Below are 71,391 nucleotides of genomic sequence, written 5' to 3'. Positions count from 1 at the left end.
GAGTTATGCCCTTTTGTAGTAGTTAACTCCTTTGTATTCGAGTTTCATTGTAGGTGCTCCCTCGATGTCTCCCAATCTAAGCAGGGGGTTCAAGAGGTAACGAATAAGTACGATCATACTCAGCAAGTTCAATAATATAAGTAGGTGTATCATGCACTAGCTACAGCCATAGACCAGAAAGTCTTATGAAATGGCAGTTTTTGTAATCATTTATTCCAAACGTTTATTTTATTCTAAAAAACTATGTCCGTCAGTCTTCACATGTTGACCAGAGCTTCATGGAGTTCCTTTTCTATTGCGTTCGTAGTTCCTTTCTGAAACAGGGAGTGACAAGCCACAATTCAATACACTCTTCAGAGGTGTGTTACTTTACCCATAAGAGATTTTATCCTTGTTGCCAACCGAGTCATGAGTCCGTCCACACTTCCTGGTTGTGAGGCCAAGTGTAAGATCCAGGACAATCATTGTACTTCTCCACAACTCCGCATACCCACCCTTTTGTCCGAAAAATATCCCCGGTAGACATCTTCTGTAGTTACAACTTTACCCCCGATATTCTCCGGACAATCCATCCTAGACGGTAGAGCACCCTTCATCCACACAAATGGGGAGATTAATTCCATCCAAGACTACTGTGAGACCACTGAAACACAGCCTGGCTTTATCAAGTCCGTTGATATGCGAGATGAAAAAGGTACAACTGACTTCTCCATCCCATTAAAGATCTTATGGTTAACACGTAATATACGACGCTAGAATCAGCCGACGAAATTTGTTGTTAATACTATGTGAATACATTCCCATTTACAATGGAACCTCCACCACATCTCAAACCATGGTTTCATTGCTCACCACATAGTCACATTCATAATTGTAAAAGTAGTCTTTTGCTTTTCAGTGTAGGAGTGATAAATATAGTACTTTGCAAGTAATTTGATAAAAATAATCAAATGGCATGAGCAAGTGATGAACTTTCCTTCCTTAACTGCAAGATTATCCAGGCAAGGACTTCGATAAGGGATAACTCCAATCTGAATAGCATCATCGTCCGGTAAGGACAATGTTTAAAGAGATGTAAGATATGATATAATGGGTAGTATTAGATGCAATCGCTCTAAGCGTTACCTAACCCCGATGATTTAGGATTGGTGAATTGTAATGACTTCTTTAGGGTATGTTGCACTTTTAGAGTGGTTTCACAAACAAGGTCCTATTAGGTTTTGTGTAATTTGATATCATATACAAGTGATGTAATAGTGTACATGGAGTATATTAGCACAAAAGGAATAGTAGTTGGCATAATCATAATATGTAAGGAGCAGTTGTCAATTTTGAGTCCTATAAGACATGATTAATGATTACTTGTTATTTACTTCAAAAGAATAAAATTTTAGGAACATATTTCGTAATGAACAATAAGTACTTTCAAACAAGGCTTTTGGTTTCTAGAGTTGAGTAGGTATTTTCATTTGGTTCTTAAACAAGATGGTTCATTATCCTTTTGGGCTAGTAGGGTTTAGTTCATTAGGAGCATATAAGGTGAATTACTACACAAGGTTGCCATTAGGGTTGATCACAGTGGTGTGATATTATATATTGGTAATTAGGGTTGATTACATGCATTTATCAAGTTAGGTTTTATCATTAATGGGTCATATAAGGTCTAGTAAAAATGGAGACATGAAATGATAACTTCATTTGCATTTGGGCTTGTACTATTTTAAAAGAACATGGGATGCATTTATTTTCTTAGTATAGCTCTATGAGTAGGGTTAAGATATTATTGGCACAATTCATAAGTTCCTAAGGTTTTAGTGGTATTAGCTAAGTTACATTTGAGTTAGGGTTTCACATCAAATTATGGAGGTAGGGTTTAATGTATGATGGAACTAGGGTTTCCTATTTGGTACACCATTCTAAAATAATAACTTGTTGAGTAGAGTTGAAATTAAGAAACAACTTTTAAGTTCAAGGTAATAATGGGTTTATAATTTTATATTTTGAAAGAATAATAATTAGGATAAATATTATTTATGGTTTAATTACTTATAATAGGGATTTTAATGGAATTCTAATAAATACAAGGGATTTCTATTTTCATGCCCTCGGTACCTTAGTTGTGCTCAGTTGTCCCCAGCTCCTTAGTTTTTCCTCAGTTTTCCCCAAGACCTTGTCTGAAACCATCACAGGTGCTGTAACGGCGGTTGCCCGACGGTTGACCGTTATCTTCTGACTAGTGGGGCCACGTAGAGCCCGCAAAGACACGTCAGACCATCCATCTTTGTTTGACCGTAAGCATCGATGTATCCCTGACCAAAACGCGCATGAGTGGGGCTTCGGTATATCGAATGACAAGTGGGCCATGGCGCTGATACAAGGGGCAATACACGGGTAGGAATAGATTTTTAAACGGAGCTCTACAGCGATGGCACGGAGGAGGTGGCCTGCGGGGTGCCGAGATGAGATCGACGTCCACAAAGAACTGCATGAGGCGAGACCAGACGCATTAGATAGATATGAACTAGACGCGTTTAACCATGCAAAGAAGAGAAGAAATGGTCGACGACATCGACGACTACCTCAAAACTTTGACTGACCGTGTCCGACACGAACGCGAGCAATGTAGAGAAAACTAGTGTCTCTCCTTTCTGGCGTGTATAGATGGGTGCTAGAAGAGTGTGGTGGCGAAGGGAAAGACCTCGCGGTGGTCTGTGGCGTCCAGCATAGCGGGGCGGCGTGGCCGTGCCCACAGCGGCAAGCATGCATGTTCAGCATTGGCATCAGCATGTACGTTCGGCATTGGCCTCGGCGGTATCTCTGGTGTGTCAGTGATCGAATGAGGGGACGGGATTGAGGGTGCATCCCGACGGTGACCTAGCAGTGGCGGCGAGCATAGCCGTTCTGACCATGCCGATATCGGCATCGGCATCGTTTGGAGGCTGTGGTGCTCGAATCAAGGTGGGATTTGTTTCTTGTACGCCAAAAGTGATTTGAAACAAGTTTCGTGTTGAAGGTTAGGTAATGAAAGTTTGTAACTAAGCCCAAAATTATACCGACGCCATGGTGAGGTTCTTTTTGATAGAGCTATACGGTTGGGAAAACTTTTTTGACACTTTTTAGATAGGGTTCCTTGTTGTTACGCGTATGGCATCATGTATGGCAAATTTGGGGTCATTTGGAGATGTTCGAAAAAATCACTTTGCTTAAACGTGCCGTTTCGTCTCACTGAAACCAGCTTTTCTAACAAGGTGATTTATTCTACCTTCTCTAAATGACCTCAAATTTCATACAGCTGATCTTCTATACATAGATAGATAGATTGTTTCGTTTTTACATTTTTTGAACTTTTTATTTCCCTTTATAATACCCAATTGATTTTCAGGTCAAAACCTCGAAAAACAGCATCATGTATGGCATCATTTTCGCCCTAAATTTCAAATTTTGTGAAACTTTCCCTTTTAGATATTCCTTGTTGTTATAGATATGGCATAATGTATGCCAAATTTGGTTAGGTCTCACTGAAACCAGCTTTTGTAGCAAGTTAGGTTTTTTTGACCTTCTCAAAAGGGATTTTTTTCTACCTTCTCTAAATGACCTCAAAAATCATACAGACGATCTTCTATACAAAGATAGGTAGATTGTTTCGTTTTTACATATTTTTGAACTTTTATTTCCCTTTATAATACCCATTTGTTTTCAGGTCAAAACCTCGAAAGTTAACATAAGTAGATGGTGAACCCTTCCAAACTTCAAATACAAAGATAGATAGATTGGTTCGTTTATCATTTTTACCGTGAATAGTAATGGCTACAAGAAATCGGTGATGGTTTATCATTTTTTGCGTGAAAAGTAATGGATACAACAAATCGGTGATGGTTTATCATTTTTTTTTTCGTGAAAATTAATGGCTACAACAAATCGGTGATGGTTTATCATTTTTTGCGTGAAAATTAATGGCTACAACAAATCGGTGATGGTTTATCATTTTTTGCGTGAAAAGTAATGCCTAAAAGAGTTTATAATTTTTAGCGCGTGAAAATGAATACAGAAAACCACCCTTTAGCATACTTAGAGAGTGGAAGGTAACCGCCGACAGAGAGAGAGATGGGTTATCTTGCCCGTTAGATCATACGATCAACGGTCGGCGGGCACGATTCCCGTGACATAGGCTAGACCAATCAGGGAAATGTTGCACGTGTGAGAGAATTTGTGGAGGGAGAGGGCAAAACTGAGTAGTATCAAGAAACCAAGGGCACCTATGTAATAAACAGACTAAGGGATTCAAATATGAGATTTAAAAAATGGAAAATGTGTGTTTTGTACAATGAAACCCATCTTGGCCTATCTCAAACTATTTGCAATACAAATATACATGAGTGTGAGAATTGTGGCCTCATTTAGACAAAGCATGTTTTGGGGAAAGCTGTTTTGGGAAGGGCTTATTGTGGAAAACCATGCACCTTCATAGCTACTAGGTGATTTGAGAAGGCCTTTGAGAAGTGGCAATTTGTGGTAAAACTTGATTTATCTATGACTTATCTATGTTTTGAGAACTGGCAATTTGTGGTAAAGACTCCATGAGTATGTGCCACTATTTTTCGGAATTTTTTGCACATTAAATGACTCATTTAACTAGTTAATCCCATTTGTTGACTGTTTGTTGACCAGCCACTTGAGGGTAAAACTGAGCATATTGCACTAGCCAGTATTAGCACTCAAAGGGAAAACTGAGCACACAAAAAATGGTAGTATAATACTCGAGGTTATACCTGAGTATATCTAAATTTCCAGGGTTAGACTCGAGGACGCGTGTTGCGGTGCAGAAATGGAAGACGTGCAATTGTTGACGCGTAGACACGGGTCGCGGTGCAGAAGTCGAAGACGTGCAATCGTGGACGCGTGTCGCATTGCAGAAGTCCAAGACGTGCATACGTGCATCGGTGGGACGCGGGTCCCATTAACCACCCCTCGCCTTTATAGACGCCTCCTCCCACTATCTCTGTCACGCTCACTCGTCCACGCAACGCCGCCTCTCTCACGTCCCATCATCTTCTCCAAAACAAAAAACCCTCTCCCTCCCCCTCTCATCTGCCGGCGAGATGGACAAGGAGAATGCCAATCCCATCGTCCACGGCGCCGTCGGCTCCAAGCGCGACGCCTCCCTCTCCGACGCCGTCCCCTCAACGGACGTCACCGCCGTCCCCTCATCGGACGTCGCCGCCTCCTCCGCCGGTGCATCGGAGGCTGCTACCGCCGGTCGCGGTCAGATCCCGCCGGGATATGACCCCTACGAGTACGTGCCATACGTCCCACCCCCGAACCCCCACGACACCTCCATGGAGGACGCATGGAACGAGGTAACTACGGTTTGCTCCCTTTTTTTGTTCCCCATTCCTTTTTGAACCCTATTTTTGCTGGTGTAGATGGATCTGTGGATGGATGAGTATTGGGCTAATATTTGCGCCGATTTTATTCCATTTTGCTTTGATCCCTCCTTGATTTCGTTTAAGATTTGGGGTTCGTCCGTTCGGTTAATTTATGCAAGTAATAATGGGATCTCAATCAGTTAATTTATGCAAGTAATCATAGGATCTCAATCAGTTATTTTATGCACAAATCAAAAGATATCAACCGTTTAATTTTGCAAATAATCTGGAATGTGTTCAAGTTCAAATCTGGAATCTGTTTCTTTGCCTATGATGAATCGGTGGGCAAAGATTTTTACAGGGAGGGTTCAGCGAACCATTTCTATGTACAAATCTGTTGTGCATGAGCTTTGGTTCGCTGACTACATCCCTGTGGACATATAATCGTGTCCACTCTAACTGAGGCCGCCTCTGTTTTTCCTAACTTTGTTATCATGCACGTTAGTCATCGTTGCAACTCATTCACTAATAGTTCCCGTTTGATATGGATCAGCTGTCTGGCAGCGACGTCGGCATCGACGACGAGCACCATGACATCAAGACTCGCCAGGTGCTGCGAAGGCTGCAGGTCGGCCAGTACGTCTCCTACTTCGCCAATGGTGTCTACAGGTGCCCCTTCTGCACTAGGAGGCTCGGCGGCACTGACTTCAACTGCCTCCTCATGCATGCCGAGAACATCGGCAACACCAACCCTAAGGTCGGCGCGTCGGTGAACCCCCACTCCTTCCGCGCCAAGCACATGGCGCTCGGTATGTACCTCCGCAGCATCCAGCGGGTGGAGATCTCCGCCGGGCGCATGCCTCCACTCAAGCCCAAGGCTCCCAAGGGGAGCAACAAGTGGAGGCAGAGGCAGATGGGGTAGGCGGAGTCCTGGACGTGTGCTGTTGCTGCCTCCTCCATTTTGTTGTTGGGATCCCTTTGTTGTTAGCTAGGGATCCCTTGTTGTTATGTTGTTAGTATGATGGTGCTGTGAAGAACCCCGAACCTGTTACTATGTTTGGCTGCTGTATGCAGCTTATTATCTAGGGAGGGATCCCTATTATCTATCCCTATTCTACTATATGACCGTGTGAATTTATCGTACATTCCCTGTAGATTTGCTTCTAATTTAACTACATACATATGGACCAGATGGAGTACTAGATTGGGCTCCCTACTAGATTTGCTGCCATATTGGGCAAACAACAAGGGCCAAAAGGCACAAATAATAATTGAAAAAGACAGAAATGCAAGATTCTCTAGATTTGATACCAATTAGGTGAAAAATTCAGAGAGAAGGAGGCGGAAAAGGTACTCTTAAAAGGGAAAATGCCAATTTGGGCCGAGAGAGACAAAACCCAGCTCCTGCTCACGTGCAAACAACGCTATCTCGTCCTGTCCCACGCGGTCCCTTTCTACCAGCCCCACGCGACGCGGCCCCACACGTCAGCACGGGACTGTCAACTAAACGGGAATCCTGCCGTCTGAGCTGCTTCTGCGGGTTTCAAACAAGGACTTGGGGAAAACTGAGAAAAAACTAAGGAGCTGGGGAAAACTGAGCACAACTAAGGAACCAGGAGCACGAAAATAGAAATCCCTAAATACAATTACTTTTAGTGTTTTCTTTATTTCCCAAATAATTATTACTTATTTTCAGAAATTTTACTAATTATTGAATTTTCATGGAATTTAGGATAAAAGTAAATGCTTAAATAATAACTACTAAATAATTAAATTTTTATTTTCATTAAATTTTAAGATTACATTTTTAACGGATAGATATTATTTTTCTGAATATTTTGATATCTCATTTGTATATTTCTGATTTGAAATGGATTTGATATAAATTTCTAAAGTTTGGTGTATTTTCTGGAATTTGAAATAACATGAAATGCTAATCATACCAGGGACAGACCTAACCACAGTCATAGACATGTGGGACCTAAGTCCATGTTGACTGCCACGCTGGCGAAGAGCAGTCAAAGTTCTCAACAGGACCCATCAACCACGTCAGCATCACCGACGGCTCAACGCCGGCGAGCAGCTAAAGATGGCAATGATGATACATGGCACCAGAGTATGGGAGGGATGGTTCATTCGAACCCCCACCCCTAGGCAAGCACGATGGTGGTAGCACCGCTATAGAATGGTCATCAGAGCAAAGCCGATGAACATATCTATGGCGCTGTGACTCCGACCACCTAGCTATTACTAGCTATACGTGTCTATAGATTGACATGAAGTGCTTCGAAGATGTGCCACCTCACCGTGATGGTGATTCTTCTGAGGTGGTTGCTGATGTTAATTGAGGTTGGAGGCAAGCACAGTTTCACCGATTCCGGCGATCACCGATGAAAATAAATGAGTTAAGTCCGTATATGGAGGGCTCCTCTTTTCGATTCCTTCGGGTAGATTGATCAACAGCATCAGGCGCGTCACATTGAGCACTCCATGGATCTTGAGATGGCCTAGAATACAGTGGTGTGATGAACGCCAGTAGTGAGCTGTGGATGGTTGCGAGAGGTAGAGAGGGAATTAGAGTGAATGGAACGGCGGCGAGGAATAAGGAAGTCAGGATGCTTCTCTGGTTGCTTTTTTAGCTCGAGACGAGGAAGAAACTGTCATTCCTCTGTCGGAGATTACCGGGATATTCTGATGATGTAGGTCGAGGTTCTGGGCAAGAATCACTTCATATATGGATAAGGACGGACGCAGATAATCTCAGATTTGGCTCAAAACGTTTCGTTGGCGTTCGAGCTTGTGGTTATCGTCGACGAAAGTGTCACCGACTGGCACTGCCGCAGTGGCTACGTTGCGTGGCGAAGATTGAAGGCGATGACCAGGTTCAGCGAACCGGTATTGGGATGGGTCGGTTTGTCTGGGGATGGGCGATGTTTGGGCTGCTGGTTGGTCTAGTAAGCTTCTCTCTTCTATTTCCCCTTTTTCCGTTTTGTAATTTCGGTTTTTGAATTCTATTTGGAATCCAATTCTGTTTCGAGTTATTTTGAATGGGTAAATATTTACAAACTTTAGTAGAAGTGATCACTAATTAATTACTTTGTTTTAAAATACTTTAGATGTATTTATGTTTCTCTTGTTCTTACTTAATATCCATAATTCCAAATGGATAAGGTTATTAGGGTTTATTTCTTTCTTATTCTTTTTGTGTTCAAATAATTTTGTGTAAGGTTTGAATATTTACCTAGTGACATGTAGGCTACTTTCTGGTATAAAGGAATGGCTATGTTAAGACTAAAACTAGGTTTCTTATTGGAGAGTGTGTGTGTGGAACATTATTATATTAGCACTTCATTTAGAAAATCTTAGTGATCTTCAAAATTCAATAGTGGAAGAGGTGTGGTCTTGGCTTCCTAGAGGTGTTCACTATTCCTTTATCGGAAGGGACAGTTTCTTAAAAATAGGGTTTAGGCACTCTTTGGAGTTTATTTACTTGTTTCAAAAATTGGTCTGAAATCTAATAAGGGTTGTTTAGTTGAATCTCATTGATGTTGTGCAGTGCATGCAGTTAGGAAACCCAAGAGAAAGGTATGATGAGCACAACAATAAATTTCCCCTCGGTAAGAAACCAAGGTTTAATCGACCAGTAGGAGAAAAAATCACTTCTAAAGGTGTTGCTAGCTGAATTTGGTAGGGCGCACTACCGGTGTTAGCAACAACGTGGAACCTGCACACAACACAACTAAAATACTTTGCCCCAACTAACAGTGAGGTTGTCAATCTCACCGGTTTTGCTGAAAACAAAGGATTAAACGTATAGTGTGGAAAGAGATGTTTGTTTGCAGTAAAATAAAGAGAACATTACTTTGCAGTAGATGAATTTATCATTGTAAAAGAAAGGACCGGGGTCCACAGTTTACTAGAGGTGTCTCTCCGTAAAGATAAATAACATGCTGGGTAAACAAGTTACAACTGGGCAATTGACAGAATAAAGACCATACATGACAAGATGATTACTATGAGATTCATTTGGGCATTACAACAAGATTCATAGACCGTAATCCAACTGGACCTATGACTAATAATCCACCTTCAGGTTAGCATCCACACCCCTTCCAGTATTAAGTTGCAAGCAACAGATTATTGCATTAAGTAAAGTGTGTAAAGTAAACAATAGAATTATCCTTGGATAAAACATTGTTTTTTTCTCCCTAGTAGCAATAGCACATCTACAACCTTAGAAGTTATTGTAACTCTCCCAGATTACTAGAGGCATGAACCCACTATCGAGCATAAATACTCCCATTTGGAGTCACAAGCACATACTTGGCCAGAGCATCTACTAGCAGCGGAGATCATGCAAGATCACAAATAACATATAAACAATCTATAATCAATCTCAACCATAGTATTCAATATTCATCAGATCCCAAAAAACACAACATGTAACAGTACATAAAGATGATCTCGATCATGATAGGCAGCTCACAAGATTTAAACATGAAGCATAAAGTGAAGAAGACAACTGACGAGGGATCACCTCGCCACTGCCTACGTATTGTAGACTTGGGTTTCGGGAGAGAGCGACGATGGAGATTCCGGGAGCGAGATTAGGCACACGACGTACCCAGCTTCGGGTCCTCTCGGTGGAGGATCCCTACGTGCTGCTAGCAATCTAGTATATGATCATATGTATGTTACAAGGGTCGCCCGTAGGCGGAGCTACGTTGTCTACCTGTTCTCCCTCTCTATCGGGTGTCCTGGCTGGCTTTATATATGCAACCAGCCTAGGGTTTTATAAGAGTCCTAGTCGACTACTTCTTCAGGTTGCCTTGTTGGGCCTTCTCTATATTGGGCCGAGCCGAGCCAGGTATACTAATAATGGGTACCCGAAGGGTATACCCATGTCAGTACCCCCCGAGTATCTAGGGAAGTCGAAGACTTGCGTAGAGACTCCAAACATAACCATCTCCGAAGTCGAAGAAATACAAGGCGAGGTCCATGTCGTAGATCATGTGTAGCGTAGATGATGTCGACGATTCTCGAAGTTATTTTTTATCGGGTGCGCGGCAGCGCTCCCGATAGGATTAGCCCCCGAGTCTATGTGTAAGTGCTTGCACTTGGGCATAGACTCAAGTTGTACTACTCGATGAAGAACTTGATTATATTTCTGGGCGTAGCCCCTCTTTTTATCGACTCCTGCTGGAGGACTTAATGAAATCCAGCGCTCCCGATGGGAGTAGGCTCCACTCGAGTCACATAGTCGAGTTGAGTCTACAAACCTTTATATATTTACCTGCAAGACAAAAACACGAAAACTCGGGTCGAGTAAACTATTTTGCTATCTTGTCTTATTTTTGATATACATTTTTCTTCATGAAGTCGAAGCTTTGGGTAAACAACTTTGCTATATTTATCTGAGTCGCAGAATAGGATGAAATCAGATGAAATCTCCAACCTTCATTTCTTTGTTTTTCATATATTTCGAGTGCACGGAAACACTATATTTTTCTCGACTTCGATATTGCACAGGGATATTGGTAAATAGGGCTGGTTCATCCGAAAGCTCGGGTACCAGTTAATGCACTTGTGGCAATCCGTATAAACCTACTTCAAACTCGCGTCCCCGGACACGAATTCGGGATACTGGCGTAATTCAGAACATGCCGCTTTAGGACTTACCGCTTTAGGACTTACCGAATCTGAATTCCAGCAAAATTATTGGATCCACGGCGCGTCCGCTGGGTTTATTTCTTCACATCTGTTGATGTGGAAAAAGTAGCAGAGCGCATTCTGTGTGCGATGCCACGCCACGCAGGACGGATCCTGGGGTCTTACCTTCGTGACCCTTTTACAAGTCACGGCATTCGGAGTTTTACCGCGGTGGACGCGCTCCGAGAATATATTGTCGAGTGCCTTTTGTTCGGCTGATGGAATGCTCCATTCTTCGGGTTGAACCATTTCTTCGAGTTGCTATCTTTTTTCGAATAGGATTTTGATGCTCCTATATTGAATTTTATTTCTTCGGGTGCGCGACCAGCGCTCCCGATGGGAGTAGCCCCCGAGGCTACAGCCGAGTGTTTGCACTTGGGTGTAGGCTCAGCTTTGTTCATCGACTTCCTTGAAGTAAATATCGTCGGGTTCCTCCTTGGAAAATATTTCTCTGGGTCCTTTTTGAGGAGAATTCTTCGGGTCCTCCCTGAGGACAATTTTTCGGGTCCTCCTTTGAGGACAATTCTTCGGGTCCTCCTTGATGAAAATTTCTTTGGATCCTCCTTGAGAAAAATTCTTCGGGTTCCTCCTTCAGGAAAATTTCGTCGGGTTTTGTCCTTTCTTGAAGACAATTTCGTCGAGTTCTCCCTGTAGATAATTTCGTCGGGTTCTCTCTTATATACTTTGAAATTTGCTTTCTCCTGCACAAATAAACAAACTTTTTCTATCTTTTCCTTGACTCTCGTTTTCGCATGCGGTGTCAGATGCTCGGATTCGATGATATGTAAAGTGAATATATGCCACGCAGCCCCCAAGTGTCGGGTGCGGCGAAAGTAAATGATAATCAACTTTATGTGAAATAAAGGAACACTTAGCTTATTGGGCATGACGGAGTCGATGCGCGATGAGGTCTTCGAGTGCAGCGAAAAAGTCGAGCCGAAGTAGAAACCACCGAATTAGCGAAAGTGGATACCACCAAATTGTTGATGAAGAGATAGCCGAGCCCCCGAGCACTGCTGGGGTGATGTCATGATTGTTGCTTAGACGCTGTGTCACAGTTGTTACTCGGGGCGAAGTCGTTGTCGAGCCCGCGAGTATTATCCGTGTCGCCGAAATAAGGCCATTAAGGATGAAATACTGAAGATGAATCCGAGATGAAGTACTTGGGATGACTTCATATTAAAGATTACACCATCAAATATGAATCATATATTGAAGATGAATTCGCCGATATCATAGAAGATGAATCCATTGACCCGAAGAATCCAGAAATAACCATATAAAATGAATCCGCTGATATCATAGAGGATGAATCCATTGATCCGAAGAAAATAGTTCCAGTAATTAACATAGAAGATGAATCCGCTGATATCATAGAGGATGAATCCACTGATCCGAATAAAATAGTTCCAGTAATAACCATAGAAGATGAATCCATGACCCGGAAACGCATCGGGTAATATTATATAAGTGAACCAATAATAACCCAAAGAAAACCAATCCAGTAATCCGAAGAAAATAAATCCACTGAGCCGAAGAAGATAAAGCCACTAAGTCGAAGAAAATAATTCCACTGAGCCGAAGAAAATAATTTCACTGAGCCGGAGAAGATATTTTCGGAGCTGAAGAAAAGAAATTACCAAGTAACCGAGTATATTTGTAGTAACAAAGTAATGGCGCAGCCCTAGTGTTTGGGTGAATTTACTGTAATAATGTAATGGCGCCGCCCCCGAGTATTCCGATGTGGCGGAAGTAAATTATGATTAACTTTTAAAGAGGAACACTTAGCTTATTTATCGGCTATGGCGGAGCCAACGTGAAATGAAGCAGGTCGTTCGGTGGACACTGTCGATGTAGTCGCGCGAAGTCTAGCCGGAAGTAGTTGATGCAGATGACGTAGTGGATGTGGCGGATCCGCGATGAATGAGCCCCCAAGTGTGTTGAGCGCCATGGCGAATGGGGTCAACGCAGCAGCGGAAGTCGAAATTTTATTACGATCTGCAGTTATATTGTATAGTGCGACCTCGGGCGCAAATAATAGCTCGAGCCGAATTTTTTTGAAGAAACAAATTTTGCGTAATTGAAAATATAGCACCTGATATCTTTTATGTCGGATGACGAGTTGATGATGACCGGTTCGATGGACGAGGTCGCGCGACGCAAAAAACACAGACGTAGGCGCGACAACGGAGTTCTTGGTCCATGTATAGAAGTAGTAGTCGATGATGGTGAACAGTGTCAACATAGCAAAGTTGTTGAAGCTTATTCGGCCGGAAGAAATCAATGAAAAAAGTCGCTGTAGTCCGCGCTTCGTGGCCGTGGATTCTCTTCAACTCCAATATTACTCCATTGCCTCAATGGAACATGCAATACAAGATAACCATGCTTAGAAGATTAGATGGCAATTACTGCGTAAAGAATCAATGAGAGAGACTGTAAAATTAAATAAGAAAAGAAAATCTGCCAAGGATCAAGTCACATGGTAGCTTTCAATGATGGATGACGCTCCTGTCGGGTAAGATTAAAATTCTTCGGGTGATTGTGGAGACAGCTGCAAGTGCCATAGGCGCTGCATACCACAGGTTCTCTGACCGATTTTTTTTCTTTCGCTCTCGCGACTTGATCCAAACGCCGATCAAGGCTGCCGCTCGTCGCTGATCTTGGCCCAGAAAAAATCGGAGCTTGCAGGTACAGCGCACTCCGGCGAAGATTCGAGTGGTGACGCTACATACAGATGCGATCAGATGTGATCTCCGCCGTTGCCGATGAAGAAAGATCTCGTCTGCATCATAAAATCCATTGCCACGATCTCCACGGTCGGCGCTAATTGACGAGGGATCACCTCGCCAATGCCTACGTATTGTAGACTTGGGTTTCGGGAGAGAGCGATGATGGAGATTCCGGGAGCGAGATTAGGCACACGATGAACCCAGCTTCGGATCCTCACGGTGGAGGATCCCTACGTGCTGCTAGCAATCTAGTATATGATCATATGTATGTTACAAGGGTCGCCCGTAGGCGGAGTTACATTGTCTATCTGTTCTCCCTCTCCATCGGGTGCCCTGGCTGGCTTTATATATGCAACCGGCCTAGTGTTTTACAAGAGTCCTAGTTAACTACTTCTTCGGGTTGCCTTGTTGGGCCTTCTCCATATTGGGCCGAGCCGAGCCAGGTATACTAATAATGGGTACCCGAAGGGTATACCCATGTCAACAACCATCTAGCTGCTGCTATGGTACCGTAGTCCAGCGATGAACTACTCACGCATCACTTCGGAGGCGAGCATGACGATGTAGAGGCCTCCGGTGATGATCTCCCTCTCCGACAGGGTGCCGAGAAGAGCTTCAGAATCCTCCCGAGCTAGGGTCAACGATGGCGGCGGCGACGGAACTTTTCGTGGATGGAGGCTCGCGTATTTAGGTTTTCCCGAACATGTGAATATATAGGCGGAAGGGCGAGGTCGATGGGCGCCCGAGGGGCCCACGCCATCCCTAGGCGTGGCCAGGGGGTGGCCCGTGCCTAGGCATGGTGCGGCCGCCTCCTGGCTCGTCTCCGTCTCTCCTCTGGACTCCGTCTTCGTGACAGTAAAATAGGAACTTCGGCTTTCGTTTCGTCCAATTCCGAGAATATTTCATGTACAACTTTTCGGAAATACAAAAAACATCGGAAAACAGGAACTGAGATTGTGGCATCTTGTCAATAGGTTAGTTCCAGAAAATGCATAAAAGTGTCACAAAGTGTAAACAAAACATATAGAAATTGGTGTAAACAAGCATGGAGCATCAAAAATTATAGATACGTTTGCAACGTATCACTCATTATTTGAAAGATATGGTTGAGTTAGTCACTTGGTTCATGGGATTGTCTTTAATTCTAAATATGAGTGTTTGATAATGCCATATGGATTTATATGTAAGGTTTAGCACTAGGGTTCTCCTTATATTCATTAACTGAAGCATAAGTACAAATTAGGTGTGATTCTAGGGTTCTACTTATGGTCACCAAGTGATTCACAAATTAGGGTTGAGGTATGGGCATAGGTTCTATGTGTGATTTGAATATTGAATTGACTAACTAAAGAAGTTGAGGATATGCTAGGGTTTGCTCTTCTTACCATGAATAGGATGATTACCTCATAATATGGTTGTTACATAGATTCTGGGATAAGCAAGGATTTGATATGATGCCATTACTCCAAAATATCACTAGGGTTAATATAGATGCTTGACTAGGCAAGGTATGGCTATCCTCCATTGGTTTCTCTACTTCAGATGTTGAAAATCGTCTAGGGTTGTTTACTAATAGTCTCCTTAAGATTTTATCTGATGGATAATATCTGCTTATCATATAAGATTAACTTATCCTTGTTTTGCTCCAAAGCATGATCATGCATTAGACATGATCAACTTATCCTCAATAACTCCTTACATAAGATTCTTAGGGTTTATGATCATTACCTAATTTGTAATGATCAAGGCATTGGCCTCCTAATGGATCACTAGTGAAATAGGGTTCTCTCTTCCAATACCAATTAGGGTACAGTTCTCCTCTTATACTTTCTTGAATGCACATGGATATGGTTGCAACAATTACCTCTCCCACTCAACAGGGACTGGAATGTAGTACAGATTCCACTCAAGAGATGATCATTTAATTATGTAAATATATGGATAGTCTTCTCCCTTCTCTAAGGTTTGATGAAAATAGATTTGGTTAGACAAGATTGGAAATAGTCAAGGTCTGAGAAAGAACTTGTATGAATGTCCTTAACATGAGTTCAAGCTTAGAGTTGAAGATATACCATGTGGATCATGGTAGGAATATTGATTTAGTAAAAAGGACATGGAAAAGATAAGTAAAGAATAGTTTCTCAATTCTTTTGTTTTTTGAGTTTTAGTTGAATAAATATACATGTGTTGTTGTAAGGAATGCCATATTATGATCCTTTATAAGATCTGATATTTGATTCTCACTTAGGGTGTTGTTATAGTAAAACTAATCTTATTTGATCTAACCTATTGATCAATTCATCTCTACCCAAAACAAGGTTTTAGCAAAGATCACATTGAAGCTTATAGCGCTTGACTTGATAATCTACTTCAATTCCATCAAGTCAAGTGAAACTTTAGCTGATGTGACAAGTTTTATTTGAAAGCGCGAAAATTTCCTGGATTTTCTATGCATGAATGCAATGCACACATTTGCATTATCTCTTTTTGTAGCCTCTAAACCTGAGATTTTATACCGATCGAGGTTCCCGGCGGCCCCGATTTTATAGGATGGACGACGGGGGCGGAAAACAACGAGGCCGGGAGGGAGAAGAGGGTGACGAAAAGGGGCCCGCGGCGGGAAAATAGTGCTTGTGGGTGTGATTCCTAGCGGGAAACAACAGATGCAGGAAGGAAAGAGCAACCAAAGATGGGAAACACTAACACCGTCATTAGCTAGCGGTTAGTAGCCATGGTTGCTATTAACATGTTCTAACGGTACTCCAAATGTCTGCCCCGATCCATCAATGCACCAATTTGTCGAACCGATGCATCTACGCGGACAATACCCTTGTCCGCATGCGTGGGACGAGGGCCCACATGGCAGCAGCCCAACGGTCTTCTTCCTCTGGCCATCAATGGAATTAGGCTGACTCTGGCGCTTCTGCGCTGGCCGCACCGCCTGATGCCTACCGTTTATCAATACCGCCGTTTCGTTCTACGCATCGGCATCCAATGCTCTTGTCCTTTTTAAGCTTGCCAGCGACGGCCATTTTCTTCCACAAGCCTCACTTTTTCCATTCCACACCACCACCACCGCATGCATCTCAGCAGCAATGGCTGGCGGCATAGGTTCGAGGGGAAGGCATCTAGGACGGCCTCCGGCCTGTGGGCGTGGGCGCGACCGGTGCCGAGGTCGCCGAGGAAGGCGCAGTGTGAGAGGCCAGAGTTAGCCACCACCGCCCCCGTTGCCATCACCACCATCATCGCCCAGCATCAAGGCCATCGACCTCTCCGGTTTCGAGTTCGGCATCACCATCCACCAGGGTATGAACTGGGATAGGCTGCGCCTACCCCCGAGGATCGCTTCCATCGTCGATGGGCAAGAGCCCCACCATGTCCTCCTGCGTGTGTCTGGTGGTGCGACCGATCTGTGGTTCGCGGAGGTGATATTCGACGGTGAAGGTCACATGGTCCTCCACAACGGCTGGAGGCGCTTCGCCCGCTCGCACATCATTGAAGTCGAGCACTTCGTCGTCTTCAACTACGATGACCACGGCGTCTTTACCGTCTGACCAACCGGACCGCGAGACACATTCTATCTACGGACCAAGCTAAACGAACATGAACAAACTTTTTGAATGGCTGATTTAGGTCGGGTGGAGATAGCCTGACAAGCGCAAACGGAGGCAGGCCGCGGGCCATCGTAAACAGAACCAAACGGACAGTTTGGATGATCAGTGATTATGGTGGCTGTCGCATCCCGTGCTCCACTGCATTGCGCCATATCACGCCCTAGTGGCCAGGCCAGTAACACCAGTGCAGCACTGCAGTCGCATCTCACAGCAGAAGAGTTTCCCTCGCCTCCACAGCTCCACTCTCAGCTGGGAAGACGAGCTCGTTTCTAGGCCATGTCCACCGGCACCGCGTCCTCCCGGCGGCCACACGTGCTCGTCGTCCCGTTCCCGCCGATGGGCCACCTCCTGCCGCTCCTCGACTTCGCCCACCTCCTCTCCACCCGCCACCACGTCCACATCACCGTCGCCGTCACCCCGTCCAGCCTCCCGCTCCTCTCCGCCTTCCTCGCATCCACACCTCTCGCCGCCGCCCTCCCGCTCCCGCTCCCTGACCCTTCCGCTCCCGAGCACGCCGGCCAACTCGCCCCTGGCACCCACCACGCCCTCCTCGCCGCTCCCCTCTCCACCCTCCGCGGCCCGCTCGTCTCATGGGCCCGGTCGCACAAACACCCGCCCACGGCCGTTCTCTCGGATTTCTTTCTCGGATCGGCGCAGCTCGTCGCCGATGACCTCCGTGTTCCGCGGGTCGCGTTCTACGGCGTCGCCGCATTCACCACCGCGGCGCTCGACCAACTGTGGAACGGCACGCTGCCGCTAGACCCGAACAGTCCCGCTGTTCTGAGTGCTCTCCCCGGTTCCCCGTCTTTCCCTTACGGGCACGTGCCGTCGGTGGTGAGGAGCTACGTCCCCGGCGACCCGGACTGGGAGCTCGTCCGGGAAGGGTTCCTGCTCAATTCCAGAGCCTGGGGCGCCGTCGTGAACACGTTTGATGCGATGGAGGGCGACTTCTTGGAGCACCTGAAGCGGCGCCTGGGGCACGGCCGCGTGTGGGCGGTCGGCCCGGTCGCTGACCCCGGTTGCCGCGTAGGGGAGAGGCCGACGGCGGAAGCAGAGGAGCTCTTCTCTTGGCTCGCCGGTTGCCCCGCGCGTTCTGTGCTCTACGTCTGCTTCGGGAGCATGTACAAGCCACCGCCGGCCCAAGCGGCGGCGCTGGGCACAGCGCTGGAGGCGAGCGGCGTGCGATTCATCTGGGCGGTGGGCGCGGACGTCGCAGTGCTGCCGGAGGGGCTGGAGGAGAGGGCTCGTGGCATAGGACGCGTCGTGCGCGGCTGGGCGCCGCAGATGGAGTTCCTGCGGCACGCCGCCGTGGGGGCGTTTGTGACGCACTGCGGATGGAACTCGACCCTGGAGGGCGTCGCGGCAGGAGTGACGCTGGTCGCGTGGCCGATGAAGGCCGACCAGTTCATCGATGCTCGTCTCATGGTCGACGTGCACGGCGCAGCGGTGCATGCCGCGGAGGGCGAGGACGACGTGCCTGACTCGACCGCGCTGGCGCGGGTATTCGCGGGCGTTGTGAACGCAGCAGAGTTGGGTGGGCTGAGAGACAGGGTTCGCACGCTCGCCGCGGCTGCCGGGGAGGCGGTGGAGGAAGGTGGCAGCTCGTGGCTGGACTTGGAGAGGATGGCGAAGGACCTGGATGCCGCGTCGGGGCCGTAGGAGAGGAAACCGCCGGTGTGTATATCCCTGTCTGCATGTGCGCCATGTTTGTATTCCCCAATAATAATTGTTTGTAATAAAGGGATTTGCTTGCTACTTGAACTAAGTTCGTGGTCAATTAAATTCTACATATCGTGATTCATAGTATATATGAGTGAGTTAGGTTGCAGCTGAGTTTCAGTTACGAATAGAGCCGCAACTGAGATTTTTCTTACACTTACAAGTAGGAATGCAACTAACTAAAATTCTCCGAACTATTAAAGTTGCTTTATTATTCGCGTTATTATGAGTTGCAATTTTGATGGCATCAGCTGAGTGAAAAGTAGTCACACCCTATAATAAAAGGCGTTATGCATTGCTAAAACCCACAACAATTTAGGTATAGGCATCTCCAGCGGTTCGACACAAACGAATAAAGTTACCGTTTACGTCCATGCGAACAAAAAATGAGTCTACCCCCAGCCCAGCATCCTGATGTAAAGTGGCGGGGTTGTCCATTGGGACGCATTTTTTGCCCAAATTTCGGTTGTGAATGCTTGCGCGGACACCTTGTGCTTCCACCTGGCTGGATTTCGAGACCGTCGGGCAGTTACTTAGATAAGCAAAAAGGTTTTTATTAATATTGGTTGGCCAAAAAGACCATCTTTAGAGAGATGGCTAGGGTCGAGTTAACCTAAACTACGACGACTGTATCTACTTGCCATCGCGCAGCCTACTATGGTCGGGGTTACTCGCTATCGCGTGCCCTACTGGCTGCAGGCGTGCTTGACAGCCCGACGCCATCGAAGTTCTTCCTCGAGGCGTGAGCCTCGCGCACGAGGCAGGTGGCCAAGTCCTCCCGGCGGAGCATGGTCGTCTCTGCGAGGGAGTGGGGACCCTAGCGCCAGCAGCGTTGCGGTGACCCAGGATACCACTTAATATTGTAGTACACAAGTTATTGACATAACACTAGTTAAACATTGCTTCACCCGTATTATATCCTTCAGATTGGTACAATAGAAACATTTGCGAGTCTAGAATTACAGCTCAAACTCTTTACAAAAGATCAGCATAGCCTCCTAATACAATGAGGTAAAATGCAAATAAAACTCTAGAAGAACAACTCGTAGAGTAGGACTATCCATAGATGTACCTATAAAGATACTTGACTTGCGAAGAAACTATGATTGAGCTCTAGCTACTTAGGTTCTAGGATTAGGGAGTTGGTTCCCTTGTAATCCTAGTCTAGGTTTCCACCATGGTGTATGTAGAAGTTGATATCGTTGACACCACTGACCAGGTCTTGCGCCTTGCAGTAGTGGACTCCTCTGTCTTTGAGTTTCACGGTAGTTTCTCCTTCGACGACTGCTAATCTAAGCAGTGGGTTCAATAGAGTATGGATGAGTATGAGCATACTCAACAAGTTCAGTAATAGAAATAGGTGTATCATGCGCTAGCTACCTCCATAGAGCAGGAGGTCGTAGGCAAATGCAAGTTTTCATAATTTCTTCAAAAGGTTGATTTTATTCTAAAAAGCTATGTCCGCCAGTCCTCACATGGTGTCTAGAACTTCATGGGGAGCTCCTTCCGATTACTTAACATGCATATATGACATACTATGATTTGTCTCAACATTTACCCTAACTGCTCACTTGCAATTGGATAAATTTGATAAAAGTGGTCTAAATTAGTTATAGTTGACCTAATTTTTTTGTGAAGTACTAACTTACCTTCCGTTATATGGAAGATATCACATGATCTCTCTGAACGCTAACTTTTCTATTCCAAGACCTATATAGTAGCTTACAACTCAAATACTTTCATAACTTCGATGAGGTTCTATTCTATACTATGCTACAATATCTATTCTCCATACTACGGTTCTGGTATATTTGGTATAGTTGACATTGTTTTGGGACATAAATTCTTGTTCTAACATTTAACATCTTACTTCTCATTCTACTCCTGCTAAGTTTTTATGATGTTCTACTATATCACACGATGTCTCTCAAGTGAATCATATATGATTACCAATTTTACATGTAAGTAGACATATTTCATTCTTCTCTCTCTATTCCTTACCACTCATGACCGAGTCAATCATAGGTCTACATTACCTTATTTGACTCACCTTCATCACTCGATATCATTTATATTACAGTTTTGGATGACTCTTACTTAACCATAACTTGCCTTGGTATACATCTTCCAATAGGATATCTTCCTTATGTTTGTATCTTATTTTTGGACTACCATGTATTGTATACCAACTATGATATAATATTCTCTATTATTTTAAGGATTCAATAATGTGCTACATATTTAGGAATGGTATAGGATAGTTAGCTAACTTTATTTAAGGAAGATAGAGAAAAAATATTGACTCAAGTGTTTCAGGATTATTCTCAAGTGAATATCCATCTCAAGTCATAAGAAGATTTGATCTAGCTAAAACAACTTCCTATAGACACTAACAAATATATATGTCTCATAAAGGGTTTTAATCCTAGGGCTAAAGCATTTGCTCCGATACCAGCTGCAGTGACCTAGTATACCACTTCATGTTGTAGTACGCAAGTCGTTGACATACACCAGCGAAACACCGTTTCACAATATTATATCCTTCAGAGTAGTACAACTAAAACATTTGTGAGTCCAAGATATGTCTATATAATTAGAACTTTAACAGTTTACCAAAGATCATCATAGCCTCCTAATACAATGAGGTAAAACTGCAAATAAAACTCCAGAAGAACAAAACATAGACTAGACCTATCCTTAGCTCTACCTATAGATATACTTGGCTTGCTAAAGAAACTATGTCTGAGCTCTAGCTACTTAAATTCTAGGATTATGGAGGCCTTATAATCCTAGTCCAGGTTTCCACCATGGTGTATGTAGAAGTTGACTTTGTTGGCTCAACTGACTAGATCCTACCCCTTGTAGTAATTGACTCCTCTATCTTCGAGTTTCATGGTAGCTTCTCCTTCGATGTCTCCCAATCTAAGGAGGGGTCCAAGACGGAACATGTGAGTACGAGCGTATTCAACAAGATCAATAATGGAAATAGGTGTATCATGCACTAGCTACGGCCATAGACCAGGAGGTCGTAGGCAAATGCAAGTTTTCATATTCATTTCTTCAAAAAGTTGATTTTATTCTGAAAAGCTAAGCCCATCAGCCTTCACAGGGTGTCTAGAACTTCATGGAGATCCTTTACTACATAATTCACATATTCCAAGCCCAGAACAAGGAGTGACAAGTCACAATTTAATACACTATGCAGAGATGTCTTACTTTTTTCATAAGAGAACTTATCCTTTGTTGCCAAATGGGCTCGATATTCTCGTCTGCATTTCCTTGGTGTGAGGCCCAATATAAGATCTAAGCCAATCATTGTCCTTCTTCGCGACCCTCCATACCCACCCTTTTGTATTCAGAAGGCCGTCGTTCGCTTACCAATCTTGGGCGCTTGACCCTCGGCCATGATACAATCCCTCATAGACCCTATTGCACATGATGTCCTCCTGGGACCGAAGAGTTTAATGGCCTCTCAACCTTACTGTGAGATCATCAGTACACCACAACTACGACAAATAGACATCTATTGATATGAAAGAGGAAAAGGTACAACTGTTTTCTTCATCCCACTCCAAATCTTATGGTTAACATGTGGTTGACGACGCAAGAATCACTGGACGATATTTGTTGTTAATCCTATGTGAATATAAAACCCAGTTGCAATGGAACCTCTACCATCAACTGAATCCATGCTTCCATTTCCCATCGCATAGTCATATTCATAATTGTAAAAGTAACACTTTTCTTTTAAATGCAGGATGATACGAATAATAATTTACAAGTAATTTGATAAAAATAATAAAATGGTATGAGCAAGCGATGAACTTGTCTTTCTTGACTGCAAGATTATGCCGTCAAAAGCTTCGAGCTGATTTAACTCCAAATTCTGCAATTGCATCATCATCTGGTAAGGACAATGTTTAAGGGATTGGCGATTATGCTATAATGCATAAGTATGAGATGTCATCGCTCTAAGCATAACCTAACCCTGATGACTTAGGATTGGTGAGTTGTAATGATTTGCTTAGGGTGTGTTATACTTTTAGAGTGGTTTCACAAACAAGATTCTTATTAGGGTTTGGATTTACTTGGGATCACATACAAGTGGTCTAATAAAGCATAGCAATCATATAAACCCATAGTGGATAGGATTTGGCACAAACTTACCGGTAAAGAGTAATTATTCAACTTAATGTATGATAAGGCATGGTTAATGTTATTTACTTCAAAAGAATAAATTTTTAAGAACATGTTTATTAATGTTTTCTAGGGTTTACTATACCTTTTCATTTGATTCAATGAGTAAGGAATAGTTGGTTCCTAAACAAGAAGGTTCATAAGCCTCTAGTACTTGTAGGGTTTAGTTGAGCATGAAAATGTAAAGTGAATTACTACATATGGTTGCTATTATGGTTGATCACAATGGTGTTATACTAAAGAATGGTGATTATGGTTGATGACATGCAATTAACAAGTTAGAGTTTACAATTACCTGATTATATAAGATCTACTCAAAATGAGTACGTGAAATGACAAGCTCATTTTCAATAGGGACTTGTATAACTCTAGTTTGAACATGAGCGTGTATTTACTTGGTAAAGATCTATAAGTAGTTGTTAAAACAAGATGATTACTTTCTATATGCTCCTAGGGTTTTAGGGGTTCACATCAAATTATGGAGATGGGGTTTTATTCATAATAGGATTACATTTTCCTATTTGTTATACAATTTGAAATTAATAAATTGTTGAGTAAAGTTGAGGTTAAGAAACAACTTTTAAATACAAGTTAATAATGGGTTTATCATTTTTCTTATTGTTATCATTTAAAGAAAATGATAATTAGGGTTAATACGATTAAGAGCTTAAATATGAATAATGAAAATATGATGAACAAAATTAATTTTAATGTTTTATTCATTACTTAAATGTATTAATTATTTTAGAAATTTTACTAATTATTGAACTTCCCTTAGAAATTAGACTAAAATAAAAGACTTAATTAAGACCTATTCAATATCTAAATTCTCATTTTTCTTAAAAATGTATTTTATGTTATTAATGGATAGAAAATATTTTTCTGAGTATTTTGATATCTCATTTGTATTTTTCTGAGTTAAAATGAATTTTATATGGAGTTGTGAAGTTTAAGAAATTTTCTGAAATTAAATCCTAAACAGAAAATGTTTCTCTAGAGTTTGAATTAAATAAGAAACGCTATTAGTACCTGGTCAAACCTAACAACAGAGGCTGGCTGGTGAGCCATTGGCCACGTCGGTGGCCATGTAGGCATAGACTAAGTCAAGAAGGTCAATGAGACCCACCAGCCAAGTCATCATAGATGGTGGCTCAACGCCGACGAGTTAGTGCGCGGCGGCGATGCCATTTAAGGGCCTTTCGGGATGCAGTACTAGGTGTTTTCGAATCCCCACAACCTTTTGAACATGATGGTGGTGTCACTTTTCTCAGAGAACCACTAGAACTACGTTGGCGAGCGTACGCTGTCGTGGCCCGCTCCGGCGAACTCTCAAATGCGAGCTACGGTGAACCATATGATGCGAAAAATAGGTGCTAGATAAGCAAAAGATTTCCGTGGTGATGTTGCGGTGCTTGGCAAAGTTGATTGGACATGATAGCAAGCTCAACTTCGCCGATACCGGCGATGAACTGCGGAAGAATTCGGCTCAATTCGCTACACTCTGACTTCCCCTTGATGCTTGGCTCTTCTAGGATGATCACCATGCCCTGGCGCTTCTCCTCGGCCACTCCATGGCCGTTGGGGTGATCGGATTCGTCGGCTTTGTGCTCGACGCCGGAGGCATGTTCCAAACGAATTCGATGAATAGAGAGGGTTAGAGGGGAAATGGGAGGGTGCTGCGATACTAGGGCGACACGGCAGAGCTGCGCGTAACTTTATAAGTCCTAGAGGGGTTTGACGAGGTGGCTCCTCGGCAATTCCCAACGTGATGGGCTTAGGGTTAGCGGAATCCTGCAGGTTAGCACGAGACATCGGATACCACACAAGAGGGGAGTGAGATTTATCCAGGTTTGAGGTCCTCGATGAGGTAATACCCTTACGTTCTGCCTGCATGATCTTGATTATAGGTGAAAACAATTACAATGGGGCAACGAAAAACTGTGTGGTGGTGTTCTCGCCGGGAGGCAAGGTTTCTAGGGTTTGGTGTATGTGTGATTGTGTGAGATTATGAGATAGGATCCGACAGGCCCTCTCCTGGCCTTTATATAGGAGGCCAGGTACCGAGAGTCCTGCACGGATTCGGCTATAATACAAATAGATTCGATCTATCCTTTCCTTATTCGAACGTCTCCTTGCCTTGTTCTTAAAGAAACCGTCTCCTTCCATATTTCCACCATGCAACCGACGTATTCGTCCATCTTGTGCTGCGGTGCTTCCGATGGGCCCCCTGTTGGGCCAAAGGAGGTAAGGCAATGCCGTACCCGAAGGGTAATGCCCACATCAGGGTTTGGCTTGTCATTTCACTGGCGGCATTTGCCGGGAGCCCGGGATGCAACGACGATGTACGGCGTGTTCCGAGCGCAAATCTTGGTGCTTCGACTGGCAGCGAATTCCAGGGTTTTGTGCCATGGTTTTGGAATGGTGCTCACTTCAGTGCTCGTCCTTATCGACAACAAGGACGTGGCTGAGGATCTTCATCGCACCACCGATCACCGGGAAGAAGAAGAAGAAGGCATTTTGCTTCTGCTTTTATACCGAATCAGTATATGGGCTGGGCTAGGCTGACGTGGTGGGGGTGATGGAATTTTCTAGCGGATTTGGCTATTAGGCCGCTGCGGTCTTCCAGGTAAGCCTCTTTTCCTTTTCTTATTTTCTGTTTTGTTTTGCTTATTTGAATTTCAAACCTGGTTTGAATTGCCATTTGAATTCTCCTCTATTTTGAAATTTTTAGCTTCTGTTGGAGGTCTTATAATGCATTTCTTAGACCCTTTCCATTAATTAGAAATTTTATTTAATATATAGTATAGTACTTTAATTACAATTCAATATTACAAATAGGTAGGTAGATAGAGAAAATTTCTATTCCCATTCCTTTGGAGTTCAAAATTATTTTTTAGGGTTTAAATAACCCCTAATGTTATTTAAGAACTTTTTTTTGCATTAGTGCTAGTAATTTAGTTAGTGTTAGGAATAGTTCATGTCTTATTATTTGGAGAAGTGTTCCAGGGAACAATATTTTATGTGCTCATTTTTTTCTAAGGATTTGGAAAATCATTTTTAGGGCTATTCTCAAGTGATTGGTGTTGTTTTCTTAAACCTTGGCTTAAAATGCTTAGTTAAGATCTTGTTTCTCTCATGGGACATACATTTTCTCAAAATGGACGTTTAGGTTATATATCTCTTGTTAATTTGGCCACTTAGATGATATGCTTGTGTTCAATTCTAAAGATTAGTAATAAAACATACTATTTGTATTTGGGTGTGAGGTATAATACTAGGTTTTTCCTTATGCTTACCAATTGAAGCATAAATAAAACGGCAATGTGGTCTAGGGCTTTTAAATATTGAAGGGCTTGGGATCTACTATGGATGCTGAGGATACGTTAGGGTCGCTATTTCTCACCATTGATAGGATGATTAATTCAAATACCACTAGGGTTGAAATAGGTGATTGGCTAGGCAAGGTTTTGATGTTCTTGAATTGTGTCTCTACTAACTAGGCTACAATTGCCTACTAGTGGTCTCCCTCTGATTCTCTAGGGTGGATGATATCTGCTTATCACATTTGGGTTTAACTAAGTCTTTTATATCTCCAAAGCATAATTATGTAAAAGACATGATCGACTTATTTTTCATAGCTTCTGAATTCAAGTTCTTAGAGTTTAGGATCACCAAATTGTGATGATCATGGTATTGGCTTCCTAAGGTCTCACTAGTGACATGGTTCTTGATACGTCTCCGACGTATCGATAATTTCTTATGTTCCACGCTTGTTTTATGACAATACCTACATGTTTTGTTCACACTTTATGTCATTATTATGCATTTTCTGGAACTAACCTATTGACGAGATGCCAAAGGGCCAGTTGTTGTTTTCTGCTGTTTTTGGTTTCAGAAATCCTAGTAAGGAAATATTCTCGGAATCGGACGAAATCAACGCCCAGCATCTTAGAATTCCATGAAGCTTCCAGAACACCCGAGAGCCACCAGAGGAGGGCCATGTGAGCCCCACACATGTAGGCGGCGCGGCCCAGGCCCTGGCCGCGCCACCCTAGTGTGTCACCGCCCCGTCAGCCTTCCGACTCCGCCTCTTCGCCTATTTAAAGGTCCCTGACCTAAATCTTTGATACGAAAAAGCCACGGTACGAGAAACCTTCCAGAGCCGCCGCCATCGCGAAGTCAAGATCTGGGGGACAGGAGTCTCTGTTCCGGCACGCTGCCGGGATGGGGAAGTGCCCCCGGAAGGCATCTCCATCGACACCACCGCCATCTCCATCACCGCTGCTGTCTCCCATGAGGAGGGAGTAGTTCTCCATCGAGGCTAAGGGCTGTAGCGGTAGCTATGTGGTTAATCTCTCTTCTATGTACTTCAATACAATGATCTCATGAGCTGCCTTACATGATTGAGATTCATATGAGTTTTTGATACGTCTCCGACGTATCGATAATTTCTTATGATCCATGCCACATTATTGATGTTATCTACATGTTTTATGCACACTTTATGTCATATTCGTGCATTTTCTGGAACTAACCTATTAACAAGATGCCGAAGTGCCGATTCTTTGTTTCTGCTGTTTTTGGTTTCAGAAATCCTAGTAACGAAATATTCTCGGAATTGGACGAAATCAAAGCCCAGGGGCCTATTTTCTCACGAAGCTTCCAGAAGTCCGAAGGAGAGACGAAGAGGGGCCACGGAGGGGCCACACCCTAGGGCGGCGCGGCCCCCCCCTTGGCCGCGCGGCCCTGTGGTGTGGGGCCCCCGTGCCGCCTCTTGACCTGCCCTTCCGCCTACAAATAGCCTCCGTGACGAAACCCCCAGTACCGAGAGCCACGATACGGAAAACCTTACTGAGACGCCGCCGCCGCCGATCCCATCTCAGGGGATCCAGGAGATCGCCTCCGGCACCCTGCCGGAGAGGGGATTCATCTCCCGGAGGACTCTACACCGCCATGGTCGCCTCCGGAGTGATGAGTGAGTAGTCTACCCCTGGACTATGGGTCCATAGCAGTAGCTAGACGGTTGTCTTCTCCCCATTGTGCTATCATTGTCGGATCTTGTGAGCTGCCTAACATGATCAAGATCATCTATCTGTAATTCTATATGTTGCGTTTGTTGGGATCCGATGAATAGAGAATACTTGTTATGTTGATTATCAAAGTTATATCTACGTGTTGTTTATGATCTTGCATGCTTTTCGTTACTAGTAGATGCTCTGACCAAGTAGATGCTTGTAACTCCAAGAGGGAGTACTTATGCTCGATAGTGGGTTCATGCCTGCATTGACACCTGGGACAGTGACAGAAAGTTCTAAGGTTGTGTTGTGCTGTTGCCACTAGGGATAAAACATTAGTGCTATGTTCAAGGATGTAGTCACTAGTTACATTACGCGCCATACTTAATGCAATTGTCTGTTGTTAGCAACTTAATACTGGAGGGGGTTCGGATGATAACCTGAAGGTGGACTTTTTAGGCATAGATGCAGTTGGATGACGGTCTATGTACTTTGTCGTAATGCCCAATTAAATCTCACTATACTCATCATGATATGTATGTGCATGGTCATGCTCTCTTTATTTGTCAATTGCCCAACTGTAATTTGTTCACCCAACATGCTGTTTGTCTTATGGGAGAGACACCTCTAGTGAACTGTGGACCCCGGTCCAATTCTCTTTACTGAAATACAATCTACTGCAATACTGTTTTACTGTTCTCTGCAAACAATCATCTTCCACACAATACGGTTAATCCTTTGTTACAGCAAGCCGGTGAGATTGACAACCTCACTGTTTCGTTGGGGCAAAGTACTTTGGTTGTGTTGTGCAGGTTCCACGTTGGCGCCGGAATCCCTGGTGTTGCGCCGCACTACATCCCGCCGCCATCAACCTTCAACGTGCTTCTTGGCTCCTCCTGGTTCGATAAACCTTGGTTTCTTTCTGAGGGAAAACTTGCTGATGTGCGCATCATACCTTCCTCTTGGGGTTCCCAACGAACGTGTGAGTTACACGCCATCAGTTTTGTATCACTATTCATCTATGTGCTACTCTAGTGATGTTATTAAAGTACTCTATTCCTCCTCCATGATGTAATGGTGACAGTGTGTGCATCATGTAGTACTTGGCGTAGTTTATGATTATGACCTCTTGTAGATTATGAAGTTAACTATTACTATGATGGTATTAATGTGATCTATTCCTCCTTTCATAGTATGAAGGTGACAGTGTGCATGCTATGTTAGTACTTGGTATAGTTGTGTTGATCTATCATGCACTCTAAGGTTATTTAAATATGAATATCGAATATTGTGGAGCTTGTTAACTCCGGCATTGAGGTGCTCTTGTAACCCTACGCAGTTAGTGTTCATCATCCAACAAGAGAGTGTAGAGTGGTTTTATTATGTGATCAATGTTGAGAGTGTCCACTAGTGAAAGTATGATCCCTAGGCCTTGTTTCCAAATACTGCAATCATCGCTTGTTTACTATTTTACTGCATCTCTACTTCCTGCAATATCTCCCACGTCAACTACACACCAGCAAGCATTTTTCTGGCGCCGTTACTACTGCTCATATACATTCATACCACCTGTATTTCACTATCTCTTCGCCGAACTAGTGCACCTATACATCGGACAAGTGTATTAGGTGTGTTGGGGACACAAGAGACTTCTTGTATTGTGGTTGCAGGGTTGCTTGAGAGGGATATCTTTGACCTCTTCCTCCCTGAGTTCGATAAACCTTGGGTGATCCACTTAAGGGAAACTTGCTGCTGTTCTACAAACCTCTGCTCTTGGAGACCCAACACTGTCTACAGGAAAAGAAGCGTGAGTAGACATCAAGCTATTTTCTGGCGCCGTTGCCGGGGAGGAAAGGTAAAAGGCACTCACACTCTGGTCCCAGGTAACTAAGTTATTTTCTGGTACCGTTGTGAGTGCTCGAAGCTATTTTCTTTAGATCCTGCAATTGCATCTTTTTGTTTCTTGTTTACACTAGTTAGGCTTAATGGAAAACAACAACAAAATTAGAGATCTTTATGAACTTTATCTTGAATTAGGACATGATGTGTTTGAAGAGAGAATTAAAAAACCCATGGAACTTTGTTTGCAAAATAGCAATGTTATTAGCATGAACTCTTTGAATACTATTATTGCTAATGCTATGGAAAATTCTAAGCTTGGGGAAGCTGGCTTTGATGAGCATGATATTTTTAGTCCCCCAAGCATTGAGGAGAAAATTTACTTTGATGATACTTTGCCTCCTATTTATGATGATTATAATGATAGTAGTCTTTTGGTGCCGCCTGTTATGGAGGATAATGTTTATTATGATTATACTATGCCTCCTACACTTGATGAGAATAACAATGATAGCTACTTTGTTGAATTTGCTCCCACTATTACTAATAAAATTGATTATGCTTATGTGGAGAGTAATAATTTTATGCATGAGTCTCATGATAAGAATGATTTACTTGATAGTTATATTGTTGAGTTTGCTCATGATGCTACTGGACATTATTATGAGAGAGGAAAATATGGTTGTAGAAATTTTCATGTTACTAAAACACCTATCTATATGCTTAAAATCTTGAAGTTACACTTGTTTTATCTTTCTATGCTTGTTGCATTATGGTTCATGAACTTGTTTATTTACAAGATTCCCTTTCATAGGAAGCATGTTAGGCTTAAATTTGTTTTGAATTTGCCTCTTGATGCTCTCTTTGCTTCAACCCTTATTTCTTGGGAGTGCATCATTGAAATTACTGAGCCCATCTTAATGGCTATAAAGAAATAACTTCTTGGGAGATAACCCATGTGTTTATTTTACTACAGTACTTTGTTTTATATTTGTGTCTTGGAAGTTGTTACTACTGTAGCAACATCTCCTTATCTTTATTTTATTGCATTGTTGTGCCAAGTAAAGTCTTTGATAGTAGAGTTAATACTAGATTTGGATTGCTGCGCAGTAACAGATTTCTTACTGTCACGAATTTGAGTCGCCCCGTCTGTAGGTAACTCAGAAAAATATGCCAATTTACGTGCGTGATCCTCAGATATGTACGCAACTTTTATTCAATTTGAGTATTTTCATCTGAGCAAGTTTAGTGCCCCAGAAAAATTCGTCTTTACAGAATGTTCTGTTTTGACAGATTCTGCCTTTTATTTCGCATTGCCTCTTTTGCTATGTTGGATGGATTTCTTTGTTCCATTAACTTTCAGAAGCTTTGTGCAATGTCTAGAAGTGTTAAAAATGATTGTGTCACCTCTGAATATGTGAATTTTTGATTATGCACTAACCCTCTAATGAGTTTGTTTTGAGTTTGGTGTGGAGGAAGTTTTCAAGGGTCAAGAGAGGAGGATGATATGATATGATCAAGAAGAGTGAAAAGTCTAAACTTGGGGATGCCCCGGTGGTTCATCCCTGCATATTTCAAGAAGACTCAAGAATCTAAGCTTGGGGATGCCTTGGGCATCCCCTTCTTCATCAACAACTTATCAGGTCACTTCTCTTGAAACTATATTTTTATTCGGTCACATCTTATGTACTTTACTTGGAGCGTCTGTGTGTTTTTATTTTCGTTTTTGTTATTTTCATTCTCTGAATAAATTCTTGTGTGGGAGAGACACGCTCCGCTGGTTCATATGAACACATGTGTTCTTAGCTTTTAATGTTCATGGCGAAGGTTGAAACTGCTTCGTTAATTGTTATATGGTTGGAAACAGAAAATGCTACATGTGGTAATTGGTATGATGTCTTGAATAACTTGGTACTTGGCAATTGTTGTGCTCATATAGATTATGTTTAAGCTCTTGCATCATATACCTTGCACCTATTAGTGAAGAAATACATAGAGCTTGTTGACATTTGGTTTGCATGATTGGTCTCTCTAGAGTCTAGATATTTTCTGGTGAGGGTTTGAACAACAAGGAAGACAGTGTAGAGTCTTATAATGCTTGCAATATGTTCTTATGTAAGTCTTGCTGTACCGGTTCATACTTGTGTTTGCTTCAAATAACCTTGCTAGCCTAAGCCTTGTACTGAGAGGGAATACTTCTCGTGCATCCAAAATCTTTGAGCCAAAAACTATGCCATTTGTGTCCACCATACCTACCTACTACATGGTATTTTCTGCCATTCCAAGTAAATACTTCGTGTGCTACCTTTAAACAATTCAAAATGCTTCTTAATTTGTGTCGATGTTTTATAGCTCATGAGGAAGTATGTGGTGTTTTATCTTTCAATCTTGTTGGGCAACTTTCACTAATGGACTAGTGGCTTCATCCGCTTATCCAATAATTTTGCAAAAAGAGCTGGCAATGGGGTTCCCAGCCCCAATTAATCAACTTCATTAATAATTCTCTTCACATGTTTTGCTCTGATTCATCAGTAAGCAACTTAATTTTGCAAATAAACACTCCTCCATGGTATGAGATTGTTGGAAGGCACCAGAGGATTCGGTTAGCCATGGCTTGTGAAAGAAAAGGTTGGGAGGAGTGTCATCCATAAATAAAACTAAAGTACATGTGCAAACAAAAGAGAAGAGGGATGATCTACCTTGCTGGTAGAGATAACGTCCTTCATGGGAGCCGCTCTTTGAAAGTCTGCCTGGCAAGGGAGTTAGAGTGCCCACTACCATTCGTTGACAACAACAAACACCTCTCAAAACTTTACTTTTATGCTCTCTCTATGATTTCAAAACTTGAAAAGCTCTAGCACATGATTTATCCCTGCTTCCCTCTGCGAAGGGCCATTCTTTTACTTATTGTTGAGTCAGTTTACCTACTTCTTTCTATCTTAGAAGCAAACACTTGTGTCAACTGTGTGCATTGATTCTTACATGTTTACCTATTGCACTTATTATATTACTTTGCATTGACAACTATCCATGAGATATACATGTTACAAGTTGAAAGCAACCGCTGAAACTTATATCTTCCTTTGTGTTGCTTCAATGCTTTTACTATGAATCTATTGCTTTATGAGTTAACTCTTATGCAAGACTTATTGATGCTTGTCTTGAAAGTACTATTCATGAAAAGTCTTTGTTATATGATTCAGTTGTTTAATCATTGTCTTTACCATTGCTTTGAATCGCTGCATTCATCTCATATGCTTTATAATAGTATGATTAAGATCATGTTGGTAGCATGTCACTTCAGAAATTATCCTTGTTATCGTTTACCTACTCGGGACGAGTAGGGGATGCTGATACGTCTCCGACGTATCGATAATTTCTTATGTTCCGCGCTTGTTTTATGACAATACCTACATGTTTTGGTCACACTTTATGTCATTATTATGCATTTTCCGGAACTAACCTATTGACGAGATGCCAAAGGGCCAGTTGTTGTTTTCTGCTGTTTTTGGTTTCAGAAATCCTAGTAAGGAAATATTCTCGGAATCGGACGAAATCAACGCCCAGCATCTTAGAATTCCACGAAGCTTCCAGAACACCCGAGAGCCACCAGAGGAGGGCCATGTGGGCCCCACACATGTAGGCGGCGCGGCCCTGGCCCTGGCCGCGCCACCCTAGTGTGTCACCGCCCCGTCAGCCTTCCGACTCCGCCTCTTCGCCTATTTAAAGGTCCCTGACCTAAATCTTTGATACGAAAAAGCCACGGTACGAGAAACCTTCCAGAGCCGCCGCCATCGCGAAGCCAACATCTGGGGGACAGGAGTCTCTGTTCCGGCACGCTGCCGGAACGGGGAAGTGCCCCCGGAAGGCATCTCCATCGACACCACCGCCATCTCCATCACCGCTGCTGTCTCCCATGAGGAGGGAGTAGTTCTCCATCGAGGCTAAGGGCTGTACCGGTAGCTATGTGGTTAATCTCTCTCCTATGTACTTCAATACAATGATCTCATGAGCTGCCTTACATGATTGAGATTCATATGAGTTTTGTATCACTATTCATCTATGTGCTACTCTAGTGATGTTATTAAAGTACTCTATTCCTCCTCCATGATGTAATGGTGACAGTGTGTGCATCATGTAGTACTTGGCGTAGTTTATGATTAGGATCTCTTGTAGATTATGAAGTTAACTATTACTATGATGGTATTAATGTGATCTATTCCTCCTTTCATAGTATGAAGGTGACAGTGTGCATGCTATGTTAGTACTTGGTATAGTTGTGTTGATCTATCATGCACTCTAAGGTTATTTAAATATGAATATCGAATATTGTGGAGCTTGTTAACTCCGGCATTGAGGTGCTCTTGTAGCCCTACGCAATTGGTGTTCATCATCCCACAAGAGAGTGTAGAGTGGTTTTATTATGTGATCAATGTTGAGAGTGTCCACTAGTGAAAGTATGATCCCTAGGCCTTGTTTCCAAATACTGCAATCATCGCTTGTTTACTGTTTTACTGCATCTCTACTTCCTGCAATATCTCCCACGTCAACTACACGCCAGCAAGCACTTTTTTGGCGCCGTTACTACTGCTCATATACATTCATACCACCTGTATTTCACTATCTCTTCGCCGAACTAGTGCACCTATACATCTGACAAGTGTATTAGGTGTGTTGGGGACACAAGAGACTTCTTGTACTGTGGTTGCAGTGTTGCTTGAGAGGGATATCTTTGACCTCTTCCTCCCTGAGTTCGATAAACCTTGGGTGATCCACTTAAGGGAAACTTGCTGCTGTTCTACAAACCTCTGCTCTTGGAGGCCCAACACTGTCTACAGGAAAAGAAGTGTGAGTAGACATCAGTTCTCACCTCCCAGATCAAGTATTGGCTTGAACTACTAAGGTATAGGTTTTCTCTTGTACTTTCTTGGATGCACATGGCTAGGTTAGTACCAATGAATTCTGTCACTTGGAAATTACTTGAATAATAACCTAAGGTTATACTCAAGAGATAATGATGTGATGATTATACGGATACATGGATTGTTACCTCCTTTCTTTGAGGTTTAATGAAGATATATTTGCATTGAGAAAAGTAGGATATACAAGGGCTTGTGTTGATGTACTTGTCAAGTTTGATATTTGAATTAAAGATATAACATGAAGATCATGATAGGAACATGGATTAGTTAAAGACATGGAAGTTAAGTCCAGAATTGTTTCTCCATTTTCTTGTTCTGTGACTTGCAGTTGTATAAGCATCTATATGTTGTTGCGAGGAATACCATGTTATGATCCTTAAGAAGATATGGTATTTGATCCTCACCTCAAGTGTGTTGCTCTAATAGTCCTTATCCCATTTGATCTAACCCATAGATCAAATCACCTCTACCCAAAATAAGTTTTTTTGTAAAGTCACATCGGAGTTTATAGCGCTTGACTTGATGATCTACTTCAATTTCATCAACTCAAGTGAAACTTTAATCATTGTGACAAGTTTTATTTAAAAGCGCGAAAATTCCCCAGATTGTATATGCACGAATGCAATGCATACATCTCTATTCTCTATTTTTGTAGCCTTTAAACCTGGAATGTTACAAGCATGCTCCAGGCCTCGGCGCGCCTGGCCCTTGGACAGAGCGGCGTCCCAGCGAGCTCTCTCTGCCGCTACCTTCGCCATTCTGGTTGCCGCCGCAACCTGCGGCCGCTAGCTCTAGCTCCTGGTTCTCCTGGTCCATCCGTGGCTGCTCCCGCCGCCTCGCCGCCACCACCTCGTCGCGCGTCGCCTGAAGACGAGCACTTCGCCGTGCGCTTGCGCCTCCACCGCCAGGACCGGACAGTGATCGGCGTCCCGCGGGATGCACCCGAATGACGCGCGCAACGCTCGCTGCTCGTCCATCATGTCCATGCCCTCTTCGCCGCCTAGGTAGTCTAGGTCGTCTAGGTCGATGTCGTTGTCGTCGAGCCTGAGGTAGACGATGTTTGCCGACTGGGCCGGCTGTTGCGTTATCCCCGCCCCAAGGACACGCAGGGCTTCCTGCAACTGCCGCAGGTACGCCCTAGCTTCATCGAGCATGGTGTTGGCCACCTCCAGGTCCGCTTGGATGTCGGCATGGGTAGCCGACGGAGGCTGGCGGTGGAGCGACTCTAGGAACACATTCTCTTTCTCCTCGGCGACGGCCACACACACTGCCTCCGCCGCCTCCCCCATGATCTCCCAGTAAGGCCCGTAGAGCTCATCCTCGCTCTAGATGTGTATTATAAGCATAAAGCCGAATCTTTTTAGATTTTAGTAGATCATTCCGGTAGCGGGTGCGAGCCATTGCTAAAACGAGGCTCCAGGTGTGATCGTGGTTGGCCATGGATTGTATCTAGGGTTTGCCCTAGTCAATCGTCGTCGGTGCCGTCCATTATATAGGCACGAAGGGCGGGAATCGCCGTTCGCCCAGCCGCTGTTCCCGCGCGCGTAAAATGACGGCCAAGTGCGCCTATCTCTCGGGCGCGCGGAACTGGTAATCGCTAGTGGCAGGGCTCGAAGGGACGTTAATCACCATTAGCAAGCTTGACGGCCTAAAAAAATAGGTCAGTTCGCTATGCTATCCGAGGCGACGCAAACAGTTATGCCGATTTCCATGCGGCAAGCCGACCCAAACAAACACAATCTTTAGATGACCGTAATGCGTCGGCAGCAGGAGATTTTTTTCGAAATGGAGGAAATATCGCCCCAGCTTCTGCATCCAAGGGATGCACACGGTTTTTTATTAGATTATTCACAACACCTTACAAGAGCAATACAAAAGATCAAACTCGAAGCCACCTCACGAAACCTACAGAGGGATGAAGGGGGTGACAATTCACCAACACACATCAACCAAAAACCAAATGCCTTCCTAGGCCGCCCAATAGCAGATGAGAAGCACATCCAGTCAAGCAGACTCCCAGCATACGCCAACGTCTACGCCATAGAAGTTGATACCGCCGTCTTCCTCGACTCCATCTTCAAGAGAGATCATCGCATCGACCATGCCAGGCCTGCCATCGATGCCGCCACGGCGCCAGACGACTCCACCATCCTGCGCGAGTCCATCACACTGCATCCGTCCCGAGACACCACTGCACCATGCCGCGGCAACTCGATGACGCCGACACAGCGAAAGCACACCGCTCCACCTCAACACCACCGCCATCCATCGTCTGCTCCAAAATGATGCCCCCAACAGGGAGAACGGTGTTGCGCGCCGCCATCGTCCGATCCGGGAGACCCGGGTCTAGGATTTCCCCCGGAGCAGCCTAGGCGAAGAAACGCAGGCTGCAGAGACAATGCCTTCAACAAGGTAACGACGAAACACGCCGCCATCATCCGCCATGACCGAAGTCCGGCCGGCTTTCACCGGCAGCTGCGCCTCGCCATCGGGGCCTAGGCGACGGATCGCGAGATCCGTCACGGCTAGCCACACAACTAGTCGATCTCCTCCGGCGAGAGAGAAGACCACCACCGCGGTGCCACGGTCAGTGGCACTAGACGCCCGCCACCTGCCACCAGGTCGACGACGTCACCGCCATCCAGGGTCGCCGCCCTTGGTGCCGTGGTCCCAAACCTTGAGGAGGAGCAGCGCAAGATCCGTCTCCATCACCGCTGGCCCGGCGATGACGAGGCTAGGACTGAAGGAGAGGATCGCGCCGCCAGATTCCGGGTTTGCTCCGCCGCCCCCATCACCGGCCGCCCGAAGACCGCGGCGAGGAAGAGGAGAGCCGCGCCCCTAGATCATGGCCATGCCGCCACCACCATCACCGGCCTACCGGCGAGGGGCCGCGTCGCCACCGCCCTCCACGGCCCGGGGCCATCCCCCCGTGCGGAGGCTAGCCTCCATTCGCCGCACGGAGGGATCACGCGAGGAGCCCAGCCACCCCCTTCACCGGCCGCGCCCGGCTTCGCCGGCGACGGCCTCCGGGGACGACGAGGAGGGCGGGAGAGGGAGGGTAGGGTGGCGGCGGCTAGGGTTTTCCGCCCTAGATCGCCCAGGAGGGGGACGACCCGAGCGGTTGTATTCCGGCAGCAGGAGATGCAAGGAGACGCGTGTTTATTTCCAATCAGGGATTGCCATGCCTTCAACTGTAAAATCTGTCCATACGTGTAGCATTAGTCCTCTTGACATGGCCCCGTGCCGGCCGCCCGCGGGGCGGAATAATCCTCGGACGAGTCGAGGTTGACATCGTCGTCCGCGATGACGACGAGTCCGTCGTTAGCTCTGCCGGACGCCACGCACGGGCTTGAGGCCGTCGGTGAAGACCCTAATGAACCATATAGTGCCGCTTGCTGCAATTAGAAATCGAAACCTCTTAATTCTTTTTTGACAGTTGAAGCACGTACTATAGACCATGAAAAAAAATAGCGCGCTATTTCAACGCTAATAGCACGCTATAGCATATCTTGAGAGCCGACGCTATGCTATTTTGGCGCTATAGCGCGCTATTCGCGTTAATAGCACGCTATAACATGCTAATAGCGTATTTTTAGACCCACGCTATTTTGTTATAGCGCTCTATTTTTTTCCTTGCTATAGACAGGATGGAAAGGCGTGTACGCACGTACCCTTGCGTAATTGGGCTCCTCGAGGGGGAGCGTCTTAGGCTCCGCCGCCTCCATAGATGGCGCCGCCATCCTCCAGAACACCATCGGTCCTCATCTCCGGCGACATGTAACCTCCAGGCATGTTTACACGACACATGTAGTCGCTTTAGAAAAAAAAGACGTTTGCAACGTTTCAATCAGCATATGAGGAAAGATAAAGATCGTGTGTAAAATAAAATGAATACATGCGACCGAAAACCAATAAACATTTACGATCATATGAAACATGAACGGTGAACAAAGAGAAGTCGTTTGCGAAGGTCCTCATATTCGTAGGGAGTTGATCGATCAGAATCGTTTGCGAAAGTTTACCTCATCGCACACAATTCTTCAAAACCGTGTCCGCTGTAGAGGCACATCACCCACCCTTCCATAGTAACGGTAAGATTTATCTTGTGCGACGGGCCATTTCAGCCGTGTGTAGGCATGTTATGTACTAAGTGTTTCATCTTAAACTTTTTGTAAAGTACTTAATCAAAACTCCATTGAAACATCAGTAAGACGTCTTCAGCGGCCTAGGAGTAGGAGGGAGGCGGTCATTACAAGCTGCCAACGTTAAGAAGATGTGCTCCGTAATCTTTTATCAGACTGTTCATATATGCACCATGAATTAGTTTCACATCACGAACAATAGTACTTCTTAACTTTTTTCGAAAAGGAGGTTAAACCCCTCTGAATAAAAGCGACGCACACGTCCATTTTATTAATTACATTTAAGCAGAGTACATAGGTAACCAGAACCAAAGTATTGGAATATATGAAATAGGCACCTACAACTAAGTCGACTTCTTCCGCAGCATCATCTTCACCAAGATAATCATCCTCGAGCCAGCGCCGCCACGTCCGACGTAGACGACCTGAACAAGAATTTCCATCCTCTATGCTGAGACCGGCAAATAAAGACCAAGACAACATCAAGTAAACAACTTCAACAAGGTAATGACACAAGTTCATCGTTGTTGAGCCCGTCCAAAAAGGCCAGGACAATGATTTTCACCCTAATACAAAGCGGTGCAATCAACATATTAAACACGGATCGATTGATAGTTGTCAAATTCTTGAACTAGGCCAAAAAAAGGCACTACCTAAAAGTGGGATAGCTTCACACCATAATTGTTTAGCTTTAAAAAGTGTATTTGTAGCTATTAAATGTTTTTAAGTCAAACCTATTAAAGTCGACTAACTTTTCTATATAGGAGTAACAACATATATAGCATCAAATTGGTATAGTCTAAAGCAGCATTTCAAAACAGATATAGTGATACTAAGTTAGTGTGATAAATGCTGGTACATTTTAAGTTGATCAAAATTAATAAATTTGACTTAGAGGAAAAACTAGACGTCTTGCTCTCTTGTTGTCTCTAACATTCCGAATGGGTAGTATTCTCAAAATACGCCACGGATCCTTAAGCTTCTCTGCAATACTGAGCTTTACTAACACTTTTCCTACGTGTATATTCCACAAAAGCTCACAAAACTTCAGCTTTTGAACTAACAAAAAGCGCGCGAGGCAACGTCGAGGAGAACGCCAAGTGAGCACAGCACGTGGCAGGGAACTGATCGACGATGCACCGGATTGATTACCATAGACTAGTCGGGACTCCTGAATCCCTGGTACGTACGCAGTATTCTGCAAGGTGATACACCTGCCTCGCCCATAGCCCTGCATGGCGATCCGCCATTGGCCAAGGTCCGGAACCACCCTCGACGCGCCACAGCGTGCCCGGATGCCCTGGCAACCAGAGCCACGCGGCCTCGCGTCCCCCACTCCCACGCCGCCACGCATGCGCCAGGCAGCCCGTCGCCGCGCGACACGACCCTGCGCGCACGTTGCAGGCCGGTATATATATGTGCTTCCGCCGTGTCCCGCCTCCAGCCACCACCCACCAGCTCTTGCCCACCACAGCGGCTCACTCCAGCTGAAAACTAATCAACGGCGCACTCGCGGTCTTACCAGGAGCATCGGTCTCCACGCACATATACGTGTCGTGTGTTTACGCGCGGAGGATACATGTCGCCGGAGGCGGGGACGATGGTGTTCGGGAGGATGGCGGCACCGTCCATGGAGGCGGCGGAGCCTAAGACGCTCACCCTCGAGGAGCTCAACTACGCCAGGGTACTTTCCTAGACGTCCCCTGATACATGCATGCATGCTTGATTTATACGCGCTGTCCATCTTCTAATTAAGAGGTTTCGATCGGTTCATGTTGCAGCAGGCGGCGCTACACGTGCTGAGAACCATGACGGCGGAGGAGGCCATCAGGATCTTCACCGACGGGCTCAAGCCCGTGCTGGGGAGCTCCTCGACCTCCGCGACGACGGACTCGTCGTCGTCGGACGACGACGTCGACCTCGACTCGTCCGAGGATTATTCCACCCAGCGCGGCGGCCGGCACGGGCGACGGCGACCCGTCAAGAGAGACATCGCCACCGCACCCTTCTAGGCAGCCAAGCTAGCTAGCTGATTACTGTACTTGTTAATTAAACTGCTAGCTTCATCAGCTTTAGCTACCTATTAGCGCGGCCAAATTTTGGCGTCCTGGCCTAGAGAGGGGCTTCAAGAGACGTGAAAGCTAGCGCATGTGTAAATAAATTCAGGAGCTAGCATTGTGGCATTAGAGCTTAATCTGGCTCAGAAAATTTCAAGACTTCTTCCGTTTGACGCGCCACAGCGCATCTCAAGTTCCCTTTTTTCCTCCCCAAAGATGCAGGCAAGATGTAAATTAAGCATCACAATTACCCTTGTTGTAAATTAAGCATCACAATTGATCCCTCTGTCTTGGTTTATCAGACACAACACCTAGTTTAAAACAAACTTTAACCATTAATTTAGTTAACAAAATATAAATTATATGTCTACAAAATCTATAACCATTAGATTCGTATTCATATAAGATTTCAAATAATATAACTTTTTTACCACATATTTCATATTTAGTTGGCTAAAATAATGGTCAAAGGAAGTAAGTCAGTTCTTGGTATTACACCTAACAAGTTAGTTTACTACTATACCCTACCCGTCAGTTTGTGGCCCTTTGCCCGTTAGATCAGTCAGCGCGTTTTGTAGGCTTCGGGGCAGTTCGCATTTCCCGTTCAAAGGCTTCTCAATTTTATTTGATAGAACGAGTTTGGTAGCCTGCAGCCTTTTCGCATCATAACTGAGTAGTGTTGGGATGTGTAATGCTTCTCAATTTCATTTGATAGAACGTGTTTGGTAGCCTGCAGCTTTTTCACATCATAACTGAGTAGTGTTGGGATGTGTAGTGCTGAGCACATATGGGCACATATTCATGTTCTATAGCCCAAATGTGAAGCCTGAGTTGTGACACTTTGTGCACTCTATTTAGTGGTATACGGGTATGTTTGGTTTCTAGCTATAATTTGCCAAACTAAAATATGGCAGCCATAATTTGCCAAGCCAAACTAGGCAGCCATAGTTTATTTGGCATGAGTTTGATTTTTACCATATTTTGTTTCCCACACTTTATTGCACACTTTATTGCATGTATGATGCATTTGTTATAGACTCAACTTTTTTGCCAATTTTTGTCAAAGTTTGGCTTCTATATTTTAAGCCACACTTTTGTGTCTAATCACACTTTTGTGGCTAACCACACTTCGGCTTGGAAAATTGGCTAGAAACCAAATATTCCCTACATGTAAGCACTTTTAATATGTGTGATGCAAACTCGTGTGTTTGGGTGCATCCGGCTCACTATGTGTATTAACCACTTCTCCCAAGTGGCGATCTTAAAACCACAATCACACGTAGCAGATAACAAGTACAAGAGTAGATAGTTTATAAGTAGTTCATCATAATGACCCTAACTACTATGAATTAAGTTGTGCGTAAACATGTCATCATCGTAAGCCTAGCACTACGAATGAAGTATTAGTACACAAACAGTTCATCATAAGGGGTAGTGGTTCTTCTTCTTCTTGAGGTTCTTCCTCTTGTTGTTCTTCTCAGATGGTGGCGTGTGACTTCTGTCTTCCCACACTACATGTGCCCACTTCATCCTCTTGTTCTTTCAAGTTGTGTTGTCATTTGACTCAACACCGTGGCCAACTTCAATGTCGTTTGGCTGAACATCTTCCTCATCCGGTACATGCTCACCTAGGCCAAAGCCCAATATCCAGTTGTGTAGAATGCAACATGCAAACACAAGTTGAGATGGTACCTTGTTGACCTGAAGAGGGGAAGAATCCCAAGGCGACAACCATAACCAGCATCACCAAGGTAGATTTTTCCTAGAGGGATATTTATACCATCAGATCTAGACATGTTGTCTGCAAGCATGGTTGAATCATGTGCAGATCCTTCCCAACCAGCAAGCATGTATGTGAACTTCGTGTCGAATTCAATAGCATCAAGTACATTCTGGCTGATGTAGTTCTCCCTGTCCATGTAAGTTGCAGCCTCTGCTCTCGAAACTCGGGTAGTGATGTGAGTACCGTCAATGACACCAATACAATCATGCGAGATGAACAAATTGTAGTCATATTTCTGGACCATTTTTATAGCTATGAAGCCATGAGAATAACTGTACAAGTGGTCACCTTGAAAAATGTTATCCACCGAATGATGCCCAGTATCTTCAGAGGTGTTTGGCTTGATGGGTTTTGATCATCTCATCTCTAAGCTCCCCAATTGCGTACAACACCCAGGAGAAATAACGAGATATTGTCTCCTTGGATCTCTTGAATGTGTTGTGGATGACTCTATACATCTAGTTATGACCGACCACATGAAGGAACATAGCAACCTATTCTTCCACGGAGGTGTGGATGCTATCCTCCAACAATCTACTCCCCTTAGCCTTTTCACTAGTTCACATAATGGGGATCTTTTCATCTGGAGCATTTGGAGAGTCTGTGGATGCTATCCTCCAACAATGCACTCCCCCTAGCCTTTTCACTAGTTCACATAATGGGGCTCTTTTCATCCGGAGTATTTGGAGAGCCTCTACATCGTTGTAGTTGTGCATGTAGTTCAGGTTAACTAACCTCTCCTTATCTTGGTTGAACATAGGCCCGTACGAGAGCCGAGGATAAGAAGCGCGCCTAACAGCTCTCTTGTGCAACATCAAGATCCATGCATGAATGACAACTAATAGTATCACGGCCTGATGGATGAGTGCGACAATATCGACCTAATCGAACGATTCTAGCATCTATACCATCTAAGTCGAGATTGCGGGGATAAGCGGACAGAGAGGACACTCGTTTACCTCTGTCATAGCTGAGGAGGGAGTACAAGCCGGGGCGATGGAGTGGGGTGATCCGCGTCTCAGCCGCCCAATACCATTGCTTGAGTAGGAGAAATCACTTTTCAGCCAACATACTTTCTCCGCAACAAGTTTTGTCATACACCATCCTCGGTTAGCAACCATCCATTTTTCTCGCATGGATCTGTTTTTAACCTCAAGATCATGGACACCAAGTCCACATTGATCTTTTGAACGATAAACGACACTCAATTTAGTCAACCGGTATTTCTTCTTCCCAATATCTCCTTGCCAAAAGAATCTAGATCGAAAATAGTCCAATATATGCAAACTCCTTTAGACAACTGGAAGAAAGAAATCATTAGTACCATGTTTGTGAGTACTTCATTCGTAGTGCTAGGCTTACGATGATGACATGTTTACGCACAATGCTAAATAACATCGGAGATAGGGGATAATCTTGCCTCAAACCTTTCTTGTTTGAAAGTATCTACCAACATTGTTATTTACCTTAATGGCAACATTTCCTCCAAAAATAAATTTATTAATTAAAGTGTGCCACTCTTCAGAAAAAACCACTTGACTTTATCATAGGCTTTTTCAAAGTCAACTTTAAGGACCACCCATTCAACTTTTTACGATGCAACTCATGGATTGTTTCATGCAAGGTTACAACTCCATCTAGGATATATCGACCTTGCATGAAAGGAGTCTGAGTAGGGCGCACCACGTGACCAGCCACATAATTTAGCCTAATAGTAGCTACTTTAGTAAAAAAAAAAAAAAGCAGGCATTAAGAAGACATATTGGCCTGTACTGTTGAATCCGCTCCGCATCATTAACTTTTGGTAGTAATATAATCTCCCCAAAGTTGATACGGAACAACTCAAGTTGCCCGGCATGAAGTTCGGCAAACAATTCCAATAAATCACTTTTACTTCAATAAATCACTTTTACTTATGTCCCAGAAGGAATGAAAGATCTCAGCCGGAAAACCATCGGGACCTGGCACCTTATTATGCCTTCCTTACGTCCTCTTATGTATAAGAGGCGGTAAGAATATCATTTTCTTCTGGAGACATTTAGATATATCATCAATCATGGATTCATCCAAGGACACATTTGATTCCTCCGGGCGCTAAATAAACCTTTGTAATAGGACGTGATGTACGACTTCATCCAAGGACACATTTGATTCCTCGTCATGAACAAGAGAATGAATGAGTTTATTCATATGTCTAACATTGGCGACACTATGAAAATATCTCGTATTCGAATCTCCTTCCATCAGGAACTGAGCCTCGATTTTTGGTTCCATTTGAGTTCCTCCTCTCGCAGTAGACCAACTAACTTAGCATTGTATTGACTTTTAAGGTTAATTTCTTGCGTCGTCAACGGTCTCACTATGTGAGGAGTTTTGAAAGAAAGAAACAAGCCGTGAAACACGACAATGCTTCCCGAATTGGTGGCCACACTCGTCAAGGAGGAAGTGGCCCAAAGGGCATATGCTCACACACAAGACCCTGAAGACGACTGTTTTTGATTTGTGGTTTTGTATTTTTTTTTCAAACCGGCTCCCATGTACATAAAACACTTCATTTTTATCTTAACGGATGGCACAAATATTTCCTTTAATATCAAAAATACAATTGCACACATGAAATTGGATAATGTCATGGGACCAAGAATTAACTTGATTATTGTCCGGGAATTAGTCCTGCCCTTTATCTAATGTGGAACATCTATATGGATCTCAATCGCCTAGTCTCTCCTGATCAAGAAAATATATAGATCGAGAGAGACATGTCGCCAACATAGGTCTTCTTGGCATCCGCCTTAGCTCATCCTGAAGTATTTCATTTCGGGACTAATCCAAATTAACTTGAGAGGAACTAAAAGCAAGAGAATTTGAAAACAAAGCCAAATTTCCCTCTTACATTATTATACGGCAATTTCCTAATTTGACTAGGCAAGGTATATTATATTTCTATGTTCAGATGTCTAAGTCCAGACAATGGTTCTTATTTTAGCTGAATGCAATGGCAATCTATCTAGCGTGTCCCAGTTCACACTTCTCCGTAAAAAAATGCTGGTATATCAATAAATCTTGCTTGTTAACAAAATGGATTAACCCACGTAGAAGGTTAAAGTAGGCCTCATATTATATTTGGGTCGAGATTAGCATGGAATGGAATGGATTGATGCGATCGAGTAGACTGCATGTGCGTCCACTTTCTTCAGTTCAGTTCGCCCCATCTTGTAGCGCGAAAACGACTGAGCTTATGTCAGCCCATACAAGCAGATCGTTAATTAACTGTCCATACATAAAGATATTGGCACATCGTAGCATTGAGATTGCACATTTGGATAGGTAGGGATGCGGTCGGCGGCCGCCGTTGGATGCATGCTGACGATCGACGAGGAAACGCCGGAAGCACGCACGCACGCGCGCGCGCTGTCTTCATCGGCAACACGCGCGCGCGTCAGGTTGCTTAGCCATGTCGCTCACCCCAAACGAAGCTTCCACTCTCGTGCATGACGCGCCTACGGTAACGAAACCGCTCTACACTTCGTGCGAGTTCGACATGAATTATCCTACTTGCACTTGCACACGCTTTCCGGATCAGGTCAAAGACATCAACAACAACGAGAAGGAAGAAACGTCGCATAATCATTCAGCCGCGAAGCGAATATATACGTACTCAACTGGAAGGAAGATCATTCAGCACCACGACTAGCTAGAGACCGCGCACGTCAACCCCTTCCATCCATGGCCGACTACAACCGCTACGACCACGGCCATGGCCAAGGATACGGCCAGGGCTACGGCGGTTACCCGCCATCCGCACCTCCAGCGCGTGTGCCCGCGCCCTCCTCCTCGTCGCCGTACGGCTACCGCTACGGGCAAGGAGGAGGCTACCCGCCGCCCGCGCCTGTGCCGGCGTCCTCCTCGTCGTCGTCGCCGTACGGCTACGGCCAAGGAGGAGGCTACCGGCCGCCAGCGCCCTCCTCGTCGTCGCCGTACGGCCACGGCTATGGCCAAGGAGGAGGGTACCCGCCGTCCGCCCCTGTGCCCGTCTCCTCGTCGCCGTCGCCATATGGCTACGGCTACGGCCAAGGAGGAGGCTACCCGCCGACGATGGGGAGTTTCGGGGGAGGAGCCGTGGCGTTCCCGCCGGGGACGCACCCGGACGTGGAGCGTGCGTTCCGGGCCGCCGACCGCGACGGCAGCGGCAGGATCGACGAGCGCGAGCTGCAGGACGCGCTCTCCGACACCTACCATCGCTTCAGCATCCGCACCGTCCGCCTCCTCATGTCCTTCTCCCAAAACACTCGTGCCTCCTCGCCGCCCCAGATGGGTAAAGATCTCACCAACCTTCAGCAGTTTAGCTTCCTCCATGCATGAACCATGAATCAGTTTGCTTTTCTAAAATATTAAAACAGAATTTAAAAATGAAGCAGAGCTTCCAGTCTTTCTTGATCATTCCTGTCTAATGATGCATTAGTTATGGAAGAAAGATTTGTTCTTCTGCTGCCTCTTAATTTGATCCCTGTGGTGCGATGCTGTTCATCTTATCCAGCGTACTGATTTCTTGCTGCCTCCCTTTCTGTTGCAGGGCCAGCGGACTTCGTGTCGCTGTGGAACTGCCTTGGGCAATGGCGGGTGAGTGCTATCAATTTGCTTGCTACCTATATTATTTAGCTTTCCATGAAACTATGCTCGATTGTGAAACGGAATGCGCAGCTTCAGTTTCTGATGCTCTCCATTTTCTCCCTACTGAATATTGCAAGTGTACTTTTTTTTATCAAATAGTGCTTAGCCCTTAACTTGTCTTTGCTGTATAGGAATCTGCTGAATATTGCAAGTGTACTTTTTTTTAATAAATAATAGTGCTTGGTCTAGAGTGGAAGTGGATACCCTGTTTCACTGTACGGAACAGCTGGCTGCCTAATCAATCATGCTACGATGCTGTTGGAATTTTTGCCCATCTAATGCAACTTAATTTGCCAAGTCAAAAGAGGAAAAATAAGTACTCCCTCCGTTCCATAATTCTTGTCGTGATTGTTGTAGTTGAAACTTCAACTAAAACCACGGCAATAGTTATGGAACGGAGGAAGAGTTTGTCAAGCCATGGCAATGATCTTTTGTTCCTGCCTCATATGATCCCGTTATTTTATCCATTCTCACTAGTAGAAAATCTCTCATCAGTACCGGTTCCAGAGGGGCTTTAGTACCGGTTGAGCAACCGGTATTAATTATCCGGCACTAAAGCCCCCCCCCCCTTTCGTACCGGTTGCTTACGAACCGGTATAAAAGGGGCCTCCACGTGGGCCACCAGGAGAGCTCAGGGCTAAGGATCTTTGGTACCGGTTGGTAATACGAACCGGTACCAAAGGTTCCCCCCGCGGCAGGGAATTTGCCCAAATCTCTGCCGCGGCAGAGAATTGGTTTTTTAGGGTTTTTGGAGGGGTTTAGGGATATCGGTTTGTTTCATATCGCGTCGATGCACCAGAAACGCGTTTGGGTTTAGGTAGTACATGAAGATCAAGATGATGCATAGCAAGTTGGTGCATATAATATAACACACATGTTATTGCATAAGATCGCAAATTAAGTAGCACTATGCATGAAGATCGATCTTCATGCATAGTGGTACTCTCCGAGGCGTACTCTATATATATCTATTACATGTAGCATAGTGGTACTCTTCGAGTCAACTATATATGTAACATGTACATCTTCATTCATAGTGGAACTCTGCGAGTGGTGGTATGACGTCCCGAAGGAAAAATCCCGCCAATTCCTCGCCTATTGCTATGAAGCGGTCATCGATTGAGAGCTTGTTCCGCTTTCTTGCCAACTATAAAAGAATAAGATACAAATGAATACATGAAACAACTATTACTGAAACTCAGCACAACTTATGATAACAAAACAAATTTGTGAAGATTGTTTTTGTACCTCTTTATTTCTTTCATTATTCGTTCTCTCGTTGACAATTCTGCGGATGTACTCGCAAACGAAGAATCCACAGAGATCGGTCCCCGGAGGTTGTTGCGGGCATTTCTTTACAAGAATATAATTCAATCAAACAATAGTCAAGTATGATAATTAAAAGGTGTGTGGACCTAGGTAGTACTACTTACTTTCGCACGCCATCGCAGCTTCGTGTCCATTCACGGGACGTATCTTCCTTGATGAAAGTTTGCCATACGCTGCTCGACAAAAGAAAATGCATAAAAGAGTCATCAATTAGTTCAAAGCAGGAAATTAACGAAACAAACCGATAAGAATTAAAATTACCTTCTGAGCATTAAAAAACAAGACACGTATAGATCCTTTTTTTTTGCTTAGTGAGTCCAAGACTTCAACTTCTCCAATTTCCAAATTGATGACGAGAAGAATAAAGTGAAACCTACACACGTTTCAATATGTAGTGTCATATATATAAGTCATTAGTTAAAATTTTGACATACGGTGAGCAAAATATAATGTGTTATAAGACAGTAAGACTCACTCGAAGTTGTAAGGCCAAAGTATTAGCTTTTTGTCACGTTGTCGCTTCAAAAACCTTAGCAAAGTCTGCGGTGTATCCTTGTTATAGAGGATTCTCTATGGTTTTAACATGCATTGTGTTCGGGTCAATGAACCCAATATCTGTGATATCGTCCCTTTTGCATTCGAGCATCTTCGATCTGCATAATATAGCGCACAAAAGATTATAATCTGCAGACAATGAACGACTTCTCAAATTAAATAAATAAATCACTTACAGACAATAGCAACTGATGATTGATTTGTCGAGGGCCCGGAGATTGTATAACTGAAAGAGTTCGGCGAAGTCAACGTTCACACAGTACTCCTGGAAGTAGTGCTCTTCCCTAACTCGCACCATGATAGTCTCGATCCCTTCCTTTGAGGCCTTAAGGTACCACGAATGCAAGTTACGCATACATGTTGGTACCTTCCTGAGATTCTCGACCAAATCTTTCCCTTGAACAAACTGATATGCTCGTTCAGCTAAGGCGTAATCAGTTGCGTCTTGTCGAGAACTTTGAACGGTCTTCCCGTCAAACACCTTGAGAGGGGCGACCGATTGAACGGGTTGTTGTCCGAGCTGGTAGACACTGTGTATCCCTTTTATCTCCCTGATACCCGATTGAACGGGTTTTGTCGCCTCGATCATCTTGTCATACGACCTTTCAATAGAACGCGCATAGTCAGATGGCGGCGATGGTACAGGGTCATATAGATTGTCAACGGTACGCACAACTTTCTCCCGATCTAGTGTCTTCTCGAAAGGTATCTCTGGCACTTTCGGTGCAAAAAATTTCTTCACCTCGGCCTGAACGGCCTCCGCGTTTTCCTCTGGAGTTTTTTCCCAAGGTAACTTCTCGGTAGGCGGCAGTTGTTTCTCCTTTCTAGCTTACTGCCTAGGCGGCGTACCGTTCCGCTTAACGGACGCTGTCTTACGCGGAGGATCTCGAGATGGTGGACTCACGCTGGGGTCCCTCTCAGGTAGGTGTGGACTTGGTTGCTCACCAGGACTGCCACCAGGAGGAGTCGATGGCATTTGCTGCTCATGTGTAGGAGTCGGTGGCCTTTGCAAAAGGACGGCGTCCTTCTTCGGCCATAGGGCGAAACCGTGCTTGACATCGGCCAGTGTCCTCTCATCTTCACCTCTAGGAATATCAAGCTCCACTTTTTCAAAACCCGAAACAACTTCATCCACCCCGACACGAACACAACCAGGTGGAATGGGCATATGATGGTGCATTGCTCCATCTTCACTTGGGTACACATAGCCGACCGCCATCTTAACAGACGCGGTCCTGATTAACATATGTAGCTCGCAATCTGTCTTCTCCGTGACATAATCCACGGGGTAGCTTCCTCCACATCCGTCAAGATGCGAGGAACCGACACTGCTTCTTCGCTGAGATGGGGCAGCATCGGCTTGTGGATCCTGTAGAAACAGCGGCTGATCAGGTGCCCTCTGATTTCTCTCAAGAGCCTCCACCCTAGTTAACAATTCCGTTACAATGTCGGCATCCTTCTTCTTCTTTCGCGAACGGCTTCTATAAGTGTCAGCGCTGTCCGGCCACGCTTCCTTCATGGTGAGACACAGGCGAGCTCGTACCCGTCCAACATGTTCAGGGTTCCCCAGAGCGAGTGTCGGCTCGTCATTCTCTCGATCGGGAATGTACTCTCCCTTTACGACCTTTTCAATTGCATCTACAAGCTTCGGTACAATTGCCTCAATTTTTTCCTTCCATTTTCCCTTCGCAACGATCAACCTGTCTTTGGGTCCAACCCTGCCCCATGAGCGAACAACCGAACTTGGACCGTTCGGGCGGTCCATGTCTGTGGAGTGATTCCATGATCAATCAGTTTATTCTCAAACGCTGTCCACTTCGGAATGGCACTCTTGTAGCCACCTGACCCCAAATGATGCGGAAGTTTCTTCTTTGCAGCATTTTCGGTATTTTTCTTCGATCGGGACACAAAAGTAGACGATTTCTTATAATCCTTAAATGCGGCCCAGTGATCTTTTATCTTCACTAGATTATCATCGAATACTGGATCTTCATTCTTATATTTGTCCCATAAATTTTTCTTGAAGGTCTGGAATTGTATGGCCATCTTCTTCCATGTCCATTCCTTGACTTTATTCTTCTGGCCTTCCGTCATGTCTTCCGGTAGGCTGAACTTTGTCATGAGCGTGTCCCAAAGAAATTTTTTCATCGCGTCGTTGACATAACTAGCACCACTCTCCGGGTTCTTCGGCTTATGCCACTCTTGAATGCTGATCGGTACATGGTCCCTAACAATAACTCCGGATTGACTTGTAAATTTGCGGCAAAACTCCTTGGGCTGCACTGGTTCACCATTATCCTTGAATGTCGTGAGGGCTAACCTGCCCTCGCCCTTTAGCACCCGTGTCGGGCCTCGTTTTGATCTAACAGACTTGCTCGATGATCCAGAAGGCTAAAAGAAAAAATTATTCGTTAATAAGTGCAATACAAATAAATGAATGCATCTAGGGATGAACATATAGACTAATTGATACATAGATATACACCTCGCCGGAGTTTGTGATGGACACTTCATTGTCTCTTCTAATTTTTTCAGACTCAAGTCCCTCGCCGAAATCATTCAGAAAGTCTTAGAAATCGTTGTCATCTCCATCGTCGGGTTCCGGACCACGGGCACTCTCATAGATCAATTGCTGCACCGCTTCTTCCCCCTCCTCATCTCGGACGAAGGTGCCGTCCTCCATACCTCAATGTCACTGCAAAATTAAGAAAGCAATTAGAAAACAATTCAAATGAAGAAAACAATAACCCTAACCCTAACACTCAGCGCTACTCGTCTCGCTCTTCTCTCTTTTTCTCGACCCTAACCCTAACACTCGGCGCGCTCTTCTCTCTATGTCGCGGTGGCACCGCCACGTACTCGGCACCGCTACGGACCCTAACCCTAACACTCGGCGCTCCTCCTCTCGCTCTTCTCTCTTTTTCTCGACCCTAACAGTGAGAAACACCTTTTTTCAGTGAAGCAAGAGGTAGTAGCAAACATTTTTAGTCTTCACATTATACGATGAAGAGAATTAGATATATCCAACATAAAAAAGCAGAGCTATATTGACACGAAACGCCTTGTTTTACCTACCATATCAACGTCTCTATCCAGGTTATAATTCAAACCTCCACCGCACGCCGTCGCCCTCCACCGGACCGAGATGGCGTCCGCAGTTTACTAGCTACGCTCAACACCCCGGAGTCAGACGACCTGCCATCCTCAAAAGCCCCCCGGCTCCCGCGCACAACCCCGCCACAAGAAAAACAGAGCAAATATCCCGCCGCAATCAATCCTCGTCTCGCCGCAAATCCATACCACCGCCGCCGCCGTCAACGTGGTCTTCGACGTACTCTGCAATTCCAGTTTATCCATGGCTGCGCTCTCCACCGACGCCGTCCGCCCCTCCACTGCCTCCGGCTCCACCTCCGCGCGCTCCGGCTATCCCGAGTGGGTCCTGCTCACCAAGACGGCCCGTATCTCGGCCGACCAGAACGCGACCACCGCAGCCTGCCGCACGCGGGATGGCCAGGCCGTCGCGGTGTCCTTCTAGCTCGCCGATCCGCCGAACGTCTCCCACTTCTCCGTGCACTGCCCCGGCATCGAAGACGAGGACTTCGCCGACCCGCCGCCCTTCATCATCGCCGCCGAGGGAGCAGCGTCGCAGCGTGCGGCGTGGCGTGGCGGGCGTCGACCTCGTGGGGGCATTTCATCGAACAAGTTAGGGGCCGGCCGGGGAGCGGGGGCGTGTGCAAGGCGGTGGCCGGGGAGCGGGCGTCTGCGGCGACGGCGAGGCGGACGGCGGTGTCGGCGAGGTGGTCTCGCGGCGCGCGCGCAGCATGGAGAGCGGCGGCGGCGCAGCTAGTTGCCGGAGGAGGAGGGGGAGAGGGGCGCGCTCACCTTGGCCGGGTTGCCGACGCGCGGAGGAGGAGAGCGGCTGGCGACGGCGTGGGCGACGGCGACGGCGCGTCGGCTCTGCGCGTCGGCGACGGCGGCGAAGATGGCGACGGCGTGGGAGCACGCGTGGGCGACGGCGACGGCGTGGGCGCGGCGGTCTCTGCGCGTCTGTGGAGGATTTGGGGGGATTTGGCGGTGCGGCTAAGTCAAAAGGAGAGGAAACCCCCTTTGGTACCGGTTGGTACCACCAACCGGTACGAAAGAAAGACCTTTCGTACCGGTTGGTGGTACCAACCGGTACCAAAGGGTTTTTTTTTGTTTTCTTTTTTCTTTTACTGTTTTCTTTTCTTTTGCTGTTTCTTTTGCTGTTTCTTTTTTCTTTTGCTGTTTCTTCTTTCTTTTCTGTTTCTTTTTTCTTTTCTTTTGTGTTTCTTTTCTTTTCTTTTTATTTTCTATTTCTTTTCTATTTCTTTTTCAATTTCCGTTTGTTTTCTTTTCTATTTCTTTTCTATATCCTTTTTATATTTCTTTTCTATTTATTTTCTATTTATTTTTTCTTTTCTGTTTGTTCTTTCTTTTCTGTTTCTTTTTCTTTTCTTTTGTGTTTCTTTTCTTTTCTTTTTATTTTCTATTTGTTTTCTATTTCTTTTTCCTTTTCCGTTTGTTTTCTTTTCTATTTCTTTTCTATAACCTTTTTTATATTTCTTTTCTATATATTTTCTAATTCTTTTTCTTTTTTTCTATATATTTTCTATTTCTATTCTTTACTCCCGCCACGACGCCGTCCGCGCGGGAAACTTTCCCGCCACGTACGACGTCGCGCGGGAAACTTTCCCGCCACGACGCCGCACGGGAGAAAAAATGCGGGAAAGAAAAGGCGGGAATAAAATTTTATAAAAGTACATAGCTAAACTGAAAATTAAGATACGATTGCGATTTGACTGTTGGAGTCATTCAGTCATACTCGTGCCTAGCCCTATAGTAGTCGCCACTGTAGTCGTCGTAGTCGCCGTCATCATCGTCGCTGGCATCGGGGTCGCGGTACTCGAACGTCGGCAGGTGAGCACGCGTGGGCTGGGACTGAGGGTAGCACAGGCGGGGGCCACGGTAGGCCATGACGCCCTGGAGAGTCCGGCCGCGCCACCACAGCCGACGGCCGGCCTCGTTGAAGTTCGGAGGAGGCGGGCCACCCTCCTCGTGCCTGGCAAGCGCCCTCTCACGCCGATTGATGAAGAAGCTTTCCCAAGTCGGGCTGTAGTCGGGATGCCACTGGGGATTCCTCCGCTGCTGCAGCGTGAGCTCGAAGTAGTAGTGGTTCGTGATGGCCATCTCGCGCGCCACACCTAGAGGGACGGGGAGGGACCGGTACGCCTCCGACGCTCAGCAACCAGCCGGTAGGGACGCGGTAGCCCGGCGGGCAGGGGTAGTTCGACGCGCAAAGCGCCTCCGCCTCCCGGAGGGTTAGAGATACGATGGAAGCCATGTGACCTGGTGATGATGTTTGCAGATATGAGTCTAGATGTGATATGTAAATGGTGGCCAAGCCAACATATATATAGTGAAAAAATGGCGGGAGGACGGAGGCGGGAACCGGTGGAAAGCGCGGGAAGAAAATAGGCGGGAAGACAGAGGCGGGAACCGGTGGAAAGCGCGGGAAGAAAATAGGCGGGAAGACAGATCGAGGCAAACCTTTAGTACCGGTTGGTGGGTGCAACCGGTACTAAAGCTGTCGGCGGGATAAGGACGCCTGCTCGATGAGATAAAGTATGTAGCGCACGACGCCCTGTCGGTGGGATAAGGACGCGTGGGTAACCTTTAGTACCGGTTGGTGGGTGCAACCGGTACTAAAGCTGTCGGCGGGATAAGGACGCCCTGCTCGATGAGATAAAGTATGTAGCGCACGACGCCCGTCGGTGGGATAAGGACGCGTGGGTAACCATTCGGACCGGTTGGTGGGTGCAACCGGTACTAAAGCTGTCGGCAGGATAAGGACGCCCTGCTCGATGAGATAAAGTATGTAGCGCACGACGCCCTGTCGGTGGGATAAGGACGCGTGGGTAACCTTTAGTACCGGTTCGTGTCTGCAACCGGTACTAAAGCTGTCGGCAGGATAACTGCTCGATGAGATAAAGTATGTAGCGCACGACGCCTGTCGGTGGGATAAGGACGCGTGGGTAACCTTTAGTACCGGTTCGTGTCGCAACCGGTACTAAAGGCTGTCGGCAGGATAAGGACGCTCTGCCTATAAAAGGAGCATCGATACACCATGGGAAGCAGCTCAACAAGCCAACATGGATGGAGAGTTTCATCACCATGGATGGAGGAAAGGGTTGGGAAATCTCCGTGGCGGAACTTGTCGTAGATGCCCTTGGTTCAGCCGCCCTCTGGCATCTTCGGAAGTTCCACCTCGGAAAAATTTCACTGCAAGCCCGTGGAAGACTCCATCTCCTCTAACAATGTTGGGGAAAGGGTTGGGAAATCTCCCGTGGCGGAACTTGTCGAAGATGCCCTTGGTGCACACGCCATATGGCATCTTCGGAAGTTCCGCCTCGGAATTTTTTTCCTGCAAGCCCGTGGAAGACTCCATCTCCTCTAACAATGTTGCGGAAAGGGTTGGGAAATCTCCCGTGGCGGAACTTCTCGAATATGCCCTTGGTGCACATGCCCTATATATGGCATATTCGGAAGTTCCGCCTCAGAAAATTTCCTGCCAAGCCCGTGACTTAACTAGTAAAACAAGCCAACCATCTCCATTGTTAATATCTTACATACAAGAACATCATTACACAAAAGTGATTTCCATATTGAGATACACAAGTTATACTCCATCTCCTCTAGTCTTCTCGAGTTTTCTTCGCCCGTTTCCCTTTCTTCTTCTTTGCGACGCAACCATGGACAATCTTCATTGTTTAAGATGATGCTTGGGTCAATTTTTACCTTGAAGGGTGGAATATCGCCAAACTTATTATAATCTTCGACATGTCTGTCTTGTCCTCTACTCCCACGATGTTTCTTTTTCTGAAAGAACTATGTGCCGCTGGGGCGCAGCGTATGATGTGTCCTCGTGCCTGTCTTGTCTTTTTTTCGGTTTGCTAGACATATCCTTCACATAAAAACCTGAGCCACTTCACCGGCTAGGACGAATGGTTCGGTGTCGTACCCTAGATTCTTGAAATCCTTGTAGTCATTCCGCATCGCGGGTCTACCTGTACCCCGTCTTTCAGGTTGAACCATTTACACCGGAACAAAGGGACCTTGAAATTAGGTCCATAGTCAAGTTCCCATATCTCCTCTATGTACCCATAATATGTGACCTTGTTCCCATTGCCATCTTCTCGCATCAAAGCGGACACCACCGTTTTGGTTGGTGCTCTTTTTGTCTTGGGCGAAAGTGTAAAATGTGTTCCCATTAATCTCGTACCCTTGAAAAGTCGATATAGTAGAAGATGGTTGCTTGGCCAACAAGTACAGCTGCTCGTCATCGGTGACATTCATGAGACGTGTTTGCAACCAACCGCCGAAAGTCTTCATGTGTTCTCCATCAATCCAATCTTCACGTTGCTCCGGGTATTTAGAGCGTAAGATCTCCTTGTGTTCCTCTTTGTACGGAGCCACCAAGATGGAATTATGTAGAACTGTGTAGTGTGCTTGAGTGAAAGAATGTCCGTCCATACACGTTGCTGATTTCTTTCCTAGCGTGCCTTTTCCACGCAGTCTCCCCTCATAGCGCGATTCAGGAACACCGATCGGCTTAAGGTCAGGAATAAAGTCAACACAAAACTCAATGACCTCCTCTGTTCCATAGCCCTTGGAGATGCTTCCTTCTGGCCTAGCACGGTTATGAACGTACTTCTTTAAGACTCCCATGAATCTCTCAAAGGGGAACATGTTGTGTAGAAATACAGGACCGAGAACGCCAATCTCTTCGACCAGGTGAACTAGGAGATGTGTCATAATATTGAAGAAGGATGGTGGGAATACCAACTCAAAGCTGACTAGACATTGGACCACATCCTTCTGTAAATTTTGTAGAGTAAGTGGATTGATCACCTTCTGAGAAATTGCATTGCGGAACGCACATAGCTTCACAATGGGTACTCGAACATTTTCCGGCAGAAGCCCCCTCAATGCAACCGGAAGTAATTGTGTCATAATCACGTGGCAGTCATGAGACTTTAGGTTTTGAAACTTTTTCTCCGACATGTTTATTATTCCCTTTATATTCGACGAGAAGCAAGACGGGACCTTGATGCTACTCGGGACTTCAAACGATCTCCTTCTCCTCTTTGGTAAGAGCATAGCTGGCAGGACCTTGATACTTCTCTGGATTCAGGTTGTTTCCTTCGTGGATACTTTGCTGGTCCTGCCGTGCATCCGGTGTATCTTTTGTCTTCCCATACACGCCCAAGAAGTTTAGCAGGTTCACGCAAAGATTTTTCGTCACGTGCATCACGTCGATTGCAGAGTGAACCTCTAAGAATTTCCAGTAGGGTAGCTCCCAAAATATCGACTTCTTCTTCCACATGGGTACGTGTCCGTCAACATCATGCGGAACAGATTGTCCGCCGGGACCCTTTCCAAAGATCACTTTTAAATCCTTGACCATATCATATATAACTTCCCCATTAGGGCGGGTAGGCTTCGTTCGGTTATCTGCCTCACCTCCGAAATGCTTTCCTCTCTTTCTTACGTGATGTTGTTTTGGAAGAAATCGACGATGCCCCAGGTACACATTCTTGTTTCCCAAATAATTACTATCAGTCTCACCTAAACAGTGTGTGCATGCATTGTATCCCTTGTTTGACTGCCCTGAAATGTTACCAAGAGCAGGCCAATCATTGATGGTTACAAATAACAACGCTCGTAGGTTAAATTCCTTTTGTTCGTGCTCATCCCACACATGTACACCTTCGTCACGCCACAACTCTAAAAGTTCTTCAACCAATGGCCTCAGGTACACATCAATGTCGTTGCCTGGTTGCTTCGGCCCCTGGATGAGCACTGGCATCATAATGAACTTCCGCTTCATGCACAACCAAGGAGGAAGGTTATAGATACATAGAGTCACCGGCAGTGCTATGACTGGAGCTCGCTCCCCGAAAGGATTAAAGCCATCGTACTTAGACCAAATCTTAAGTTCCTTGCGTCATCTGAAAATGACTTGAACTCTCTGTCGATTTTTCTCCACTGCGACCCATCGCGGGGTGTCTCAAGCATCACATCTTTCTTACGGTCCTCTTTGTGCCATCGCAACAACTTGGCATGCTCTTTGTTCCTGGAACAAACGTTTCAACCGTGGTATTATAGGAGCATACCACATCACCTTCGCAGAACCCTCTTCACGGGGGTGGACTCACCCTCAACATCGCCAGGGTCATCTCGCCGATCTTATACCTCAATGCACTACATACCGGGCATGCATTCAAATTCTCGTACTCCCGCGGTAGAGGATGCGGTCATTGATGCATGCATGTATCTTCTGCACCTCTAATCCTAGAGGGCAGACAACCTTCTTTGCTTCGTACGTGCTAGAGGGCAACACGTTCTCCCCTGGAAGCATCTTCTTTATTATTTTCAGCAACTTTTCAAATCCCTTGTCAGAAGTACCATTCTCTGCCTTCCACTGCAGCAATTCCAGCGTGGTACCCAGCTTTTTCTGACCATTTTCGCAATTTGGGTACAACAGTTTGTTGTGATCCTCTAACATTTTCTCCAACTTCAACCTCTCATTTTCATTTCCGCAGTTCATCTTCGCATCAAGAATGGCCCGACCCAAATCGTCATCCGGGTCATCAAAAATCGGCTCATCGAAAATGAGCTCTTCTTCAGCTTCGTCTTCCCCCATTCTACTACCACCGTCTTCAGTGAATAAGGGATAGTTGTCACTATCCTCTTCTTCTTCGTTGTCTTCCAATATAACCCCTCTTTCTCCGTGCTTGGTCCAACAATTATAGCTGGGCATGAAACCATTCTCCAGCAGGTGGACGTGAAGGGTCTTCGAGGTAGCGTAATCCTTCATATTCTTACAGGAACTACATGGACAATACATGAAACCATTCGACCGCCTGTTTGCCTCAGCCACGTTAAGAAAATAATGCATGCCAGTAATGAACTCGGGATGGCACCGGTCACCGTACATCCATTGTCGACTCATCTGCATTTTATATGTATATCAAAAATCATTAAGTACACAACATCATGGATATATGAGTGACCAACTTAATTAATATTCAAGTTCATCACATAAAACTAAGTTTTTTTATAAAAAAGAAGAGGCTCACCGAGGTTGTACGGTGCCGGCTAGGGGACGACGCTAGCGATCGACGGCGGTGAGGACGGGGATGATACTAATTAAAACCTACAAAATATACCATAATTTCAGCTCAAATTGATTATAAAAAAAGTAAAATCCCTAACTTAGGCATTTCATCAAACACCTTGCTAGCACTAGAAAAATAGTACGAGTTAAACTACCAAAGAAATGAGCTAAATTAGGAACGCCGGAAGAAAGGATGATATTGCTAACCCTTGGATAGATGGAGGTCGTTAATCTTGTTAAAATGGTGGAGAAAGAATGAAAATTTATTGGAGTGTGAAAGGTGCAAAAGTTTTAGAAATGTGAGAGAGATGAAAATGAGAATGGATCGGGGGCGGGGGAGGGGCAGTGAGCATATGAGGCACCCTTTATTACCGGTTGCTAACACAAACCGGTACCAAAGGTCCAACCTTGGCCCCACCCTCACCTGCCATTCTGGCCGAAGACCTTTCGTACCGGTTCCTAACACGAACCGGTACGAAAGCTCGTAACGAACCGGTACGAATGCCTGAGCGTCCGAACCGGTACAAATGCCACCTTTAATACCGGTTCGTAAGGGAACCGGTATTAAAGTCTTAGATGGATGAGAGGTTTTCTACTAGTGTCTACCATCAGCTGTGGGGTTTAATTTGTGATGGGTGAAGTCAAAAGGGAAAAAGTTGTATTTCCCGGTTCATGTCAATGGTGTTTTATTCCTCTGACCATCACCACCAGCTGTGGGGCTTATTTCTGTTCTTCATGTCACCACTAGGGCATTTTCGACAGGTACGATAGGGACCGTAGCGGAAGAATCGACTCCAATGAGTTGAATCAAGCTCTTCGTGGTCTCGGATACGCAGTCCCACCTTCGGTCATTGAAGCCCTTATAGCGAACTATAACGATGGTGCGTCCCGACGCGGCGCGCTTGACTTTGACAACTTTGTAGAGTAAGTATCCCAAGTATGTCAACACGAAATAGTCTCATCGAGACATAACTGTAAACAAATGGAACTAATTTAATTCTTCTTTTTTGCCTCTTCGGTTTCGGTCTTCAAGATGTGGAATGATTGTCAAGGTATTTTGCCTATCAACTATACTTATGTACCAGCATGTAAGCAAACTTTCAAATCTTTACTAACAAACTCTACCCACAATGTAGGGTCTGACTGATAAATTCAAGGAGAAGGATATGCGCTACACTGGCTCGGCGGCTCTTACGTATGACAGCTTCTTGTCGATTGTCATCCCCTTCATTGTCCCTTAGCATGTACTTGTGTGACAAAGCGAAGCTGTAGATTTTGAGCGTTTGTAAATGAAACAAGAGCGAAGCTGTACATTTTGAGTGTTTGTAAATGAAACAAGAACGAAGCTGTAGATTTTGAGTGTTTGTAAATGAAACAAGCCTGTGGGTTGTCCATATGTGTGTGACATTTGGCTTTCAACTTGCATTTACAGTTCTAGAACCATGGCATCCCTTATGTTGGAGTGTTGGAGCATAACAAGTGCTGGCAGCATTACTAACCAAAATAGCACCGCACTACCTTCAAAACCATAAAAGAGACGCAGGCACGTCACTTTCAGAACACGAACCAAAAAAGTCAGAAACCGTATGACAACTGAAACATAAGCGCAACTTTAGTGGCTCGGCCCATTTCTACACGAAAAATGTTCGCTTATGTCTGTTTAGATCAGACCACGGATATTAAATTGATCTCCTTTGATCTCCTTTGTTGGTATGTCCGCTGAGGTCACCCAGCGGCCTGACGCATTTTTGTGTCCAATTTATATTTTAAATTATAGTAGAACCCCAATTTACAAAATAAATTAAAAGGCAAGGAAATAACCCTAGCTAACTAGGGCATCCCGCCATGGCTGCCTACTTGTCATCGTTGTCGACGACGAGGTCGATGAAGACATGAAGCGCCCAAGGCCACAACCAGTGTTGCTAAGGCGCCGGCGACGGTGCTGGTGCGGGAGGAGGCGGGGTAGGGTCGGGAGGAGTCCTCGGAGGTATCTGGCCTCCATTGGGCCTGCGCGGACACCCCTAGTTGGACGGTGAGGCCATCCCATAGAGCGAGCACTCTGGGTGATGGCCATTTCGATGGCCTCCTCCTCCGTGAGGTCCGCTGGTTGGAGTTCTGCCTCCTCTTCCAAGCCGTCGTAGATTTCGTCTTCATCATCATCCTCCTCGTCGAGGCCGACACCGCGCTCCCGGTTGAAGAAGTCGACGCCGCCAAGGTAACTCGCGTGGCGGCATGGGTGGAACTCCAAGGTCCTAGATGTGGACCAGTTGTAAGAATCGAGGGTGAAGGCCAGCTCTTTGTGCAGATCCGGCGGAGGGATGAAACAGCGGTTGATCTCGTACTGGCACTTGCGCCCCACATGCGGCACCGGGACACGACGGGATTTGAGGTACCACCCGCCATCCAGCAGGCCCGCATCCGGCACGTTCTCCTCCGCGTATTCCATTGGAACATAGCGTTGGTTGAGCAGTAAGGTCTCCTTACCGGCATGGGAGGTCTCGGCCTCACGGTCGTTATTCGTCTTGCGGAACGACCATCCCTTACCTATGACGTTGGCTGTGGCAATGGAGGTTTCTTGTAGGTATAGTAGCCTGAAAGCAGTCGGGCTGCTCCTCTTAAAAAAGTCGGGCGCTCCTTCGTCTTTAATGTCTAGCAGGATGCCGAAGCCTCGTCCGCGCCAACACTAACGTGCGGGGAGGCAGGGCAACGCCATGAACACAACGTGAAAGGCCAAAGCAGCACCGTAGCCATTACTAGCGCCCAGAAGACGAAACATGCACCGGCAGGCGAGCCCAAAGGATCACGCTGAGCATGCTCTAAACGTGATGATTCAATTCCAGATGCATATTTGGACCATGAATGCGTCGTCCCAACATGCCATTTTTTTTTGAACAGGAGAAGGGTCCAAAGGACCCGAAGCTTCATTTAAGTCGGCTGGTTACAAGTTACAAGCAGGATCCAAAAAGAAAAAGAATTACACAGCAGTCCTTGCTTTTTGCGAAAAGGACCTCGCAGAACTTCTGGAAACGTGATCAGGTCCTTCTCTGTCGACACCATTGTTGACCTTGCAGCGACGGCCACCTTCTCCACTCCGGGGACGAAACCACTTGGTGTGGAGGCGGTGCTGAGTGCCGTGCTGAAGGTAGGAAGTCCTCCAACGCTAGAGGAATAGATATCCTGTGAGTACCAACTCAACAGGCGCGGAGTGGCCCCGTCGGCCGGAAGAAGCAACGGCAATGAAAGCCGACGCTTGAGAATCTCCGCCAGAGAAGCTTCGCCGTCTTCTCCGCCACCTCCAGATCCTGCCGTTTCCCAATCTTGGTCGCCACCACGGCTACCAAAACGGAGAGGAACAACAGTATCCAGGGGTAGCACCACCAGGAACCACCACCTTGTCAGAGAAGAAAGGAAGGCTCCGCGTTGCTTTCCCCCCTCGCCTCCACGGCCGGCCAAGAGAAGCAACTGCGCACCTTTAACTCCGCCGTACCACCTCTCCCCCTCACCACCATGGCCGGCCAGGAGAATCTTCACAGCGCAGATCTTCCTCACCACACGATGGCCATCAGCCTCTGCTTCATCTTGCTCCAACCAGAGGAGCAAAAGCAAAAGTAGGAACCCTAGGCTTGAGATCTGGCTGGGGAGATCCCAAAAATCGCTCGATCTACTGGGCAAAGAGCCAACTACCGGCAAGCAGCCAGAACTACATCTACTATATACACAACAGGCAGCCTCTCCTCCTCTTTTCCAGACGGCGGTGCCGCCGGAGTTGAGTCGGAGGAGCTCCCGGGAGAGAAGGTTGAGGCTCAAGTTACTGTAGAAGGTTGAGAGGGAGGAAGGGGGGAAATGAGGCGTCATGGACGTGCCATTCAGCTTGCGTTGGGCCGCTGGGCTAAAGTTTTCACCTTGCGATCGGTCATAGATTGGGTAGTCAAAAGGGGAAAATTTTCGCCGGCGCTGGCCAACGGAACCATCTGCTTCCCCAGCGACCACAACCTCCTCTCCATTGACTCCGCTGCTTCCCGGGAAGTACAACCTCTTCACCGTCAACTTCCCTAGCACCAGCACTCTATCCAAAGCCGGTCCTTAAGGTATTTCACCCATCAACCATACTACAGATCTACTCGTACCGAAGGGTTGGCTACACAGCAGTTAACATCTCCCAGTGTCTAGCTAGCAGGTTTTGGCTCTAGATTTTTTGAGTAATGTACTACACATGAAAAGAGAACGTACCGCATTTCAGTTTCACTAAGCATTCGATTTTGACAGAAGATTGGAGCCGCATAAGTGCATTACAACAGTTGGCAGCATAACTAAAACCAAGATTACACAACGACAAGAACAGGCACAGCACGAAGCTTCAAAATCAGAACAGAAAGGCAGTTCCATTTCTCCCATAAGTTCGAAAAGAGTACTACCAGATAAAATAGTTGGTTCATATTCGCTTAAGATAAACACAAAATTGGTATCAGTGAAACAGATCTAACTTCAAAGACAAGCTCGACAGTACAGCCCACTATCTTATCAACTTCACTGGAGACCACTCAGAACACCCGCTGGCGCTTCCCCATGGTGCTCTTCACGTACAGGCACCTCACCTGCAGAACACAATGTCAAAGAAATCAGATATGAATGATCTCAACGTCAGGTAGATTATGTCAATGCATTCCATAGGATCAACCAGAAACATAAGATGTGAGGTTTAGTTGACAATACAAGTCAAATCAGGACTTACATTCTGCCAGTTCTTCTTCAGAAGGGACACAAGGAAGTTGACGCTCATTTGGAGGTTCTGCTGGATCTGCTTCTCGTCCATCGACAAGTTACCCACAGCAACACCCATGCAAAGAACCTTCTTCAGCTGGAACTTGACTGTAGCTTTTGTCTCATTGACCTTGGCCTCAAGAGACTCAGAGTGACTAACCAGTGTGGGGAACTTACCTGCAGTGGTATCAGACATGATTCAGTTAGAGCAGTGCATGAGACAAGCCAATATAACTGTACAAACAATAATAGACAATTCTCTGTGTACACTGGGCGTATCTAAATAAGGTAGCTTAAGGACTGCACATGAAAGAGAAAAGCAGTAGCATTCAAGGAAATGGAGTACTTGCCTGCCTTGTTGAGACCAGGTCCGAGGAGACGGGGGATCTGCTTGATGATGGCCTCAGATGCTAAGAAAGCATGGTACTTCTTGGCTAGCTTCTTCACAAGCTTCTTGTTCTTGTTCATCTTTTTGAGACTTTCAACATCCATGGAGTCAAGGCCCAATTTCTCAGCCTATACACATATTAGAAGTCAGTATGAAATAATCTACATGGACTGATTAAAATGGCAATTCAACATTGTAGTTGGCAATTTAAATTGTGTAAAGAAAAACGGAAATGCAATTTTGATCTCAGGTGCATATGCTCCTGCTACAGAGAAAAACATTTTAAAATATCACAAAAAATACAAACACAAATTTCACGCGTATATGTCAACAATCCATATGTGTATGCGAAGTTTCGCGCGAAACCGGTAGGTTTGGTGTCCTGTGTAAAAATGACAAGCAAAACGTCTTGTGAAGAGCTTATATTTAGCACCAAATTTTAACTTTTTTACACATGACACAAAAAGTATCGATTTTTCGTGAAACGACTTTGCAAACACATAGAACATCAAGATGTATCCGTAACATTTTTTATCGGATTTTTTTGACATTATATAATATGTTGAAATTTAATTATAAAAACCAGGTGCATGTGCTCCCGGGAGCAGAAACACCATGTCCAAAGAAAAAAGGTTATTGAAGTCAGTATAAAATAATCTACATGGTCTGAATAAAATGGCAATTCAACAATGTAGTTGGCAATACGAAATTTGTGTAAAGAACAAAGGTTATTAGGGTATCATACAACAGATAAAATGCAATAGATACATGCAAGACACAATCAGTGCCAATGAACTGCAATGGTATAATTAGAATATATCTACAATGATCAAACATTGATAAGTAAAATGCAAAGCCCACAAGCTGGCGATGTAGTATACCTGGTCTACATGCGAGGCATCACCAAGCATGCACACCCTCATCTTAGGGCGGGGGATGTGGGGCAGCTTAACAGAGCCGCTGAAACGCTTGTCCTTTTGTGGGTCGTAGTTCTTGAGACCAATCTGAAGCTCAACAGTCTCAGTGAACTTGCGCTTCTTCTCCCTGGCCTCCCCGACAATCAGGGCGATGGCCTCCTTGACCGCCTCACTTGAAAGCTTACTGCAATTTGTGAAACAAACTCAAAATCTCAGAGCTGGCAGGATATAACATGTATACTCGGGCAACTTAAGAACTAAGTTCTAGCATGATGTATCCCCACATAGTAACTGCAATGGCTAAGATAGCACAAAAAAAAACATGCCATTAATTCTAGCAAGTTGACCATGTAGACGAACTTCAATCTCTCTCAAGCACAACCTCATAACTCTAGATACAAAAATAATACAGCCGCACGCAAAAGTAGATTATACTAACTTGAAACATTCGAATTACTTACAGTCCTACACAAGCAGGAGATCTAGAGTCTACTCAAAAAACTACTGAATCCATGCTAGAACAGTAAGTATTGCAACCTCGCGCGTAAGATCTTAGGCCGCCCGCTCTCTCGGGAAAATATATATCTAACTCGATCTCACGACTGATTTAACAGGCAGCAGCATAATGAAATGCAAACAAAGTATCCTAAAACACTGTCCATTGTTCGACAGCAAAACAACAGAGAGCAATAGACAGTTTTATCTCGCGGGATTCAAACGTTAAGACAAACTAGAAGGGATGTTACGCGACGGAAGGAAGGTAGGAAGTACCTCATGGCTGCCGCCGATCAGTCGACGCCCTGCAAGGCAAACACAAACCGACGAAAACAGTGAGATTAAGCGAGATCTACCGGGAAACAAAACAGGCGCATGAGAAGTATACGAATCGAGGGAGAGAGAGGGGCGGCGGGTGGCGGCGGAGAACTTACGGATTCTGTCGAGGGTGCGGCGGCGGCGGCGGCGGACGAAGGGAGGGAGAGGAGAAGAGAGAGGGCTCGGGCGCGGCGGCTCCGATTTTATACCGTCGCCACCGCGAGGCGAGATGACGGGTGGGGCAAGCCAAAACCCTAGCCATTCGGATGGGCTCGTGCGGAGTGATCCGGGCCGTCCGATGTTGTTCTGGATTATATGGGCCTTATTGGGTCCAAACACTGAAGGATTGAGCTAATATGTATGGGCCGCAACGTTGGCCGCGCTGGTAAGTTAATATTCCGGAACATTTCACCAGATTTTAAGAGTAAATCGGTTAAGGAAGGCAGTGACACCTTCAGTCTTTGAGGAATAAAAGTTTAGGTTTAACTTTTTGATGTCTCACTAAAAAAGTGAAACATTCACGGCTGGCCCTAAGATTTTGGAGGCCCAGGGCGAAACCCAAAGCCAGGGCCTATAGGTATAAAAATAATAATTTATACTCCCTCCGTCCCACCGAACATGTCTGAGATTTTATCTAAATTTAGACGTATTTAGACATCAAATAATACATATGTACATCCAAATTTTGAAAAATCTCCGACATGTTTCATGGAACGGAGGGGTTATTTGTTTATATAAAGTGTTCCCAATGAATTTCTAAAATACATAATAAAACTCCTAAATTATGCACAAAAGGAATATTGATATAAAATAAAAAAAAAATTGAAATTTAAGTTAGTGATGATGGTAGGTCAATGTCCATCTTATTTGTTATCATGTTTGAATGTGCCCAGAACCGTGCATGCCCCTCTCACCGACTTGGCTTCTTGTTGTCGATGTGTCGTACACTACTAGGGAAAGCCTTATAGCAGCACTCCTTACCGCCGGCGAGTATGGGTAGAAGATGCCGGCGGTAATGCCTTCCAGGGGTGCCTAACCCTACCGCCGGCGAGTTCGAATGGAGGTCACCGGGGGTGCATGCGTTACCGCCGGCGAGTAGGGCACGAAGGTGCCGGCGATATAATGGGCTGCGGGGTCCCCGTTGGGCCTGGACTTACCGCCGGCGGTTTAGGCCCAAAGCGCCGGAGGTAGAAGGCTATACCGCCGGCGAACCCGAATAGAAGATGCCGGGGGTAATGAGTGGCAGGGTGGGCCACCCAGCGGCCACCCATCCTACACTTACCGCCGCCGGTTTAGCCACAGAAGCGCCGGGGGTAACGGGCCCTACCGCTGGCATTCTTCCTTGTAGGCGCCGGCGGTAACCTGGGCTTGGCCATTTAATTAGCACTACCAGCCACCTACCACCACCCTCACACACCCATATGTGATGGCAAATCAACCCAAGCACTTGTTAGCTCATTCCCCCACCCATTTTAGCTATTTCAACCAATAAAATATGATGTATTTGAGCAAATCATGCACTACCTAGCCCCTCTAGCATGATTTGCATGATCTAGATCTAGATCTATCTCCTCCCACCACCTTTTCCACTAGATCTAGCTAGATCTCTCTATTTCTAGATCTCTAGATCTCTCGAGCATAAAGTCGACGTGTGGCGTCTCTCCGGTGCTTTTGGACGTCGCGTCAACTAATAGGTACATAACTAATGAGTGGAATGTTCATGTGTTGGCGAAAATTCGCGGTTATATCACTAGTACTAGTGGTGGCAAAAGGTGGTCCATATATGTAAATGCATTGTTTTGCATTTGTTTACGCGTGCAGGAACATTGAGTTGCCAATGTTTTGCCGGAATGTTGATTAACTTCCGTTCCGGCGAATTTTGGAACTCCAGCATGACAATATTTAGCAAAGGTCATGCCGAATTTTTTCCGTGAAAACCGAGACGGCGGTGTAATCAATTATCTTATCTTGTAGGCGGCGATGGTCATCGCGATGAGGGAAAGCGTCGTGGATAGATACGTGGAACGCGCGACGGCCGACATGTATCGAAAAAAGCGAAAGGATATAATGTGTCCTTGTCGAAGATGCAAGCTAGGATCGTTGTTTGACCCCTTCTCAGGCATAGTGAATCAACACCTGCTCAGGTATAGTTTCATGGAGGGGCATACTCAGTGGATGAGTGATGATGGAGATGATGATATCGATGGTGATGATGATGGAGATGATGATGGTGGAGATGATGATAACGAAGGTGATGGAGAGGATGCCCCACACGACAATGGAGAGGAGGTTGAAGAGGATGGCGCACACGTTGATGGTGATCAAGAAGGCCGGGAAGAACATGCGGCCGACGAGGACATGAGTAGAAATACCCCGCTAACCGCGGCCGTGCAGGACCGTCATGTTCAAGAACTTCTTCTCAGCAACACATCGACCGACCCCAAAATCGCTGGTAGACGGAAGGCTAAGCTGGATCAACTCGAGGTAGACTCGAGAACTCCGTTGTACGATGCAGCTCGTGGGACGGAGGAGAGCCGTCTGAGATACGCTCTCGATATTATGGAGATGAAGGCAAAGCACAAATGGACGGACACAAGCGTGGACGAACTCTTCGGATACTTGAAGATCCACTTTTCTAAAGATAACACGTGTGCCGGTAGCCTACAGGAGGCCAAGAAAATCGTGTGCCCTCTCGATTTACCGCACCAGAAATACCACGCATGCATCGGTGATCGCGTAATATATCGGAACGAGCATGCCAATCTCGATACATGCCCACGGTGTGGCGAATCTCGATACAAGAGAGGGACAAGAAAATCTCCTCGAAAAGTTGTGTGGTACTTCCCGCTCCACGCCCGTCTGCGGTGGTACTTCGTGGACCCCAAGGAAGCAAAGCTCATGCGGCGGCACGCGGAAAGAAAGGAGGCGGTGGTGCGTGATGTGGAACGGGTTGAAAACCCAGTGCTAACACACCCTTCGGATGCAAGCCGAGTGGAAAACATTAGACGATGAGTATTACGAAGAATTGGGAAAGAACCAAGGAACATCGGGTTGGGTGCGAGCACCGACGGACTCAATCCGTTTGGGAACCAAAGCAGCAAGCACAGCACCTGGCCCGTGTTTGTATGGATGTACAACCTCCCTCCATGGCTATGCACGAAGAAGAAGTACATACACATGAGTATGCTAATCCAAGGGCCGACGCAGCCGGGGAGCGATATCAACTCGTATCTGGAGCTATTGAAGGAGGAGCTAGTCACTCTGTGGGAGGAAGGGATAGAAACTTGGGACGCCTACGGACAAGAAACTTTCCGTATGAAAGCCACACCGTTGACGACGGTGCGGGACTATCTTGGATACGGATATATCGCGTGCCGTGTGCCACGGACACAAGGCATGTGTGAGGTGCATGGAAAAGACGCCGTTTTACAGCTGGGTAAGGATCCCGGTCTTCAAAAACCATCTACATGAGGCATCGAATGTGGCTTCCCAAGAATGACCCGTGGAGGAAGCGTGGAGACTGTTCAATGGGAAGGATGAGGTCGAGGGACCTCCACCTAGGAGAAGCGGCGAAGAGATAGATACTCTGTTGAAAAAGCTGGAAAGAGCGCCCTCCCGTGGGTAAGATAAAGATCCGAAGCGGAAGAAAGGAGACAAGAGAAAGAAAAAAGGAACCCGGGCCGCTCTTGGGGGTATGGAAAAGGAGGTCCGTGTTTTGGGACTTGCCGTACTGGAAGATCCTCGGTACGCCTCATAGCCTTGATGTCATGCATATCACGAAGAACGTGTGCGAGAGCTTGCTTGGCACTGTGCTCAACATGCCGGAGAGGACCAAAGACGGGTCGAAAGCAAGACACGACCTGATGGCCCTTGATATCGGAAAAGAGCTTCATTTCGCCCGGGTTGACCAGAAACCGAGGAGGAGGAAACAGGATGGTCGCAAACGCAAAAGGGTGGCCAAGCGGCGCGAAACTCCTCGCCCCTCTGCTTCACTCTAAATCCCGATGAGCTCGAACAATTCTTCAAGTGCCTACTAGAAGTCAAATTTCCCCTAGGCTACGCGGGCTGATACGCAGATGGTGGACCCGACGAAAAAATCTTCGGCGGGATGAAGTCTCATGACTGTCATGTCATGGTGACACAGATACTTCCGGTTGCTATCCAGGGATAATGGAACCGCACGTTCGTGCGACGCCGATCGACTGTGTAACGTCTTCGACGTCATCACTCGAAAGTCGATAACCGTCAAGAAACTCGGGAGGCTGCAGGAAGAGATCGTCACCATCCTATGCGAGATGGAGATGTACTTCCCGCCCGCATTCTTTGACATCATGGTCCATCTGCTGGTGCATATAGTGGACGATATCGAGGATCTTGGGCCCGCGTTCCTTCACAACATGATGGCGTTAGAAAGAATGAACGGCTTCATCAAAGGATACGTTCGTAACAGGGCACATCCGGATGGAAGCATCATCCAGGGCTTTCTCACCGAGGAGTGCATCTCTTTCTGCAAGAATTATTTAAACGAGGACGACCCACATCCGGTTGGATTGCCCGCCAACAAGCACCTCGGCAGATTCGAGGGAGTAGGCCACAACGCTGGCAGGAGGGAACCCGACGCGGATCAAGATGATAGGAGAACAGACTTTAACAGGGCCCACTTAGTA

At 45.6% G+C, this 71,391-nt stretch overlaps 4 protein-coding genes across 7 annotated transcripts; 3 read left to right on the top strand and 1 right to left on the bottom strand.

Moving 5' to 3' along the window:
- Positions 1-17,584: 17,584 nt before the first annotated feature.
- LOC127315895 (flavonol 3-O-glucosyltransferase UGT89B1) lies at positions 17,585-19,207 on the top strand. Its single transcript, XM_051346335.2, has one exon. The coding sequence runs from the start codon at positions 17,695-17,697 to the stop codon at positions 19,075-19,077; it is 1,383 nt and encodes a 460-aa protein (XP_051202295.1). The 5' UTR covers positions 17,585-17,694; the 3' UTR covers positions 19,078-19,207.
- A 21,493-nt stretch (positions 19,208-40,700) lies between these two features.
- LOC127312644 (uncharacterized) lies at positions 40,701-41,489 on the top strand. 2 transcript variants are annotated; one of them, XM_051343175.1, is made up of 2 exons: positions 40,701-40,936; positions 41,037-41,489. In XM_051343175.1, exons 1-2 carry the CDS (start codon positions 40,832-40,834, stop codon positions 41,262-41,264), a joined length of 333 nt encoding a protein of 110 aa, XP_051199135.1. In that variant the 5' UTR covers positions 40,701-40,831; the 3' UTR covers positions 41,265-41,489. The 2 variants fall into 2 exon arrangements, with proteins under 2 accessions (XP_051199135.1, XP_051199134.1); XM_051343174.1 differs by having other exon boundaries at positions 41,034-41,489.
- Positions 41,490-46,737: 5,248 nt separating this feature from the next.
- Positions 46,738-61,239, top strand: LOC127315900 (probable calcium-binding protein CML48). Of its 2 annotated transcripts, XM_051346341.2 has the most exons (5): positions 46,741-47,407; positions 47,666-47,712; positions 60,594-60,769; positions 60,879-60,897; positions 60,982-61,239. In XM_051346341.2, exons 1-5 carry the CDS (start codon positions 46,819-46,821, stop codon positions 61,084-61,086), a joined length of 936 nt encoding a protein of 311 aa, XP_051202301.1. In that variant the 5' UTR covers positions 46,741-46,818; the 3' UTR covers positions 61,087-61,239. The 2 variants fall into 2 exon arrangements, with proteins under 2 accessions (XP_071679461.1, XP_051202301.1); XM_071823360.1 differs by lacking the exons at positions 60,594-60,769; positions 60,879-60,897; positions 60,982-61,239 and adding an exon at positions 48,801-48,950 and having other exon boundaries at positions 46,738-47,407.
- Positions 61,240-64,210: 2,971 nt separating this feature from the next.
- On the bottom strand, positions 64,211-66,969 carry LOC127315904 (large ribosomal subunit protein uL1). 2 transcript variants are annotated; one of them, XM_051346345.1, is made up of 6 exons: positions 66,841-66,969; positions 66,683-66,711; positions 65,876-66,095; positions 64,957-65,122; positions 64,578-64,783; positions 64,211-64,440 (listed from the first exon to the last, which is right to left on the bottom strand). In XM_051346345.1, the coding sequence occupies exons 2-6, from the start codon at positions 66,685-66,687 to the stop codon at positions 64,387-64,389; spliced, it is 651 nt and encodes a 216-aa protein (XP_051202305.1). In that variant the 5' UTR covers positions 66,688-66,711; positions 66,841-66,969; the 3' UTR covers positions 64,211-64,386. The 2 variants fall into 2 exon arrangements, with proteins under 2 accessions (XP_051202305.1, XP_071679206.1); XM_071823105.1 differs by having other exon boundaries at positions 66,683-66,713; positions 66,838-66,962.
- Between the last annotated feature and the right edge of the window lie 4,422 nt (positions 66,970-71,391).

Source organism: Lolium perenne, chromosome 7, assembly GCF_019359855.2.
Source record: "Lolium perenne isolate Kyuss_39 chromosome 7, Kyuss_2.0, whole genome shotgun sequence".
Classification (NCBI taxonomy): Eukaryota; Viridiplantae; Streptophyta; class Magnoliopsida; order Poales; family Poaceae; genus Lolium; species Lolium perenne.
Note: the sequence above shows the minus strand (reverse complement) of the source record. Positions and strands in the feature narration are given on the sequence as shown.

Excerpts from the sequence above, each read along its gene's own strand:
- LOC127315895 (XM_051346335.2), top strand. The coding sequence starts at position 17,695 with ATGTCCACCGGCACCGCGTCCTCCCGGCGGCCACACGTGCTCGTCGTC.
- LOC127312644 (XM_051343174.1), top strand. The coding sequence starts at position 40,832 with ATGTCGCCGGAGGCGGGGACGATGGTGTTCGGGAGGATGGCGGCACCG. Across the intron at positions 40,937-41,033 it reads AGGAGCTCAACTACGCCAGG|CAGGCGGCGCTACACGTGCT; the intron begins GTACTTTCCTAG and ends TTCATGTTGCAG.
- LOC127315900 (XM_051346341.2), top strand. The coding sequence starts at position 46,819 with ATGGCCGACTACAACCGCTACGACCACGGCCATGGCCAAGGATACGGC. Across the intron at positions 47,408-47,665 it reads CTCCTCGCCGCCCCAGATGG|GGCCAGCGGACTTCGTGTCG; the intron begins GTAAAGATCTCA and ends TTTCTGTTGCAG. Across the intron at positions 47,713-60,593 it reads ACTGCCTTGGGCAATGGCGG|GGCATTTTCGACAGGTACGA; the intron begins GTGAGTGCTATC and ends TGTCACCACTAG.
- LOC127315904 (XM_051346345.1), bottom strand. Across the intron at positions 65,123-65,875 it reads ATGCCTCGCATGTAGACCAG|GCTGAGAAATTGGGCCTTGA; the intron begins GTATACTACATC and ends ATATGTGTATAG. Across the intron at positions 64,441-64,577 it reads TGAAGAAGAACTGGCAGAAT|GTGAGGTGCCTGTACGTGAA; the intron begins GTAAGTCCTGAT and ends TGTGTTCTGCAG.